The 72089-nt window shown below is 39.3% G+C and overlaps 1 protein-coding gene across 3 annotated transcripts; it reads right to left on the bottom strand.

Annotated features, from left to right (window-relative positions):
• Window positions 1-13814: 13814 nt before the first annotated feature.
• Window positions 13815-70148, bottom strand: LOC306851676 (E3 ubiquitin-protein ligase RNF14-like). Of its 3 annotated transcripts, XM_079388104.1 has the most exons (8): window positions 70079-70125; window positions 68584-68846; window positions 52716-52879; window positions 26209-26339; window positions 25567-26070; window positions 25219-25441; window positions 17969-18090; window positions 13815-15118 (listed from the first exon to the last, which is right to left on the bottom strand). In XM_079388104.1, the coding sequence occupies exons 2-8, from the start codon at window positions 68625-68627 to the stop codon at window positions 14984-14986; spliced, it is 1323 nt and encodes a 440-aa protein (XP_079244230.1). In that variant the 5' UTR covers window positions 68628-68846; window positions 70079-70125; the 3' UTR covers window positions 13815-14983. The 3 variants fall into 3 exon arrangements, with proteins under 3 accessions (XP_079244230.1, XP_079244231.1, XP_079244232.1); XM_079388105.1 differs by lacking the exon at window positions 68584-68846 and having other exon boundaries at window positions 70079-70148; XM_079388106.1 differs by lacking the exons at window positions 13815-15118; window positions 17969-18090; window positions 68584-68846 and adding an exon at window positions 22096-23715 and having other exon boundaries at window positions 70079-70148.
• Window positions 70149-72089: the final 1941 nt, after the last annotated feature.

Raw genomic sequence — 72089 nt, 5'->3', positions numbered from 1 at the left:
TCTACAATGTCCTCAGACTGACAAGCTCTTTTTGCACTACACATATATCTGCACAGTTTTGGTTTATTTAACTGGTTTGCACTCCATCTATTCTGCCATGTGCCTTATGTCACTTTATCTATCTTTTTTTTTTTTTTTTTTTTCTACAATGTTCTCAGATTGATAAGCTCTTTTGCACTACAAATATATCTGCACAGTTTTGTTTTTATTTAACTGGCTTGCACTATCTGCCATGCGCCTTATGCCACTTTATCTATTTCTTTATTTTTTTTCTACAATGTCCTTACTTGTATAGCTATAGAGTTGTATGTACATATGTTTAAACCGTATTATCTGTATTTGAACGTGTTTAATGTTAACTGTTTACACCAAGGGTCTGAGGGTAACGCAATTTCAATTCTCTGTATGTATGTGCTGTACATGTGGAAGAATTGACAATAAAGCAGACTTGACTTGTAGGAGCAAGCAGTAGCCCCTGGGTGAGTTACTATCCTAAGCGCTTGTTACTATCCTAAGCGCTTGGTCGTATCCCCTTAAAGGAATCCCTTTTTCTGATTCCAAGCCTTGAGCTCTACCCTGGGTCCAGGAGGTCCGGCCTCTATTATGTGAGTTCCGGGGTATGCAACTCAGGCCTTTGGCCGAAGGGGATAATGTCACTGACAGCCATCAATTCATCCCAGGGACAACTCCCTTATCCTTTTGGTAGAGTTGATGCTTAGTGCTCACCTTTGTGGAATGGCATGCACTCCCCTCAGCATGGCGGCGTGGGTATATCGTTCCCCATAGCGTCCTCTAGAGGACGCAGTTCGAAGTTCCCTTGAAAGGGAACGTCTCAGGTTACGTATGTAACCATGGTTCCCTGAGAGGGAATGAGACACTGCGTCCTCTAGACTTTAGGCCATGCTTCGTGCCTCCAAATAAAGTCATACATTTTTTGATTGCTTGTTTTAATAATAACTGAAGAGGGAGCTAAAGCAAAAGCTGGATAAATAAGTCTGGATAAGTATTCAACTTTAGTTAGAAGAATCCTCCCAAAAATTGATATGTCTCTTTGCAACCAGCAATTCAAGATACCACCGGCTTTATGTATTTTATTTTCAAAATTTTCTTTCATACTAATCTTCAAATCTCTGGAAATAGAAATGCCTAGATATTTTACTGTCTCTTTAACTGGAATATTATACAAGGATAACTCTTGAATGGGGTGTAGGGCCAAAAGTTCACATTTGTTTAAATTTAGTTGAAGGCCTGAAGCTTTGCAGAAGGAATTGACTAAAGAGATAGCCAGAGGAATTTGGTCTTTGTTTTATAAAAATAATGTAGTGTCATCTGCTAATTGACTGATTGCTAAAGTTTTCCCAAATACATTTAATTTATTCACAGATAAGTCATGACTAACCAGAGTTGACAACATATCTACAGCTAAAATAAATAAAAGAGGGGACAGCGGGCATCCTTGCCTTATTCCACGGCCAATCTTAAATCTTTGTGTGGTACCAAAAGGGAGAGAAACTGAACTGTTCATGTCTCTGTAAATCATTTTTATATCACTGATAAACTGTTTACCAAAACCGAAAAGTTCTAAGGATTTAAAAAGAAAAGAATGCTCTATCATATCAAAGGCCTTTTTGAAATCCAAAAATAAAATGAATCCATCATCCTCTACTGTACTCCACCAAATCCATCACCTTATATTATTATGGATAGATCTTCCTTTAAGAAAGCCTGTTTGTGATTCGTTAATTAAATTATTAATGCCCACTTTTAATCTATTAACATTTGTGAAAATTTTATAATCATTATTGAGCAATGTGATCGGACGAAGATTATCCATATATCTCATATCTTTATCTGGTTTAGGGATTAATGTAATCAGACCCTGATTCATAGTGGGGCCTAAAGATCCATCTTCAATGGATTCAACAAAAGCATTAAATAATAATAATCTAATATCATTCCAAAAGAATTTGTAAAAATTAGCTGTGAGGGCATCAGGGCCCGGAGATTTGTTTAACTTAAGGTTTTGAATCGCTGAATCAAGTTCTTCAATATGCAAATCAGAATCACAACAATCTCTCCAATCATTGTCAATGTGGGGAATAAAATGTATTATATTATCAAAGAAATTATTACACTCTAATGGGGAGAAGTTGGAAGAATACAGGTCACTGTAAAATGGATAGATATTCTTACTTATTAGAGTAGGATCCGTACATTCAGCATCATTTATCATTAGTGAAAGCACTGAGTTACTTAATTGTCGTCTTTTTTCTAATCTACAAAAGAAAGAAGTACTTTTTTCACCCTCTTCTATCCACTTAGCCCTAGAACGTATATATGCACCTTTGGCTTTCTTAATATAAAGACTGTCCAGTTCTAATTGCAGAGAGACCATTTTGTTTTTTTCAGTATCATTCAATTAATTTTCACTACAACATTTGTTAATTTCATAAATAATATTATGTTCCTGTTGTCTCCTTACTTTGGCAAGTATTTTACTGTAATTAATTGAAAATTCACGAATTTTAAATTTGAGGAACTCCCATCTGGCTTTGTTAGAATTAAAGTTTCTACTGTTCTCAATTTCCTGAATTTCCTAACTCTTTAACTTTATTACAGAATCTCTCATTATTAAGTAGATCAGAATTAAATTTCCAATAACCCTTAATCCTTGAAGTGTTGTGATTTGGTTTGAGAAATAGTGAAATAGCACAGTGGTCTGTCAAGGGTGCTGCTGAAATAGCAGTCTTTAACAAATAATATTAAGTTATCTGAAATAAGCCAGTAATCGATTCTTGATTTGCTGGTGGCATTAGGTCTTAACCAAGAGAACTGCTTGATATTAGGATTGAGATATCTCCAGACATCTATCAATTTAAGACTAGTGCAGAAATGGGAGACCAAAGGATTCGGTTGAGAAGTAGTGCTTTTGGGAGGATGTCTATCATATGTTTCATCTGGTGCAATATTAAAATCTCCACCTACAACAATATTATCTGTAGGGTATACCCTCTTTAAATCAGAGATTAGAGAAGAGACCTCTTTAAGTAAATTTTGATTCAGTTTAGAATTATTGTGGCCATATACATTAACCAAAATGAAAAAAATATGTTCAATATCTAAAACAACCGCTAACCAGTGTCCACTTAGATCAGATCTAGAAGTGATTACTTTCCCTGGACAGTTGTTAAATAAAATTGCAGTACCTGCTGAGTGAGAAGAACCATGGCTAAGTAACAGCTTATCTCCCCATTGACTAGACCAAAAAGCAGTATCCGTTAAAACAGAGTGCGTTTCTTGTAGAAAAATGCAGTGAGAACCATTACTTTTACAGAATAAGAACATTGCTTTTCTTTTAACCTTGTTTTGAATGCCCCTTACATTCAATGACATTAAAGAAAATGGCAATTTAACTGGGAACATAAAAAAGAAAAGTGCAAAATGTAAGGAAAAATGCAAACACTTGTATGAGAAAGAACAAACAAAAAAAAAAAAAAAAATCACCAGGTTGTCTAACCACGAACCTAGAACATACCTTACAACCTATGCGTCTCCCAAACAGTCATTTCTCATACCATTCTACCCGTAATCAGTTCAAGTGAATAATCATGTTGAGTCAATGCGTTTCCCTTCAATGTAACCAAACGGTCCACCGTAGTACGCTTTCTTTCCTGCCTTGCGCGCTTGATCAATCAAAGGCCAGAGCTCACCGCGGGCCAAACGGTCCTCTCTCGTCAGATCCTCTGTGAATCGAACTCCTCGTTCCCGGCAGACTGATGAATTCTTTGTTGATTTCCAAAATTCATCCCTGTATTTCCGCATTGTAAACTGCACAATCATCTGCCTTGGTTTCCCTGGCTCCTTCTTGCCGATTCAGTGTACTGTGCCAACAATGTCATCTAATTTCTGAAACAGGTGCGGTGCGATTTCAGCAAATAGACCGATCACTTCCCTGCGGGGATCCTCTTCAGGCTTGTCTTTCATACCATTGATCCGGAGATTCCATCTTCGTTTATACCGCTCGAGTTCAGATGTTCTACTCGCCAGCTCTTTGTGCAATGCAGTTAATCCCAAGAGTGATTTGCTCGTCTCTAGGCACTTTTCTTTGCATTCTTTAATTTCAGCGACGTTGAACTCGATAGCCTTGGAAATCTCTGCGACCATGATACTGTTCCTTCTCATCTGATTTGCCATTTCTTCTAGTTTTTCATCTTGCGAGTCAAAACGAGCTGTAAGTGAAGTTATAGCTTGCAGAAGAGTTGCATTAGTAATCTCTTCGTCGTGATGCCTTAATTTTTTCAAGGCGTTAGTTTTAGTAGGGGTGAAATGAGACGAATGATGGCGTTTATCTGTTTGAGCGGACTGTGCCTCCATTTCTGAATCATCTGAGACTGAAGCTGGAGTCGAGCCACGGGCCGGAGGAATGACAATCTTCGGAAGGCTAGTTTGCTGTGAAGATTTTCGCATTTTGAAGACATAAAAAACACCTTCAGTGTTTAAATGTTATTTTAGGTAGATGTAACTGAGACTTGTGTATGTTTCAAAACTAAATTGGGAGACTAGCTAGGCAGCTCGGTAAAAACATGTGTGTTCAGCCCGCCATTTTGTCAATCCCAGACTGTAGGATCTCAGTTGTCTTAATGTCAGACTGTATGACAGTCAAGACGTGACAAAAACGGACATACTCAAGAAGACTTGTCCGGAGTTTTACGTCATCAATACGTGACCCGCGTTCTCTCGCTATAATTGTAGCTAGCAAACAACAGCAACGTGTAGCGTTAGTTTGATTAATTACATGCCTTGATGTAAAAAAAAAAAAAACGAAAAAGACGACGTGTGTGGAGCAAGTCATGTCTGGGCAAAAGAGGACTTTATGGACTTCCAGTTCTACAGAGCGAACTTAAGGTAATTTTGTTATTCGAGTTTAAACATCCTGCCCCTTAATAAATAAACTTTACGTACACTTTACTTTGTACATATATTGTTTTTACAAATAACGAAGTTGAAGTTTGAAGTTGTCGCGCTAATTGCGTCATCAAGTTCAGTGCTCCTATTGGTTCTTGGTTTGACGGTCGTCGTAGGAGATGTCACACTGCAGGAAAGTGTCTGAAATCTTCTGACACTGCCAGAATTTAATCGGAGGAAAAAATTGATCGCAACAGCCATTAATCGGCTGTCGGTGAACATGTCAAACCAGCGATCTAGACAACCAATTTTAGCCTAGGATTATAGGAATCTTTTAGGATTTTCAAAATTTGTCTCAGACGACCAAATCGTGGCCAAAATCGCACAGTGTGAGCCGGGCTTAAGCCAAGCATATTTAATCTATTTGTGCCTTTGTAATATTTTTCTATTCCCCACTGCCAAGTAGAGAATAACTTTTTGCTGCCATGAGAGCTATTTGTTGTTATTAACATTTCCAAAATATCTATTTTGTCATATACTCATCAGGGTCAAAGCAGTGAAGCCCAAGCGGCCAGTTCATCCTCAGGAGCGGAGCCAGGGCCATCAGAGACCTCTCCTCCCCAGAAAAAATCTGCCATGGCAATAGTATTTGCAGATTTTTTAAAAACAGGAAAGAAGAACAAAGCCTTTGTCAGACATCATTCATGAAGAGGTCACCTCATACAAGGCCACAGACTGCATCTCTGTGGATGAAGACCCACTCGCATGGTGGAAGAGCAATGAGCATAAGTATCCTCACATTGCTAAGTTAGCCCAACGTAACCTCGCTGTCCAAGGTACATCTGTGCCAAGTGAACGTGTTTTCTCAACGGCTGGGGACATAGTCACTGCAAGTAGGTCTCGCCTTTTGGCAGAAAATGTGGACAAACTGATATTCTTGCAGAAGAATATGAAAATTAAGTGAACAGAGGAGTGTTTTTTTAATGCAACATTTTATAGCAATTTTGATAGCCAGCAGTTTTGTTTTTAATATTTAAATATATACAGTGGCACTTTAATGTCTAGTTTCCAAATACTGCACTTTAATTTCAAGTGAAAGAAATGTATCCTCACTCTCAGGGAATAGAAGCATTGTTTATACTGTTTTTGTGTTAAGATGGTTAAACTTATGCTTGACTTTATGATTATGGCCTTTGCTATTGTTATAGCCTCATTATATTATATTACATTATATTATATATTTATGTTTAAAGTATTTTGACTTGTTTAAAAGACAGAGCTTGTAAGAGTTCCTCTCTTTTTCTTTTAAAATATTTTTTTTGTAAGAGCTACACTGAAGTTGGCAGTTTGATAAATGCAAGTTAATTTCAATCTTTGTGTGCTAAAAAGGCACAAGTTCCTGTAGAGATAACAATACACATTCTCCTTTTTTTTTGCCAAATAAACGAAAAGCATGTCATCATCAATGTCTTCTCTCTTGCTGTATCAAAATCTCACCTAGCTTTTACTCAGAGATGGTCCCAATAATGTGCTTAAAGTCAAGTCAAATTCAGTTAGTGCATGATTACATTACAAAAATGTTAATACTGTATCCTAAATTGTGGCTAATTAAGCTAATAAGCTATATATCATATGCTGAAGGAAATTTCTGGAATGTTAAAGATTAAAAGGAAAAATAACAACAAGAACCGTACAGAACCGAAAACCGTGACCCTAAAACCGTGATATGAACCGAATTGTGGGTTTTGTGAACCGTGCCACCCCTAATGTATATGTATATATAGTTCAGCTAACAAATCCATAAATTGGGTTTCTTATTAGATTCAGATTAGATTCTTATTATAGATTAAATTTGGTTCACAGTATATGTAAATAAATTAAGTAAAAAATACTGCTCCTCTCGGAAAGAAGTAAAAGAGTACATTTTCCCATAAGAGTGAAAAAGGTCTTAAACACAGAATATTTTCATTGATACAATTTTTAACTTTACACCATAGTGTAAGTGAATATGTACAGTGCCAAAATACGTGCAGTTTCCTCATATTCATTGCAGAAAATACAATTGTAAATAATGATTTGCTAAAATCTGTGAATGAGTTTATAAGAAACTTCTTTAATCTTATTTCTACAATTTCTTCAATATTTCTGCGGTAACAACCACACTTTTCTCCAGCAAATCAATTTTCCATTTAATAAAGAGTTCCAATGAGACAAAACATAAGGTACAGTAACAATTTCTCTTTGAAAATTAGTACGAATAGATTTATTATTACTTCATGAACAACACATTTAACCAACATAAAAAAAATATTTGTAACATCAAGAGATGCTGAATTGGGAGAATGGTCTTTATCAATACCTAAAATGTGAGTACCTGAAGGTACTGAACCAATAACAATTGAGAACTCGCTTTGAGGAATTGGTATTTTACAAAGAGAAAGGAATTCATAAGAAAAGAGTGTTCCTTCTTTGTTTTATAACTGATTAATCAATTTAATATTGTTGTCAAACCAGTTCTTAAAAAAAAGAGATTTGTGTTTGTATAGAGTATTTCTATTATTTCATATGAAATAGCGATGCAGAGAAAAAATATGCTTAAATAGGCTATTAATTAAGAAGGAAAGCACCTGGTCCAGATGGTGTGTCACCAGCCTGCCTAAAACTCTGTGCTGAGCAGCTGGCCCCCATCTTCACACAGATCTTCAATAGATCACTGGAGCTGTGTGAAGTCCCCTCATGCTTCAAACGCTCCACCATCATCCCCGTCCCAAAGAAACACAAAATTATTGGACTTAATGACTACAGACCTGTGGCACTAACGTCTGTAGCCATGAAATCATTCGAAAGACTGGTTCTGGCTCATCTGAAGGACATCACTGGACCCTTACTGGACCCCCTGCAGTTTGCCTACAGAGCAAACAGGTCTGTGGATGATGCAGTCAACATGGGACTGCACTTCATCCTGCAGCATCTGGACAGACCAGGGACTTATGTGAGGATCCTGTTTGTGGACTTCAGCTCTGCTTTTAACACCATTATCCCGGAAACCCTTCAAAATAAACTAAATCAGCTCTCTGTCCCCACCTCCGTCTGCCAGTGGATCAACAGCTTCCTGACAGACAGACAGCAGTTAGTAAAACTTGGCAAATTCACATCCAGCACTCGAACCATCAGCACTGGAGCTCCTCAGGGCTGCGTACTCTCCCCACGGCTCTTCTCCCTCTACACCAACGACTGCACATCTAAAGACCCCTCTGTCAAGCTCCTGAAGTTCGCAGACGACACCACACTGATCGGCCTCATCCAGGACGGTGACGAGTCTGCTTACAGACAGGAGGTTAAGGAGCTGGCTGTCTGGTGCAGTCTCAACAACCTGGAGCTTAACACGCTCAAAACGGTGGAGATGATCGTGGACTTCAGGAGAAACCCCCCCTGCTCTCCCCCCACTCACCATCATGAACAGCACCGTGACTGCAGTGGAGTCATTCAGATTCCTGGGCACCACCATCTCTCAGAACCTGAAGTGGGATATTCACATTGACTCCATTGTCAGGAAGGCCCAGCAGAGGTTGTACTTTCTTCGCCAGCTGAGGAAGTTCAACCTGCCACAGGACTTACTTAAACAGTTCTACTCTGCCATCATTGAATCCATCCTCTGCACCTCAATAACTGTCTGGTTCAGCTCAGCTACCAAATCTGACCTCAGAAGACTACGGAGGGTAGTCCGGACTGCTGAGCGAATCATTGGTACAACCCTCCCCACTCTCCAAGAACTGTACTTATCCAGAGTGAGCAAAAAGGCTGGTAAAATCACTCTGGACCCCTCACATCCAGCACACAACCTCTTTGAACTTTTACCATCTGGTCGACGCTACAGAGCTCTGAGCACCAGAACGACCAGACACAGGAACAGTTTCTTCCCTCAGTCAATACATCTCATGAACACTCAATAAATAAACGTAGAACACACAACTAATACATTATCCATTCACCACACTCACTTATTTTATTTTCTCATTTCTAATTTGCACATACTTGACCTGTACATACATAGTCGCCTATATTATATATTGTGTATTTTTTTATTTTTTTTTGCTGCTTTGTACATTGGTCATTGGCTATTTCCTGTTATTTTGTTTCATTACCTGTGTCCTGTCTTGTTACTGTCCTTCTGTTGCACTGTGGAGCTTCTGTCACTACAACAAATTCCTTGTATGTGTAAACATACTTGGCCAATAAAGCTCATTCTGATTCTGATTCTGATTCTGATTGTTAATGACCAAGATAGGAGCATTTGTTTTATTTTTGTTAACTGCTAGAAAATTTGCATTTTCAGCATGGGTGTGTGTAATTTGCATTGTAGAGTAAAAGTATTGCCAAGTTATGTTTATCCCAGACCTTATTTTATTAATTTTTTGTAAAACCCCATTATAATTTAATGTTCATATTTCATGTTTATTGTTGACATCACAACTAAAACAATCTAACCTCAGGGAATGCAACTAAAACCTGTTCTAAATAATAAATGTATTATTATATCACTTATGTTTTGTACTGTTGTCCTCACTATTTTATCACTCTAACACCACATATTTTATTTACTAACACCACATATCACTTTTACTACATTTTTACTCTATTACACTGCACTGTGTCAGTGCATAATGTTTTACCACACTGTATCCATGAAGGATTATCTGTTACATTTCTTATTGTTTGGTGTGGAGTTTATATCTGGCTCCAGCTATGAAAATATTGAAAACAGACAACCAGATTGTCAATTTTTGATTTGTATTTACTGATTTTATCAGTAATGGTTAATTATTATTAGGCTACTTAAAGATGTATTATTTTGATTTGTTTCCAGTATTTCAATGGGAATGAGCTGTGTTCTGACCTGACACAAGAAAAGCTAAAATTTTGGGGTTGAAGACAGAGAAAGCAAATTCCACAAAGAAAAAACTTAATTTCATTTAATGTACATTATATTATATTGCATGTATACATCACAGTTATAATAAATTAGTATTAGAATTATTACCAGAAAAAAAGCCAAAAAAGTGATAAGTGTAAGCTTTCACATTTTCTAACGAAAACAAATTATTTTCCAAGCCTAACTAAATAAATGGAGACAGAGTTATTTTTAATTCCATGTAGATCACAAACCACTGAAATTGGCTGATAAATGTAAACGATATCGTGTTTTTATCTAGAAAAAACGCAGCTCCTCCATTTGTTTTTAAGGCAGTCTTACCCAGATCAACATGGCGGATACGTCACGAGTGGAGGTGACGTATTTACGCTCTTGAGTGGAGCTCCACTCGCCCAGTCTGCAGGAGGAGGTGTTTGAAGTGTTGTCAGGAAAGTTTAAGGTTCGATGACAGAACAACCAACATAGCTGAAATATTTTACATAAGAAGAACAAATGAAAAAAAAAAAAGAACAGAAATTTTTTATTAATTAAACTCGCAGTCTGAGCCGAATATATGGGCAAGAGAAAAAATAAACAAGCTCCCGTCGTTAACGTGTCAGTGTCTGCACTTGAGCCGAAGATGGATCCTCTTCAAAGTACCTGTAACGTTATGGTTGAGTCCACCTCTTCAGCTGAGGACAACACATTGATGAGTGAAGATCCAACAAATGACTGGTTTAACTTTCAACCCAAAATGTGTGATTTGCTAGCAACTCCTCTGCCTGATACTCCCGTTAAGCCAAGTAAAAAAAAGTCTAAATGAGAATGCAGTGAACATGATGACAAATCAGCTGAAATTTTGGCTGCAGTTCGCGAGCTTTCTGTTTTACTCTGATTGACGGAAAGAGATTCGACTATGCCAATGTGAAATAGAATGTATAAGCATTCTTTGTTCTACCTGATTTTAGGTAGTTTTCAGTTGTTATAGTTGATTAGTTAAAGTAATAAAAGCCTTATGTCGGGCTAGAGACTGAATTTTTTCCTTTTTAAAAAAAAATGATTCTGCCATCAGTGAATACTGTTTAAATTGACTACTGTTGAAGTCATACGCTTAATTTTTGTATCTACCGGTTATTATTTTTATTTACCCCTACACTCATTTTGTGTGTCATTGTTGGCATATTTTTTATAAAGACATTTTTTGTCTTGCTCAAAAAGTAGTTATCTAGTTCAAGATCATTATATAAGATTATATAAGACCTCAGTTGGTTGTATATCATTCCTTCCTTCAAAGTAAAGTTTCCGTATAGTCTCTTCAGTTGCTGGTACAGTAGCTACTTTTTTCAATCACTTTTGTCTTTTTTTAATTTTGTCATGGATTTTAAGTTCAGTTCACTTTCTGTCATATCTTTGAATGTTAGAGGTATGCGGGATATGGTAAAGAGGAAAGCTATATTTTTAGTTTGTAAAAGCTGTGATACCGATTTAATTTTTCTTCAGGAAACACACTCTTGTGAATCGGATGTTAAATTCTGGAAGAACCTATGGGGTAATTTAATTTATTGTAGCCATGGATCTAATCATTCTGCTGGGATTTCAATTCTTTTTCACAAGTTTAAGGGGCAAGTTCTGGAGGTAATAACTTCTAGTGAAGGCAGATGGATCATTATGTCACTAAAGCAAGATAACTCTATTTTTATTATATGTAATCTATATGGTTGTAATTCTCTTTCAGCCAACAAAATATTATTTACTCAGATTACTTGTAATTTAACAGAAATACATAATAAATACCCAGGACCTTTCTAATTTTAGGTGGCGATTTCAATGAATGTTTAGATGATACAGTGGACAGATTCCCTCCTAGAAGCAATGAAGCTCTTCATAGTAACCATAATTCTAATAATATTTTATTAATGTGTTCTTCTCTCTCCCTCACAGAGCCTTGGCATTTTTTTCATCCAGTCACACAGGACTTCACTTGGTCAAATAGTAAAATGACCTTAAAATCTAGAATTGATTTCTTTTTAGTTTCTTCTTCAATTCTTCAATATGTAAAAGATGTATCTCATTCGTTTGCCCCTCTCTCTGATCATAAACAAATAATCTTAAAATTAGGCTGTAACAATGAGAGTCAAAAGCTACGAGGTTATTGGAAATTTAATAATCTTCTCTTAAATGATGACGTTTTCAATGACCATATTAAAAATTTAACCAAGGATATATTTTCTGATAAATCTCATAATGGATATAAAGAGAAATGGGAATTTTTCAAATACAGAGTCAGGCAAATAGCTATAAAGAGAAGTAAAGAATTTAAAACATTTAAAAATAAAAAGATGACTGAACAAATTAAAAGAATAAATTATTTAATGGAGGGTAATTTATCTCAAGAAGAGGAACTAGAATTAAAAGAATTACACTTACAAATTAATCATGTTTATTTAGACATTGCCAAAGGTGCTTTTGTTAGGTCTAGAGCTAAATGGCTGGAGGAGGGAGAGGTAAATTCTAATTATTTTTTTTGCATTGGAGAAAAGGAACAGCAAAATAAATTATTTGACTGCTCTAAACATAAATGGGGTCAAATGCACAGATCCTAATTTGATTTCTAATTTTGTTACAAACTTTTATACAAGTATTTATACTTCTACATTTGATAAACATAATTGTGATAATTTCATAAAGAAGGTACAAGGTTATGTCCCAGTTATTGATAAAGAATTTAAAGCCTTCTGTGATTCTAACTTGACCATTGAGGAAATTCGAGTTGCACTTCATTCTATGAAGAAAGGTAAAACTCCAGGCAGTGATGGGTTAACGGCTGAGTTTTACACTCATTTTTGGGAATTAATTAAGCGCCCATTACTTCATGTATAATGAATGTATTGATCTGAAAGACATGACAACATCAATGAAACAAGGTATTATCTGCCTTATTCCCAAGCCAGATAAAGACACTATTTTAATCGATAATTGGCGTCCAATTACTCTCCTAACTGTTGATTACAAAATTTTATCCTTAATATTTGCTAATAGACTGAAGATCAAACTTAACATGTTGGTTGCTGAAACACAATCAGGTTTTGTAAAAGGTAGACATCAGTAACAATATAAGACTTGTTTTAGATCTTTAGATTATGCAGATTCTGTACATTCTAAAGCTATGATTCTTTTCCTAGACTTTTACAAAGCTTTTGACACCCTTGAAAACAAATTTCTTTTGCAGACTCTCAAGCTATTTGGTTTTGGTGATTTTTTTTGTTAATGTTATTGAAATGTTTTATAGAGATATTAACAGCTCTGTCCTAATTAGCTTCTACACTTCTAAAAGATTTAACATTAACCGTGGTGTTAGACAGGGTTGTCCTATCTCGCCCTTCTTATTTATTTTAGTTACGGAATTATCTTTAAGTATCACTTTTGAAAAAAGTTTGGAAGATATATCTATCTTTGATAGAGAAATGAAAATCTCACAGTTGGCTGACGATACTGCTCTTTTTTTTAAAAGAGTCAGCTACCTAAGGCTTTAAATGTAATTGAGCAGTTTTCAGGTGCTTCTGGACTGAAACTGAATATGTCCAAGTGTGAGATAATGATGCTCCATGAATATGACGATTCTTCAATTAATGGTATCCTAGTAAAAGAGACTGTAAAGTATCTGGGTATTTACTTAACGAAAAATTTAGCAGCGAGACAACAACTTAATTTTTCTGGTAGGTTGAAAAAAACCCAAAGTATCTTTAATCTTTGGCTCCAAAGAGATGGTTCTTTTGTCCAAAGCAGAAGGATTATCTCGCTTTGTGTATCCTTCTGTTTCTTTATTCGTTCACGACTCTACCGCTAAAGGAATTAATAAAATGTTTCTAGACTTCATATGGAAACATAAACCTCATAAACTCAAAAAAACAGTCCTGGCGAATAGAAGGAAATCGGAAAGAAGGTGGGCTTGAAGTGTTAGACTTTGGTGACATCATGAATACATTTAAAATAAATTGGATTAAAAAAATGTTTAATAAGTCCCAATTATGTTTTTTTTATTCCAAATCATATTTTTATTAAAATGGGTGGCCTTCCTTTTATATTAAAATGTAACTATTTACCTAATAGGTTACCAGTTGCACTGTCCAAATTTCATCAGCAGGTTCTTCTCTCTTGGAAATTGTGTTATTCCCACAATTTTTCACCTCATAAAACATTCTTATGGAATAACTCAGATATAATGATTAGGAAAAAATCTATTTTTCTCTCTTCATGGTTTAACAAGCATATAATTGGGATTTTTTCAATTTTTGATATATCTGGTAAGTTTTTGACTTATGAGCAATTTATGTCAGCTCATAATTTCCACTTACCGTTTAAAGAATACAATGCTGTCCTAAAAGCGATTCCTTCTGGTTTAATTCAACTTATAAAATGCCATTTAGGTTATAGTAAGAGTGACACCAAAGAACCTGATTTGTCATTAAATGGAATTAGTATTTTTAACAAAAAATGTAATAGTAAGCATATTCAACAAATTCTACAGAAAAACAAATATAATGTTCCTAGAGGTAAATTTTACTGGGCTTCTCTTATTGAGTCAATAGACTGGAAAGACGCCTGGTTGTTACCTCACAAGTACTGCATTTCAAATAAAATAAAATAAGTTAATTTCAAGATCCTTCATAAAATATATCCTGTAAACTATACTTTGGCAAAATATATGGATGTTGAAAATTCATGCTCATTTTGTGGAATTGAGGATGAAACACTGATTCATTTATTTTTTCAATGTATAAAGACTTAAACCTTTTGGAATAGTTTACTATTTTATATGGGTAAACACCTTTATTCTTCCAGTCTTTTTCAGTCAAAGGATATGATTTGTTACTATAAAGGGAAAACTAGTATGTCAGTGAATTACATAGTTAATTTTTTTATTTTGTTTGGGAAATTTTTTATTCATAAACAAAAATTCGCTAAATCGATGCCTTCTTTTCCACATTTCTTACTTGAAATTGATGCTTTCCTTAAATCTCTTAGGTTGATTAAGAACAAGAAAAGTGATAGATTTTTGAAATATTATGATGATTGTTTTGGTAATACCAATGATGTATAATTTTTTTTTGCGCCCTCTAATGCCCTCTTTAGTTATTGTATCAGCAAAATCACTAGCCAAACGCCTCACTGGTCATAACAAGGACATTTAGAGTCCTTGAAGTGGCTGTATGGATCATTTCTGTTGAGAACTGCAAGGCAGATCCAGCAGAAATACTGCTGACAGGAAGAGCAGGTCATCTTGTTGCAGCCCAGTTCTTTCTAATAAAAAAAAGAACAAATTATGAGTAAGAAACTATAATCAGAAAATATGCAATAATGTAACTTAAAAGAAATTACTTATTTTCCAAATAATATTTTAGACATTTATAATAATTTTTCATAGTAAAAATGTGGTCTTTCTTAAAGAAACTATAGACTGTAACAGTTGTAACAGTGAGAGAGACTAACTGAGATGAAGCCTCGATTACAGTTAATACGACAAACATTTACACAAAAAACAGCACCGTTAGCTGGAGCCGCAGAAGCCGCTGCGTCTATGCGTGCTACCCTCAGTGTTGGGGAAGCTACTCTGAAACTGTAGTTTGACAAGCTACAAGCTACTCATAAGTTAAAGTAGTTAAACTACAGTCAAGCTACCCTTTTGGAAAAGTAGTTAGCTACACTACAAGTTACTATAAAAAAGTAGCTAGCTTCATTGAAACTACTTTTGATTTTTTTGAACAACGTATATTATAAATAACTGAATAAGTGTCTGAGGAATGTTTTAAGTAAAATATTTAGTGTTTAAAACAATGCAATACAATTATGATTTCAAAGAGTATTGTTTTATTACACACAACACTCAAATATCTCAGACTGTTACAAAAAGTGTAACATTTACTTGTTGTTTCTTTGAGAGACATGAACTTGGACAAATAAGGCCATGGGTAATTAACGTTAGTTGTTTCTCCATCCTCCAAATCTGCCGCCACGTCTTGCTCCATCATGGATAATATGGGTGTGTCAACCCACTTCTGTACGTCAGTGAACCGTTAGCCGCAAGATGCGTGATTAAACAACAGGTGGCGGTAATGGCAAAAAAATGAGTTTGTAATCTAACAAGAAGAATATCCTTGCATCGCGCTGATTCGCGCAGGCTCGACAAAACGCAATGTAGCTTTTGCTCGCGCTACACCGCTACTTGCTGCAAAAAGTAGTTAGCTACTGGAAAAGCTACACTGTTTAAAAAGCAACTGAGCTACTGCCAAGCTACTGAAAAATGTAGTTAAGTTAGTAGCGTCGCTACTTGTAGTTAACTACTCCCCAACACTGGCTACCCTCTTGCTAGTTAGTTTTTAGTGGTGAAATGCCGGCAGTTTTAGCTACCGCAGTAATTCACAGGTTTTTAGGCTATTTTAAAGAAATTGAAGGCAATAGACAGAGTGCCTTGCTTTAGTGACACACAATGGGTTTAAACTTTTTAAACACATTTATTACACATTAACACATTATAACACATTAACTTTTTATTATAAAATTGTGTATGCTTCTGAAGGAATCATGATGCATTAAGAGCCGGGGGTGAACACTTTTGAACAGGAAGAAGATGTCCAAATGTTTCATATTTTGTAGAAATATAGTTGTTTTCCATTTAGCACTGCCCTTCAGAAGCAACAGAAGATACTTGCATGTTTCCCGGAAGACAAATTAAGTTTTCACCCCCCCCCGCTCTTAATGCATCATATTTCTTGGCACATATGCAAACTGTTGTAATTCCTACACTGTTCACCTGATTTGGATGTAAATACCCTCAAATTAAAGCTGACAGTCTGCAGTTAAAGCACATCTTGTTCGTTTCATTTGAAATCCATTGTGGTGGTGTATAGAGCCAAAAATTTTAGAATTGTGTCGATGTCCCAATATTTATGGACCTGACTGTAGCTGGGGACTACTTTCAGGCGCTGCGTAATATCACTGTGCCTGCTGCACTCAAGGTACGGCAGCAAATTTCCTTGATTATTCGAATTTACACGAGTAATAAGGTGGGCTAAAAAAAAACTGTAGAGTATGTATACTCTCTATAACTAGGAAGCAAACATAAATAATTGGATCATGTACATTGAAAACTGTACATTAGTGATACCAAGTTTCCTAGCTTACATGAAGAAACTGCCAGTAGACGATTGTCACATGAAGTTCTAGATCAGTAAATCAAAAGTCGAGTCACTCGCTATTATCAAACCCTTATGCCACGTCCATCCCAGGAGAATGAGGAGTGGGGATGGAGCTCAGGAATTGACGCACTTCATCCGGTGAGTTCATTAGTTTGATCTTGCCATGTTTCATGCCGATCTTTAGCGTAGCTGGATACTGAAGAAAGGAAACCTGCCTCTTTCAATTCCTTCCGTATTGCACTGAAGGAACTCCGCTTCTTTGCCGTCGCGGGAGAGAAGTCGGGGAAGAAGCTCAACATCGTACCGTCATTTGATTTTACAGGACCGCACCATTTTACTTCATTTAGAATCAAATTCCTGTCATTGTAGCGTAACAGTTTGAAGAGAAACACTCGCGATCAGTTGAAGCTCTGGAGTAAACTTGATACGCATGTTCGATCTCGATATCTCTGCCCGCAAGTGATGGGATCCAGATCAGCAGTGACCATTTCAGAAAGCCAATCGGGTCATCTTTCTCGGCCCCTTCAGGTAGTCCCAGCGAGCGGAGATTACTGCGTCTGCTGCGGTCTTGTAAATCAGTCACCTACTGCTCGAGGGCATCCAGACGCATAGTGTGTTCGTTGATCACTTTTTTCAGCTCTCTCTGTTCCCCGATTAAAAAGTCAACTTTAGAGTACCTTTATGTGTACCTTTAGTGTACCTTTATCCACATTTGTTGGTCACCTTTAATGACTAACAAACCTGTGGAATTTAGGATCAAATCTAAATATATATGCATCTTATAAATGAGGCCCCAATAAAGCTGCTTCTGGGTCTATTTTTCATCTTATCCAACAAAAAGAGAAAATATAACCCACTATTTTAAAAGCTTTTTCTAAGAATCTAAAAAATGATTTCACTTTTAAACAACAAAAGTGAGAACTCTGATTGCAATCCTGAGCTAGTTTATGCTGACCTGTATGTTGGCACCACAGGAAGGGCACTGTTTAGAATTTTCCTTCAGCCAGTCTTTGCTTAAAGCTTCATCAACTTTCCTTTGAATTTGCTGCTTTTCAAGTAATTCCTTTTCCTGTTGTACTGTTTAGAGGAAAATAAGAGGTTATAAAAAAAACATGTTGCAAAAGAACATTAACAAAACTGTATGTAACACCATATACATATACCTATATAATATAGCAAGTAATCCCTTGCAAACCACAAAGCCACAAAATCATTGATCAAATGGGGTCTATAAAACTAGGAAAGTCAGTGATCCCATCCACATCTCAACATAGAAGTTTCACGCTATACATCAGGTAAATCAGAGTCTTCCAGAATATGTGGCACATTTTCTCATTGAAGCTCTTACTTCAAGATGTACTAATCTAGCACTTTACTGGCTGGCATTCAAGCCAGCCTGAGCCTCTGTAGATGATCAAGAATGCAGCAGCACATCAGGCCTGTATGTATAAAACGTCTCAGAAATGCTCTTAAGAATATTTGACTTAAAGGGGTCATATGATGCTTTTTTTAAAGATCATTATTTTGTGTGTTTGGTGTAACAGAATATGTTGACATGCTTTAATGTTCAAAAAGCACATTATTTTTCAAATACTGTACATTATTGTATGCCCCGCCTCTCTCAAACGCTTCATTCAAAAAACATTATTTGACGGATAGTGGACGGATAGGCTACCAAAACGCGAACTAGCGATCTGAAACAATGGCCTCAGCACCCGAAGGGTTAGGGAGTGGGTGACCAGACATCCCATTTTTCCCGGGAGTCACAATTCATTGTCGATTAACTTAAAGTTAGTGAAGGTGCGATAGGCGGAAACGCGCTGATAGAAGTGCTCTCTCTCGCGCACGCTCCACTTCTTCAGTTCTCACACAGCGCGCGATCAGTTCTCAGTGCTCAAATACACACACAGCAGTCCAAATGTCTATCATGTAGAGCATCTCACGGAAATACAGTCCGTTATGGTTTAAGTGAGCTTAAACAGGTGGGTGAAAACTGAATGTATGTCAGTAGGCTATTACATGCATACCTTCCGTTTTAAATGGACAGCATTCCTAATTATCTGTGTCATAAATGTTAACCAACAAAATGTTAAATAAATGTATACTTGTTAAGTAAACCTACTGTTTCTGAAAAACACCAGTTTTTCCAAATTCAATCCTTGATTCAAATTTCTCATAACTAAGCTTAATTGATTTGGTCTAAAGAGAGCAGAATTAATGACTATTTTTGTTTGAATACTACATATAAAATAGCTACCAAAATAAATGTTGGTAACTGCAGTTTGACTAAAAGTATTGGCTAAAAGTTGACAAAAATGCAATGACTTTTCGTCGACTAAAACTAGACTAAAACTATGAAAGACTCAAATTACTAAAATGTGACTAAGACTATTAAGTATTTGGTAACACTTTATAATAACGTCCAGTTATAAGTAATTTATAAGTGATTAGTTAATGATTAACTAATCGTTTACAAAACATTCATAAGCAATTAATAAGTGATATGCTAACAATTTGTGTATGTTTTGTTAATTCATTTAAAAGTCATTTACAAGTAATTAGCTAATGATGAACTAATCATTTACACAACATGACTATGCATTCATAGATGATTAATAATTGATATGTTAATATTTTTATCTATGTTTTGTAGAATAAGTTTTGAATCATTTACAAGTGATTAGATGATGATGAACTAATCATTTACAAAACATAACTATACATTCACAAATGATTAAGTATATGCTAACAATTTATAAATCTGTCATAAGTTATCTTTAAATATAGCATCATGAAATAATCAAACAGATCCTTAATGGTTAATAGTTAATAGTTAATATATTATTAATCACTTATAGATCATTGAAATGTCAACATTGTACTATTATCTCAATAAACATTATAAATCATTTACAAAGCTTTCTGCATCCCCTAATCTAAAGTGTAAACTACTCATCAGTTGTAAATGTTTTACAAACTTTATGGTTTCCAGTCGTGTGTGCGTAAATATATATATATATATATTCACAAACAACCTGTAACCTGGAAGGTTTGTAAAACATTTACAACTGATGAGTAGTTTACACTTTAGATTAGGGCAGCACTCAGACGTTTTTACACCATATATTGTAGAATTAAATGTCAAAACATTTACTCGAATCAATGCACAGCACTAATAAAGACACAGTCTTACAGATCATTAACTCAAAAAAGTTGTTAGTTACCCTTTAACTGTGCTTGTAGCCGACGCCACTAACCAGACCGATAAACAAACACAGGTCCGACCAGGTCCGATGAAACCGTCTATATGTCACTTAGGGACTTCCTGAGTTGAAAGTGAGGAATAATGCTTTAAAAAGACCTTTCCAGATAATCGCCAGTGTTCATAAGACGATTTCTGACACGCTCTACACCTGCTGTGATGTGACCGTCTCTCTCTCTCACACACACACACACACGCGCGTGCGGCCATGCACACACACTCACACACGACGCGCAAAACTCCGCATTTGAACAGTCAATAGCAAATACTTAAACTAATAACAAAACATACTTACAGTCGCTGATTCAGAAGCGCCAGATTGTTAAAGCAAAATCAGAATTACCTCCTCTCCTAGGTTCACGAAACGGTCATCCATAAAATGCGTTGCTGTTCTTTTGTAAGCAATCTTAATTATTCCTAAATGCATCTACTTTCTGAAGGCAATAAAGTGCTTTTGCTTTGACCTAGAAACCGGGTGTGTCTCACTCATCCTGAAAAGTGAAGCTGCAGGGCCTTTGATTGCCCCCTGGTGGCTGGCTGCAGTACAGGTCATAAACCCCGCCCTCTCCATGTAAATGAATGGGACTTAAGTCAAAAGAAAAAAATAAATTACACTTCCAATAAAATTTTCCGAAATATGGTTTTGGTAATTTAAGGTAGTCATTTAAGGCTGATATATGTTCAATTGTTAATTTTTGTTATAAGTTTGATTTTAGCTAATAATTTGATGCTATAAAAACGGGGGGGGGGGGGGGGGGGTGGTGATGTTATGGTTGATTGAGTCTGCGGGAGTTTGATACCGCGGCTCCACCTCACTACTCTACTGTGCAGACTCGGGCTCCAAATTACATAATTTCATCAAGATGGCAGCGGCCATACTAAGACGCATTCGCTTCATTTTTCTATAGTGGAAGAAAGCAGACAATGTCCAACATTTTTTACAGTCTATGCAAGAAACACACGCAAATATTTCCACATCGTGATGTAGACATGTGGGGGCGTGTTTGAATGAGCCGTTTTAGGGGGGCGTGGCAGAGTCTTAACTTTGATAAATAATATATCTTTGGTTTTGAGACTTTAGTATTTGCAACTTCAGGGATCTTATCTATGCACAATCAGCTTGTAACACTCCAAAGAGAAAGAAAACTTGAAATTGCATCATATGACCCCTCTAAGTGTCAAAAAAAATAGGACTTGCTTTTTACTTAGTAAAAAGTAGGACTTTTCTAAGAGTAGGAGATTTTTATAAAGAAGCTAAAAGCAACTTTCAGTAAAGTCTAAGACTGATACTTAAGTGTTGACTGAGGTGCCACTTAAGTGTTGTGAACTAAGGACAGCAATGGTGTCAACACAAAATGGCTGACCTCGACCTCTGAATCAGCCAATAGTGAGCCTGCTCATGTAAAGTCACAGCAACACAACACCAATCATTTAATGTAACTACAATAAAACAATTTAAGACACTGAAATATTTTAATATTTAAATGTATTTTTTGCATTGTGCAAATTATTTGCATTTGCTTTGCATTGCGCAAAATTATCACAAATTATTACTGATGCTTTGTTTTCTATTGGTATTGGTATTGGTCTCTTCGTTTACAGCTGGAGCAATGATGTGAACATGAGTTCTATCAATGGCTCCAACAACTCCGGGAAAGCCCACAATCCTCATAAAAGTGGTGTGTCTTTGCAATATGGTTTGGCAGTCAGTTGAAAAGTCAATAAACCGCCATATAATAGTGGCTAAAAGTGATGTCTGGCCTAGGAAATTTGACCTTTATCCTTAAAAAAAAAAAGTGCAAGATTTTGTAAGCATATGCATAGTTGCTTAGATTCAGTTGTTTTATTTGTAATAATGCAATGAAACATGCCAAATTATGCGGTCATACAAAGAAATTATGAACACATGCAAAAACAAGAGGGCCAATGTAAATAACTTATGTTGTAGTCAGTGTGCCAGTGTTGCCAATTTAGTGATTTTGTCACTAGATTTAGTGAGTTCCTCATCCCTTTAGAGACTTTTTTCAAAAGCCTAGCAACAAAATCAATTTCTTGGACAAACCTAATCTACATTCTGAGCCTTTCCCATGACGTCAAATAAATATAAATATAGATCAGTGAACTCACCTTTATGAGGTCATCTAGCAACATTAAGTGACCAGTTTTAGCAACTTTCAATTGAAAGCAGTTGGCAGCACTAGTCAGTGTTTTTTGTCCTTTGTATTTTAATGGTTTAGGTGAAATGTGGGGTCATTAAAAAAAAATAAAAAATCCACATCACTTTTGTGTTTGGTGGTGTTAGTGCCACAATACGTAAGAACCTGCTTACAGTGTCCTCACCGGTGCATTTGCAGCATTTTTCCAATTTTCCAGCAAAAAAAAATTTCATTTTCAATTTTTCAATTTTCAAAACTTTCATTTTTGCAGTTAGAGCATTGAATTGTTGAGTGGAAGAGGTTATTAAATTTCTTTGTCAGTTACAAAACTAACGGAATGCATAGTCGATATAAAAAACTGGATGACGAGTAACTTCGTACTGCTAAATTCTGAAAAAACAGGTGTTAATTATCGGACCTAAAAACCCCACATGTAATAACCTAGAACACTATCTAACACTTGACGGCTGCTCTGTCAATACTTCTTCATCAGATAGGAACCTAGGTGTGCTGTTTGATAGCAATCTTTCATTTGAAAGCCATGTTTCTAGCATCTGTAAAACGGCATTTTTCCATCTCAAAAACATATCTAAATTGCGACCTATGCTCTCAATGTCAAATGCAGAAATGCTAATTCATGCGTTTATGACCTCAAGGTTAGACTATTGTAATGCTTTATTGGGTGGTTGTTCTGCACACTTGATCAACAAACTACAGTTGGTCCAAAATGCAGCAGCTCGAGTCCTTACAAGAACCAGGAAGTATGACCATATTAGCCCGGTTCTGTCAACACTGCACTGGCTCCCTATCAAACATCGTATAGATTATAAGTAATTAACAAGATTAATTGTTGCATTCTCAAAACGCTGGCCATTTCATAATACCTAGAATATCAAAATACGGGCGGCAGATCCTTTTCCTATTTAGCACCCAAACTCTGGAACAATCTACCTAACACTGTTCGGGAGGCAGACACACTCTGTCAGTTTAAATCTAGATTAAAGACACATTTCTTTAACATGGCTTACACATAACACACTAATACGCTTCTATTATTCAAATCCGTTAAAGGATTGTTAGGCTGCATTAATTAGATCAACCGGAACCGGTAAACACTCCCCATAACACACAATGTACTCGTTACATCGTAAGAAGAATGGCATCTCTGCTAATATTTGTCCGTTTCTTTCTTATTCTGTTTCCCAGTCCGTGTCCGGATCAGATGGTGGGTCGGCCCCGGGAGATGATGTCTGCTGCCCTGATCGTCGGCAGAGGCCGGGACACCTGGATGAGCACGGGGACATATCCCCAGTGAAGACCTCGACTAAAAATACAATAAAACTAAAAATAAAACAAAATAACTAAAAATATAATAAAATACCAAACTACATAATACTATTATTGTTAGAAATTGCAACAATATAAAAATAATAATAATATACAAATATGAAAAATTAATAACTACATTTTAAAATAATAAATAGTATAATATAAAAATATGTATATATCGAGTTTAAAAATAGAATTTGTATCATTTTATCAACTTCATATTATCATATAAGTCAGCAGCCATATCACCCTGTAGCCCAAGACTGGTAGCCTACTGAAGCTAAGCAGGGTTGAGCCTGGTCAGAACCTGGATGGGAGACCTCCTGGGAAAACTAGGTTGCTGCTGGAAGAGGTGTTAGTGAGGCCAGCAGGGGGTGCTCACCCTGCGGTCTGGGTGGGTCCTAGCGCCCCAGTATAGTGATGGGGACACTATACTGTAAAAAGCACCGTCCTTCGGATGAGACGTTAAACCGAGGTCCTGACTCTCTGTGGTCATAAAAAATCCCAGGATGTCCTTCGAAAAAGAGTAGGGGTGTAACCCCGGCATCCTGGCCAAATTTGCCCATTGGCCTCTGACCATCATGCCCTCCTAACCATCCCCATATCTACTGATTGGCTTCATCACTGTCTCCTCTCCACCAGTAAGCTGGTGTGTGGTGGGCGTTCTGGTGCACTATGGCTGCCGTCGCATCATCCAGGTGGATGCTGCACACTGGTGGTGGACGAGGAGACACCCCCCTTACTATGTAAAGCGCTTTGAGTGCCTTGAAAAGCGCTATATAAATGTAACAAATTATTATTATTATTATATAAGTCGTTGGAAAGTGTTTGTCTCCTCTTTGCTGCCATCTTGTTACTTCTAACTAGGTTAGGAGACCTCTTCAGTTCTCTTAAATAATTTAGGAGCTGAGACCTAGTCTTAACACTGAGGAACCTTTATGAATCACTCTTATACTTACGTCTAGGAATAAGAGTAAAATTACATCATTCTTAGAATTTTGACACACTTAGGACTAAAATTTTACTCTGAGCGGCTTTATACATACGGCCCCTGGTCTTCAATCAGCCAAATAGGACCCATGCCACACCCCTCCTGGTTTCACTACACTGGTTCCCGGTTGCTGCCAGAATCAAATGCAAGGCTTTGACAATTGCTTTCAGGACTGCCACTTAAAAGACAAGCACCCTAACCCTACATCAATACTCTCACCAGTTACAGTCACTGAACAAGCATCTTCCGTGTTGTTTCCTCACAAATTCACTCTCCAAGACCTTCACCATCACTGAAATGGTCGAATGAGTTTCCTTCACTCTAACTGCTGAGACCATCACAACTTTCAAGAAGCAGCTAAATACAAACTTCTTTTACAAGCACTTAGTCGATAAAAGGGCTTGCTAAATGCATAAATGTACTAACTGTACTTATCTGTATGAAAGAACACTCCACTGTGATCTTACATTCTTTGCAGAGAGAGAGGCCATGGTATGATCGCTTGCAGAGAGTGCAGAACACGAATTGGCATGAGGGGCAGATGCCCATGGTGGTGTCAGTCTCAATCATCACAGCCATGCAGCAGCTCATTCGTGGACAATAAACAACATCGGCCATTAGGTTCAGACTCCACTGCAGAAGGAGGCGGTCATAGCGAGCAAATTCTTCATGGTCCACAAGAAGTTTTACCTATTATAGCAATATAGAGGTGTTAGTTCTTAAACAGTGTTCAAGCAGCTATTGTGCTGTATGTCAAAACTTAGCTATGTATGTCATAGCTTATACTATGGCACAAACACACAAGATAAAAATACCTGTGCAGGAGTGGCCATGGACATACACTCTGGCTCAGGGCAGGTAAGGCACTGGACTTTACCATCTCTAATCTGGATCTGGAAGTATTCCTTCATGCAGGCCTTACAGTAGACATGCTGACACTCTTTGAGGGACAAAAAATGGGAACCCAGATTCTCAGAAAAGCAGATTCCACAGCAAAAAACCTTGCTATCAAACTCCTTCTGCTTTTGAACTTCATTAAAATCCAGCAGCTGGGTTAGTATATCTGTGTGATGGTAAACTTCTTGAACTGCTCGTTGGTCCAACTCTTGCACTTTACTTTTTTCTATAGCAGTGTCTACCACTTGGTTCTGACCAGATTCACATTGCGGCTGGCCATCAATGGTTTGGATCTCTAGGGGAGACTGGATGTTCAGAAATTCCAGAGTTTCTTCCTTAAGGAACTGGATCCAGGTAAAAAGAATCACATTGCCCCTGTTCTTTTCCCAAAGTTCATCCAGTCTCTTGCAAAGAGCAGTGATCTTTTTAGACATTAAATAACTTATTAATTGAGCAGTGTATTGAACCTTCATTATGCCAAAAGCATGTCAAAAGATAAAAGAAAAAATAATTCTATACAACAAAAATACTAAATTATTTGTTTTTAGAAAAAGACAAACCTGAATTCTTGAAAGCCATTTGGAGATTAGAGTAAAAACTGGAGGTGATGATGAAGGGTAGTCTGTAGGAAGTTCAAAACTCAAAACCAAGGGTGGTAGAAAGGATACACCACACTCTACACATGCCTGCCCTGTGTAAAATATGCACAAAACATAAGCTTATGAAGACTTTGTTAATTGACCTTTCATTAGCAATTATTAATCCACAGAAGTATGTGATTGTATTAAATAAACTGAATATGTATTTTAAAGCTGTGGTTCTCAAAGTGTCGTACGAGAACCTCTAGTGATACTCAGGCTCCCATAGTGGTACACAGAGTAAATCACTAAATTATGAATTATTGTTAAAACATTACATTTTAATCTTTATTTTAGGAAAGTTTTTCTCTCTTTTTTACATGTTAGTACAGTACAGTTTTTATTTAACATTTAGGTACAAACCATTTTAATTTATCATTAAGTTTTTTTATTTACCTGTTTGTAAGCACTGTGCATTTACAATGCTAAAGTGGCTGACAACAATATTCTTATTAGGAATAAAACTGCCTCTTTTTTTACTGTGCAGAGCTGTAGCTGAATGGTTAGGACTACTACGCTACTGTATTTTAATGTTGGTCATTATGGTGGTACTTGAAGAGACAAATATTTTCTGAGGTGGTACTTGGTATAAAATGATTAAGAACCACTGCTTTAACCCTCTGGGGTCTGAGGTGATTTTGGGGCCCTTGAGACATTTTGACATGCCCTGATATTTGTGCTTATTTCAGCTACTTATACTATTGACCAACATGTATTTTTTTTTGTATTCAGCACAAACTGTGCTACAATAATATGTGACCAAGACGAATGTACATGTTTGCACTTTTTAGAAAAAAAAAAAAAAATTATGCGTAGTAAGTTTTGGGAAAAAAAAAAAAATTTAGCTGAAATAAGGCCATAAAACCCACGCTAAATAGTCCTAAATAAGACTTGTGTAATCAGTCTTGTAGGCTAGAATATTTGCGTCACAATTATGTGAAAATCATTCTGCTTAATCATTCACAGAAAACAATATATTGATTTAAATTTTTAAAGACATGTTTTGTGATCGAAAGCCAATATGCGAGGGAGTGGTAATAGCCTTAAATATTAAGTGATTTTCACCTGAGAGACAATGGGCCCTCCCCTAAAGCTGCTAATGGCCCATCAGTGTGAATGTGACTGAGGCAGGTAAGAGTGTGAGGAGATTGAAAAAAGTTTTTTTTTTATTAGTATTTTATTTACAACAGTATAATCAAAGCATACATAATGAAGGTCAAAGACACATTGTGCACACTGATCTAACCACAGAGATGTGAACAGACTTTAACTCATTCCTGCAACAGATTCTGTTCAACAAGTACCTGACATTTACTTATGTCCATGGATTCAAGAAAAAAAAAAAAAAAAAAAAAAAAAAAAAAATTCAGTAGTCAAGGATCTTGTTTTACCACAGAATATCAGTGTAGTTGAACATCAAACTGTGTTCCTCTGAGAGCACTGTACCAACATCAGAAGAAAGTCATCAGGATTCATCTGTGGTTCAGGTACCTGAATCAATAAAATACAAACAACCAAAAACATTTGTGAGCACGTTAACATCAGGAGCGCATATATATATATATATATATATATATATATGTTTTATAGACTCGCGCATACTTTGTACTATCGTAAACAAAAAAATACCTTTTATATCTGAGAAACTAATTGTTGTTTAGTACGTTATTAAAATCTATTTTTGAACAGAGTAGGCTATTAATAATAAACATGTTCTAAACATACTTAGACTCGTAGCATTCATGTTACAATGTACTCTCATATTACTTTTATTGTTTTATATAGAGCATGAAAACATCGTGCCGTAAGAAATTTAAATACAATGAATTGCCCATCAATTTCAAACATTGTAGTCTGGAATTACAGTTTGGGAAAAAAAACAAAAACAACTATGATTTTGTAGACATATAGTCTAGTATGTATGATTTTATAGTAGCTCTTACGATTCTGTAGCAATAGACTCACGTATGCTGTGAACTACATAAAAAAAAAGAGAAAACTAATTGTTAGTGTTTAGCACGCTATTAAATATATTTGTGAACATTAAACATTCTTAGATGGTAGCATTTATCATGTTGTCATTTGGGAAAAACTCAACTAAACGTGTTCAAGTTTATGTCACAATAACACGTTAACTAATGCAAAAAAGAAGCATTACTTACTCATCAGATCTTCTCTTCTGGATGAACTCTTGCTCTTATTTTGAGGGAAATCCAGCGCGTCTTCCAGAAACTAACAGTATTGCAGCGATGAACTCTTCACTCTGTTTATGTTGGGCGTCTCCATGCGCGCACGGATCACGTGGTTATTTACATGTGAACACGAGGGGGCGGGATCGTATTAAAAATAATGAGTTAGACTAAACATTGTGTCGGTTTCATACGGATTACTTTCTCACAGAACGTTTGTTTTCGATATGACTTACTCCAAAGTAGACACTTCAGGCTTTCTATAGAGATAACTCTCATGTTTCTGTGTTGAGTATTTGCGGAGTTACACTTCATTGTAGTGACGCGTTACTGAAAACAGATCACGGAGATGGAGAAGACAGAGAGCGCACCCTGTTGGTTTTCTTTTTTTCCCCAAAACCACAAAGTTTTGTTGTAATCGTGAGTGTACACAAAAAAATAGACACTTAACAGTTTCGATTGATGTAGAACACTTATTTGTGTGACCAAAATCAATAGAGTATTTTTAGTGTCTTTTGCACCGATCTTAAAAAAACCGAGCTGGTATCGCCGGCAACACAGAGGGTTAAGGTGTAGGAGCACCTATATAATAGTAACACCGGGGAGGGGGGGTGGGCACCGTGGAGGCTGGTGTTGGGCAGGGACTCTGGGGAAGCCTCCAGGGGAATTTAATCTAGGGAATGCTGACGAGGACCGGGCACAGGAGAGCGCTGTCGAGGAGCGGGCACAGGAGTCCAAGACATCCCCTCATATTCAACCAGTAACCCAAAGGCACGTGAGCGTCCGTTTGCTGGCTTACCATACTCTCTGGCGGCGGGCTTGCCATACTCTCTGGCGGTGGGCATGAGGGAATCACGGAAGGTGGAGGGCTTGAATGAAACAGATTGGAGTGAGGAGTGATCGATGGGCTGGGATCAGGAACTGGTGGATCTTCCCTTTCCCCTACTAGGTATGAGGATCCGGCAATCCATAGAGCGAAGTTCAGATATTGAGCCAAACACCAGCTGGGGTTACCTAACGGCATCAATATTTCCTCATCCAGCCCGACTCTGAAACCCTCCATTAGCGTGAGTTTGCTGCAGAAGGCTTGGTGGCTGGTCTCTATAAACTCCTCAACATATTCCTCCACACACCGTCCATTCTGGAAGAGGAATTTTGTGTATTCATCACAAAGATTGTCCTCTTCCCTGGGCCACACGTTAACTGAGGCGAGTTCCAACCTCATCTTCGGTATGGGTCCAGTCTTCTGTTAGGGGAAGCAGACTTCACACAAAGGATTATCTTAAAGCAGTGGTGTTTATTGACAGCAAAGTATTCAACAGATGATGGTAAGTATTACGTGCAAATATACGTTGTAGGAAGAGACGAGTAGATAACGGGACTGAATTGTCTTGACAGGAACTCGTGAACGTTGGGAGAACCACACACCTCACTGTGAGACGGAGACTGGGCTGGAAGGAGATCGTTAGAAGAAACTTGAACCAGGAGACGGATGGTCACGACGCTGGAAGGACTACAGGAGGTATGAAGACAGGCAGGTAAGTCGCTGTGATAGCATTCAGGAGTCCACTTCGTAGGAACGTATAAACAAGACCAGACGTCTGAGTGATGTGAGATGTGTGGCTTTATGGTGCATGGTGACGAGAATCCAAAGACGTGCAGGTGTGTTCAATCAATGCTCAAGTGAAACCAGGTGAGGACGTGTGCTGTGATTGGTGAGGGAGCAGGACAGACAGATCCGTGACAATATATATATATATATATATATTAGTGCTGTCAAATGATTAATCGTGATTAAATGCTAATTGTGCGTACAAAAAGTGGGTGCGGCTACAAATGATCAAAAGTTCTGACTAATCGGTGCTCAAAAACTCTTCTTCTTGAGACAGAAACACTCCCAAACTCTCCTCTTGCGTTAACCTTCTGGCAGTTTTAGTTTCAAGTAACTTTGTGGACTTGCCGTGGAACTTCTTATCTTCAGAAGAACCAGAGGAAATTCTTCCTAAAGAAATCATCAAGAACCTTTTGTCTACCGCATCAAGACTCTCATTCAGCTTCAAAACCAATGCAAGTAACCGTTTACAACTGTTTTAGATGCATGTTTAAGATTGAACCCCTTTTTAAGGTGAATTGTGATTCTCTGATGATTCTCATTTGGTCTGTTGTTAATTGATCTGAGATACTGCCATTCTTTTGCTCTTCTCTCTCTTTTCCTTACTTTCCTTGATTCTATATAAATATATATGTATGTTTTGCTTAGTTTAGTTGTATGTTAGCTATAGTTTCATTTATTAAATCCTTTATATTCACAATTGATTGTCTCTGTGTTCTGCCCACAATTCGAAGTCACTGAATGCTGCTCCTTGCTACATGCTAAACTACTGCTAGCACTGTACAAGTAGGAGGGCTATTGTTCCTTGGCCAGGAAAATAATCTTTCCTAGAATTGATAAATGATTATATTGTCTGCTCGGTGGACGGACAGATCAAGTAATTTCAAAATCAATTCTGCTACAGTCAATTCTAAGATCTAATCTAAACATTTATTATTAATTATAACCAGTTATAAGTGATAATAAATATTCCCTTTTAAGCTAATTTGCTACAATATTTATGAAAAAAAATGTTTATGTGTTAAATATATTTATATATATAATACAAAATATAAGAATATAAATATATACATGTAAATACATGTAAATATTTTCAAAATAAATACTGTATGTGTGTGTATTTACATATACATAATAAATATACAAAGTACACAACACATACATTATGTAAACAAAAACTTTTATTTTGGATGCGATTAGTCACGACTAATCGTTTGACAGCACTAATATATATATATATATATATATATATATATATATATATATATATATATATATATATATATATATATATATATATATATATATAATTTTTTTTTTTTTTTTTGAAAATGTGCTATTCACTTGTGCCTAAAATGTATAATTGCAGAAAAAATATATACGCTTGTACTGAACATTAATGGAGCAACAGATTTTGTGTGAAAATAAATAATTCAAGTTGTTTATTTTGTTTAAAAATCTAATAAATGTATGAGGTGGCAAAAGGGGCCTTTTACCCCACACACAGGGTAAAAGGCTCACCAGCATGGGGTAAAAGGCACATGGTATTGATACATATACTTCAGCTAAAATAATGTTTTTTTTGTTTTTTAAATAATGTCTAAGTTAATACTTGTTCAAAACAATCACTTTAGCAAAGTTTATACTATTTTCTGCTTATTTTGAAAAATAAAATATTTTTTGTTCAATAAATAGTCATTAAAATATGTTAATATAAAAATATATATTTTAAAATACAGAAACAAAGTCATTTTAAAAAGTAAAGATTCAAGCACTGAAGTGAAACACTCTAATATTTGGATTGAACTGTTCTGGAACAGTGTTGTAACTACAACTTAACCGCTGATTTCTAGTTGTGTCCTCTTTTGGAAGCCCAAACAAAGTACTTTCACTTTCACAATGAAACACAGCTTCTCCAGGACATGGCGCCGGCAGCAGCAACAATAGTACAGCGAGAATAATCGGTGCGCCCTATTTCTTTGAGTATACATTCGGGCAGTGTTTTGCAAATCTTCCCACACCATAACGTAGACATGTGGGGGTGTGTTTAAATGAGCCATTTTAGGGGGGCGTGGCAGAGTCTTAACTTTTATAAACAATATCTCTGGTTTTGAGACTTTAGTCTTTGCAACTTCAGGGATCTTATCTATGCACAAACAACTTGTAACACTCCAAAGAGAAAGGAAAACTTGAAATCGCAGCATATGACCACTTTAAACACAATATTATGTGTTTTTGCTCAATTTTGCAATGAATATATTTATACCTTAAAGCCTTAGCAGAATTGTTGTGCATCTCCAAGCAACACAGCAGTCTTTAGTTTCTGAATGAATCCACGTTACCATTCAGTCGGTTCACTCGGTACAACACATGACTATGGGATATAGCTCTTGCGCCATCTGCTGAAGACACCTCTAATCAAGTCTGAAAGGCCAATGATGCATGACGACGTGGGCGGGGCTACCTGCCCACAGCATATAAATGCGGTCGCATGCGTCATTCCCTTTGTTCTTAAGGTCTTCACTGTGCTGTTAAGAACATTGTCACACCACATTCACAAGAATACCCATGCTGGTGACTCTTGAAGAAGAAAATGCATAAAAGAGAAGTTTTTAGCTCAAGTGTAGCACAGCTAACAAATGGCTAATAAACTTTTTCATGAGAAATGTCTGAGCATAAGTGGAGCATTACTCACCCCTGTCCTATGGCAGGGGTTTTCAACCTTTTAGGACATGCGCCCCCCCCCCCCCCCCCCCCCCCCCCCCGCGAGACCAAAGTGTGCGAACATCATTCACATATTGTTTGCTGCATTTCCAGTGCGTAGCATTAAGAAACATAAACATATAACCAGTTTACCTGATTCAGTGTGATGGCTGAGCTTGTTTCTGAGATAACAACATGCCAATCTGTGGTTGGATTTCTGACATGACTAACCGTAAATCATTTTACACCATTCTCGCTGTCGCCGAACAGCGGGAGTCAGATTGCCCCCTAGCGGATGGCTGAAGAATTGAAAGCTCATATTCATAAATCTTCAAGGCAATGTCTCTGAATTAATTGATGCTCGCGCCCCCCCTTGACAGGTGCTGGCGCCCCCCTGGTTGAAAACCCCTGTCCTATGGCATGTGGGTGTTTATGGTCACAAGCACTGTCCGGAGTGTTGGAGAGTTATCCACATTAGGTTAGCCCTCTCCAACCCCAGTGTGCGTGTGTGCGCTGCCAGCAGTTCTGTCATTCCGCACTTATGTGGTGTGTAGCATGTGTTTGGTGGCTCAGTGGCCAAACATGGTCTGCTCCAGTCTTCCGGGGCTTATCCTGATGCAGCTGATGCATTGTTGGCATGGCAATGAAGTATTAGGGCGATTGTGGGGAAGTCGGTGTAGTGTTCATGACAAGGTTTCTCTGGTCGCCCCCAGAGTCTGAGTAGAACTTTTAAATGTATCGCTAGATGCGGACAAGGAATGTTCTGATTATATTTTTCAAGCAGGGCAGATCGTGGCTCTCCTCCCCGCTAAACCGAGGCGGTGGATGGAAGGAAAGTGACGAAGGGCCCTTGCATGGGTCTGTATTGCAGAGTGGCTTGACCCTCCTTCGATACAACAATCACAATACATTGGAATTATTTACCTCACGATTGGGCCATGTGCTGACAGAGGAGGTAAATACAGTGGTATGCAATATCCAGCACTGCTTGCAAAAAAAGGGGGGCATGGCAGTTCCCCAGGTGATTTGTCACCACACTGGGTTCCTCCCTGTCAACCTGCAGCAACACTGTGGGTTCTTTGCACGATTCCAATGGGGCTATAAGCTGCGCTTTCTTTCGTGTGCCCTCCCAGGTTTCGGTGGAGTAATTGCAACATCAGTGTCCGAGAGGGCTTCCCCAGTGCTAAGGGAGGAAATCCATACTTTCCTCAGCAAGGTGGCAATTCAGGTGGTGCCACAGGGGAAGATGGAGGAAGAGGGTTTTGCAGTCGTTACTTCCTCCTCCTGAAGAAGAAGTGGAGTTCCTTTTCCACCCTAGTTTATATTCACGACTGTTGAACAAGCACTTAATGTATTATTGAAAATGCTTATGTCACCTGTCATGCCATCTGCAATACATCCTCAGAACTGGCCTACATCAGTGGGTTTGCCCGAAGCATATAATTTTCTGTAAAGTTACTTTGCAACGATTTGTATCGTTAAAGATGCTACACAAATGAACCTGAATTGAATTAAATATGACCACCCAGGGCACAGAAATTTTCTGAGGTCTCTGTCGAGGGTGCCTACAGTTTTTTTTTTTTTTGTTTGTTTTTTTTTTTGGGTCCCTAGCGCCATGCATATCTGCTTTGCCATCTGTGCATTTTTTTTTCACCAATTTGTGCGACCTACTCCTGGCTGCAGACAGCAGGAAACAAGCAGTGTTTCAAACACGCACACTTGTTTTCCATTTACTAGCTCTGGGATTCCTGATTAATCTCAAAAGGAGCTCGCTGGCCCAGAGTCAGTGAATGTTATATCTGAGTCAGCGGACAGACGACAGGGGCAGAGGAGTATTGCAGCTGTCTGGCTCAGTTTCGGCTGAGGGGGCGAGCACATTTTTTTTCTTAGAGAATTGAGACTGCTGGGGCTCATGGCTTCAATAGCAGTAATGTGGCTTGGTCTTCTCTTTATGAGGGGGTTCTGACACTGGGCACTGTATACCACGCGACGTTTAAAACAGACATGTGTCGATATAGCCGATGTGCGTTCAGGCACTGATCCCCTGGGAAACCCCAGTCTGTTGACAGAGGGAATTCCTTGGGCAGGGTTATGCCATGTGTAGTAGCGACAACGAATGCATCACGACATGGACGAGTAAGAGGAGAGTGGTCGACAGTGCTGTAAGAGCGTCTGTAAATAAACGTTTTGGAGTAGTTCTGGTGCTGAGACACTCGGCCCAGTCAGAATGGAAAACGTGGTGTGGTGCATAATTGGCAAGGGAGCGTTTGTTCTCTTCCCCTGCTACAATTGGCACGGACGCTCTGTATATGGGGGGCAGACCTGCGGTCCCACATGGAGTCATGTTTGCACAATATGAATAATGGCACAGATCTGCGATCGGGTTCCACAGAACCGATGTTGATTTTTCTTTAGTGCGTCTGCAGAAAACACGTGCTGCCTGCTGTTTTCTTGATTATGGACAGGAAAGCCCCACTTGGGGTGGATGCCTTGTCACTTGTATGGTCATAGCTCCGTCTCGCACACGTTAGAACGTACGCATTTCAAGGTACTCTTTTGGCCATAAGTGCAGAAAGACGTGTTCAGCGCATACAAACTTTCTAGTTGACTTTGTTTCCAAGCGTTCAAGTCACTTGCATGTGTGCTGTGGTACACACACACTGTCAGCGCAGATGCAAAAATTGTACTGCACGCAGACAGTGTGCGTGGACGTCCATGGACGCCCTCCTGTTGACAAGGTTTATGACCTAGCCCTAATAAACCCAACTTGGTCTGGATGTATCAGTCTTCTAATGTCTTTGTGAGTACTTTGGCCAAAATTTTTGCTTGTCTTTTCCTTTCTTGTGAATAAGAGTGATTATGCTGGTTCTCATACTTTCCGGTAGTTATCAGTTATCAATGCATTCTTAAAGACCCAAGAGTAATTTAGGAGCAAGAAATTTAAAAGTTTTTTATAAAAGTCAGAGGGGAAGCCATCTTCTCCTGGGGCACGACCTGATTTGAGATCACGTATGGCATCCTTAATTTTCTCTAATGTGATGCCACTTTCTAGAGAGTCCCTATCAATGTAGATAAACAAGGAATCTGTAGGGAAGAGAAGAATCTGTCATATTTTTCAATGGGTACTTCCCCTTGTGATGTACACACGTTGTCAGAATTGTTGTACCCTTGGTAAATATGATCAAAGAAGGCTGTAAAAATAAATGTGAATTGTTAATTCTTTTGATCTTTTATTTTAAAAATCACAAAAATCTAAGGTTTCATTGGAGAATAAGAATTTAAAATGGGGGAAAATATCCTAAAAGTTCCTCTTCAGGAACTCGAGCTGCGTCAGGAGACGCTTTGGGAAACGCCTACAGCGTAACCGGCTCTGAATACCAACGAAATCTGTCCAATGGATGGGAGGGACGTCACGGGCGAGGTGACGTAATGACCGGCTGGTATAAAAGCACGTGCGGTGAAACCGGCATCAGCGTTCTGCCATTCAGCAAGCGCTCTGTGTTTCGGTCAGTCTTATTTTCTGTTGTCTGTCTTTAGCTATGCTAAGAAGAGCCAGTTTAAGGCTTGGAATATGAGAGAAGAGCAATACGAGCTGTGTGTTCCTCCCTGCAGATGTTTTTCTGTGTATGCGGGGGATACACACAGCTTGTGTGTGTTGGCATTCCCCGCGGCGCTACCCGCTTCCGCTGAGGCGGCGCTCGTGGGGTTCGCGGCGGGATCTGATGGAGGGATCGGAGACGAGCGAGTCTCTATCTCCATTCTCACCTGTCAGATCCCATGACCGCTCCTCGAGTTCGGAAGCCCGCCTCGCACTTACTTCCCCTCGGGCAGTGGCGTCGGCGTTTCTTGTGTCTTCCTCCGAGGAAGTTGACATGGGAAGCGTCGAGCATGTTGCACCCACTCTGTCACCCCAATATGAGGAGCTTGTGGAGTGGCTTGTCGAACCGCAGAGAGGGTTTTCTGCGGTTTCAGACTCGCCTCCACATCCGAGCCTGCCCTTGCCCACTGAGGTGTCGAGGTCGTAGGGAAAACAATTCGGCCTGCCTCTTCGTCCCCTCTTTTGATTACTACAGTAATGTGATGGGACGAGTGAGCGCGGTCACAGAGCGATCCCGCGTGTGGAACAGACGCTTGCGAGCTATCTGTCCCCTGAAGCTGCGTCGTCTCTGAAGGCAAGGGGTACGTGGCAGCAGGTCGGGCTGGCTTATGTCTGCACGCCATCGTGGTATTGCGGGCATGCCAGGCTGACCTGCTCAAGGAGTTGGATGAGGGCGGGGGTTTCTCCCTCGCTGCTCTCTAGCTCACGGGCTGCTGGGCGAGAGCAGCCCCTGCCGCGTGCTGGCTCCTCGTATAGGCAAGATCGCCCCCGCTGGAGCGGGTCGGGGCGGTAAGAAGGGTGCACGGTCAAGGACCTCCCAGCCAAGCAGGCGAAGAGGTCTTCGGCCAAGAAACCCTGATGTGAATGGGATCAGGCCTTATGAGGGTAGCCCCGCTGGGGTAGAGCACGATTCACCGCAGCGTACGGTGCTCGTCTTCCCCCAGTGCCCTCAGGAGATCGTTCTGCCAACCCTGCCACCTATGGTGCTTCAGGGCGCAGCGGTCTCCAGCGAGCGCACATCTCAGTCTCTTCTGCCTGGTACCGTAGTGGAGCTGAGATGCTCGCCACCCCTTCCGTGTCATTCCGTGCCTGTGCGCCGCTTCAGGGCACCGAACTAGCCGCTCCGGTTACACCAGAGGCCAGTCTTGAGAGACTGGTTCCCTTCGTAGACTATTTTGCAGCGTGGAAACTACTGCCAATTGTGTCTTGATGGGTCCTGCGCACTGTAGAGAGAGGCTACAGAATCCAGTTCGATTCTCGTCCGCCTCAATTCAACGGGGTGGATTCCACGTTAGTGGGCCCCGAGCAGGCTCTGGTAATGGAACCAGAGGTAGATACTCTTATGGAAGGAAGCCATCAAGGTGGGTCCTCCTTACGAAGAGAGTCCGGGTTCTACAGCCGGTACTTCATAGTTCCAAGGAGGATGGACGATTGCGTCCCATTTTAGATCTGCATCATTTCAACCGCTCAGTCTGCAAGACTGAAGTTCAAGATGCTCAGGTAAGTATCTCAGATCAAGTCCGAGGACTGGTTTGACACGTAGATCTAAAGGACGCATACTTCCATGTCTCCATCCTTCCCACTCACAGGAAGTTCCTGAGGTTTGCTTTCGGGGGCAAAGCTTACCAATATTGGGTACTTCAAGTTCAAGTTCAAGTTGAGCTTTATTGTCATTCCACTACATGTGGGGACATACAGTGGAACGAAATGTCGTGTCTCGCAGGACCACGGTGCTACATAAATACAGACATACAACAATGAAGTAAAAAACACTATAAACCTATACACAACTAACCTACTGACAGATTTAACTAGAAGTATACTATATATATAAGTATTTACCCTATACAAACTAAATGAATAAAGGATAAAAAATACAAACTATACGAATGCTTCACAAATACTGTACATGTGCAAAGAGAGACATTTGAGTCAGCAGCTGGTTGGGGAACAGTGCAGGATAATTTGTAGTGCATGAGCATGTAAACATACATATATTGCTGAGTCTTTTGTGGGATTGTGTACACGCAGCAGTGTGTGTAAGTGTCCATAGTGCACATAGTGTAAAGTGTAAATGTCCATAGTGTAAAGTGTCCATAGTGCACACAGTGTAAAGTGTCCATAGTGTAAAGTGTCCATAGTGCACATAGAGGAGAGTGTGTTACTACAGGTGGTTTGTACAGGCCCACTCACCTGTGTGTAGCACACTTTGAATTGCACAAAAATAAATAAATAAAAATAAAATATAAAAAAAATTTAAGTTCCATACAGTTTTTCTTTGGTGTGGTAAGGTTTGTGGTGGGGGGTGGTCCATCTTTCAGGAGGTAGGGGTTTGCATGGGGTTTCAGAGGGGGGTGGGGTGGATTGAGTTCAGGGCTCTCACAGCCTGGGGGAAAAAGCTGTTGAGCAGTCTGGCGGAGCGGGCTCTGATGCTCCGGTACCGTCTTCCTGATGGTAGGAGCTGGAAGAGACTGTGGGAGGGATGGGTGGAGTCCTTCACGATGCTGTTGGTTTTGCTGGAGCATCGTGTAAGGAAGATGTCCAGGATGGAGGGGAGAGGGGCACCGATGATCTTTGCAGCTGTGTTCACTGTCCGCTGGAGGGTCTTGCGGTCAGCAGCACTGCAGTTCCCGTACCAGACAGTGATGCAGCTGGTCAGCACACTCTCAATGGTGCCTCTGTAGAATGTGGTGAGGATGGGTGGAGGGAGACTTGCTCTTTTCAGCCAGCGGAGAAAGTGTAGGCGCTGTTGTGCCTTTTTGGAGAGTGACATGGTGTTGGTGGTCCAGGTGAGATCCTCTGTGATGTGCACCCCCAGGAATTTAGTGCTGCTGACTCTCTCCACAGTCGAGCTGTCGATGGTCAGTGGGGGGTGGTCAATGGAGTTTCTTCTGAAGTCCATCACAACCTCCTTTGTCTTCTCCACATTGAGGGACAGATTGTTTGTGCCACACCATTCAGCCAGCTGTGCCACTTCCTCTCTGTAGTGCGTTTCATCATTGTTGCTGATGAGACCTACCACTACTGTGTCATCAGCAAACTTGATGATGTGGTTGGAGCTGAACTTGGCAGTGCAGTCGTGGGTCAGCAGTGTGAAGAGTAGCGGGCTAAGCACACAGCCTTGTGGGGCACCTGTGCTCAGTGTTGTAGTGCTCGAGGTGTTGTTGCCGACACGGACTGACTGAGGTCTTCCAGTTAGAAAGTCCAGGATCCAGTTACAAAGGGAATTGTTAAGGCCCAGCAGGTTTAGCTTATTTATGAGCTGTTGTGGGATTATTGTGTTGAATGCCGAGCTGAAGTCAATGAACCGCATTCTAACATGGGAGTCTTTATTTTCTAGGTGGGTAAGAACCAGGTGGAGGGTGGAGGAAATTGCATCATCCGTAGAGCGGTTTGGACGGTATGCAAACTGGAGCGGGTCGAGTGTGTTAGGGAGGTTTTGATGTTTTGCATGACTAGCCTCTCAAAGCACTTCATCATGATTGGAGTCAGTGCTATGGGACGGTAGTCATTGAGACAGGACACAGGTGATTTCTTTGGTACCGGTATGATTGTTGTGGATTTGAGACATGTGGGGACGACTGCCTGGCTCAGCGAGGTGTTGAAGATATCTGTTAGGACATCTGTCAGCTGTGCAGCACAGTCTCTCAGAACACGGCCAGGTATGTTGTCAGGACCCGCAGCCTTGCGTGGGTTAATCCTAGATAGGGTCTTCCTTACGTCGGCTGGAGACAGACAGAGCGCCCGGTCATGGGAGGTGTGGGCAGTTTCTGTGCAGGTGTGTCATTCTGCATTTCAAACCATGAATAAAAGTGGTTGAGTGCATCGGGGAGGGATGTGTCCTCATCACAGGCCTGTGGCGGGGGCTTGTAGTTAGTGATGGTCTGAATGGCTTGCCACAGGCTCCGTGTGTCTCTGCTGTCTGTAAAGTGGTTGTTGATTTTTTTGGGCATATGACGTTTTGCTTTTTTGATGCCACAGGACAGATTGGCTCTTGCTGTTTTGAGGGCTGCTTTATCTCCTGATCTGAATGCTTCATCTCTGGTCTTTAGTAGCCCACGAACCTCTGCTGTCATCCATGGCTTCTGGTTTGCACGTGTGGTGATGGTCTTGGTGACTGTCACATCATCAGTGCACTTTTTGATGTAAGCAGTCACAGTTTCAGTGTACTCATTCAGGTCTGTGTGGTTGTTGTAGGTGGCTGCCTCTTTAAACATGTTCCAGTCTGTGTCCTGGAAGCAGTCCTGCAGTGCTGAGGTGGCATTGTCTGGCCATACTGTGATCTGCTTTTCAACCGGTTTGGTGAGTTTGAGAAGTGGTCTATATGCTGGGATTAGCATAACAGTGATGTGGTCTGAGTACCCGAGGTGGGGGCGGGGTTCAGCCTTGTAAGTGTTCTTAACAGTTGTGTAAACAAAGTCCAGTGTGTTGTTTCCCCTTGTTGCAAAGTTCACATGGTGGTAGAACTTTGGCAAAACTGTCTTTAAGTTTGCGTGGTTGAAGTCACCGGCTATGATGAAAAAGCCGTCAGGGTTTTTTGTTTGTTGTTCACTGATGGCGCTATACACTTCATGAAGCGCGTCCTTAGCGTTTGCACACGGGGGGATGTAAACCGCAACGATAACAATGGCCGTGAACTCCCGCGGCAGATAGAACGGTCGACACTTCACAAACATAAACTCCACCAGCGATGAACAGTGTTTTGATAATACCGCAGCATTGTTACACCAGTCTTTGTTGATATACACACACAAGCCACCTCCGCGTGTCTTACCAGACAGTGATGAATCTCTGTCCGCTCGGAAGTTGGTTAGCCCGTGCAATTGAATGGCGGAGTCCGGGATGTTGTCGTTTAGCCATGTTTCGGTGAAAACAAACACGCAACAGTCCCTTGCCTCATGCTGTGTAGATCGACTGAGTTGAATTAAGTCCAGTTTGTTTTCCAGAGAGCGAACGTTGAGCCGGTCTTGAGGGGTTAGCTCTTAGCCTAGCTCGTATACCTCCGCGCTTACCGCGCCTCCGTCCTCTCTCACACCGCTTGCAACGCTGCCTTGTGCGGGTAGCGTCATAAGGCGAGGCCACGGTCTCGAGGCCCGGCTCCAGCAGTAAACAAAGGCCTCGTAGCTTCTCAGTAGCCGCCGGCGAGAGTTGATGTTCGTATGCGTTGCTGATATCCAAAAGACTTTGGCGATCATAGATGAATTCTGGGGTGATTTCCTTAAGAGTTAGCAGTAAACTGACACTATTTGGAGACGAACAGACGACATTAAACGACATAAAAGCACCGTCTTTGGGACCCGGAGCAGCCGCTGCGATCGATCGCGCCGCCATCTTCCATTTACACCCACTTACATTCCCTTCGGCCTAGCACTCTCACCCCGCACTTTTACGAGTGTGTGGGTGCCGTGTTAGCTCCGCTGAGGCTACGGGGCGTCCGCATACTCAATTACATCGACTATTGGTTGATTCTCGCTCAATCAGAGCGGAGGGCGGCTCAACATTGAGATGCTGTTCTCGCTCGCTTAAAAGTGTTGGGGTTAAGACTGAACCCCAAGAAAAGTGTCTTTCTCCATTACAGAGAACCACTTATCTGGGGGTGGTGGGGATTCGACCACGGTGCAGGCACGTATGTCTCCTGCTCAGATCGAGTCAATCCTCACGAGAGTCAGGAGGGTGAAAGAAGGCCAGTCACTCACTGTCAAGCAGTTTCAGAGACTGCTGGGTCTGATGGCGGCTGCGTCCAACGTGTTACCTATTGGCCTGCTGTACATGAGACCCCTACAGTGGTGGTGCAAGACCAAGGGTTTCTCCCCGAGGGGGGAACCCGCTTCGCATGATCAAGGTCACGCGGCGGTGCCTACGTGCCTTGGACATGTGGAGATAACCTTGGTTCTTGTCCCTGGGCCTGGTGTTGGGAGCTCCGTGTCGCCTCTCGGTCTGTGGAGGGGTCATCATCTCGCTTGGTCAGCGAGATGCTGGCCGTGTTTCAGGCTCTGAAACACTTCCTCCCAGACCGAAGAGGTTGCCATGTGTTAGTTCGCACTGACAACACATCGGTGGTCTCTTATAGCAACCACCAAGGAGGTCTGCGGTTCACGCCCCCTGTACAGGCTGGCACACCAGAACCCTGCCTGGGCTATGAGGCTGTGCTCTCCTTAGGTTACGTATGTAACCCCAGTTCCTCGAAGGAACGAGATGCTGCGTCGCGAGGCCACATTTCCGGCATCCCTGCCAGCGCTTGCTTCATTCTAGAAGCTGACGCCGGTTTCACCGCACGTGCTTTTATACCAGCTGGTCATTACGTCACCTCGCCCGTGACGTCCCTCCCATCCATTGGACAGATTTCATTGGCATTCAGAGCCGGTTACGCTGTAGGTGTTCCCCAAAGCGTCTCCTGACGCAGCGTCTCGTTCCTTCGAGGAACTGGGGTTACATAAGTAACCTAAGACGTTTTTTCTCAAATAAATGTTGGACACAATTACTGGTACCTAGAAATTCTTATGAATAAAATATATATGAAATATATTCCCATTCATATTCTCAATTTTGAGCACAACAGCATGATTATGAACATGAAATTATCCAGCCATGGCTCCCTGTTTCACAGAAATATAAATAGGAGGGAAACAAAGCAAAGGCCAAATTAATCACCCATCACAATGAGAAAAACCAAATAATATATTTCTGATGTGCAGCAAAAGATAATTCCCATTTCCACCATCAGGGTAATAATTAAGAATTTCCAATCAACAGAAAATGTTGTGAATCTGCCTGGAAGAGGACATGTGTCTATATCGTCCTAATGCACGCTGAGGAGGAGAGTTTGAGTGGCCAAAGACTCTTCAAGGATCACAGCTGGAGAATTGCAGAAAAAGGTTGAGTTTCGGAATCAGAAGTCAAGTCATGTCAAGTCAAGTCACCTTTATTTATATAGCGCTTTTAAGAATACAGATTGTGTCAAAGCACTTAACAGTATCAAATTGGAGGATAGAGTCTCAGTAATGTATAAAAATAAGATTAAACACTCAATTTTCAGCATTACTCATTCATTACGGAATTCAAAGATGTCATTGTCTAGATCAGTTTAATTTAAATAGTATCTGCGAAATCAAATTGACGATAATCACTAGAAATTAAGTGTCCCCAACTGAGCAAGCCAGAGGCGACAGCGGTAAGGAACCAAAACTCCCTCTGTGGAAAAAAAAACCTTGGGAGAAACCAGGCTCAGTTGGGAGGCCAGTTCTCCTCTGGCCAGGAGATAATTGTTTATTTATTGTTTTAATTAAAATGTTAAATGTATTTATTTCTATTTTATATTGTTGCAAATTCTAACAATAATAGTATTATGTACTTAGGTATTTTATTATAGTTTTAGTTATTTAGAAAACCTCTAAAAAATTATCAAACAGCACCTACATCACCACATTGTTCAGGAGGGTTTCAAGAAAAAAAATCAAGAAAAGAAAATGCTTTCACCAAGAAACAATCTCCAGCATATTCAGTTGTCAGACATGACTGGAACTTCAAACGGGACTGGCTTCTATGGTCAGATGAAACTAAAAAAATTAGCTTTTTAGCAGCAAACACTCAAGATGGGTTTGGTGAACACAGGGACAAAAAGTACCTAATCTGCTGATGTAATTACAACTGCTAAGTGATAGAGAAGGGGAGGGGGAGGCCGGGGAAGAGCTGAGCTCTTGTGCCTCCGTTGGTAAAAAAATAGCCAATCAGTATCGAGTGTTAATTTTCAGCACTGAGGAGTGTTGAGAAAAGAAACTTTGCAAGGGAGGCTAGCCTCCCTTCTGGTATACCAACCAATCATCATAGAGACGTAAATGACATGATATTAGTTTGAACGTCTCCCACTGCGTTGATAATGTACCAAGTACTTATGATGAGTAACGATATTGTATATTTGATCGCCAACAGATTTACCAAGCTGTCATTCAAACAGTATATACAAATTACAAATAAAGGGAGAACACACCTAAGCTGGATATAGTCTACAGCAGTCGCGGCTTAATTAAATGGCACTACAGGCAGTTAACACAGACTTTTAAGAAGGGATGGATGTTTGCTTCAAGTGATAGGCCAGGTAAGTGAAATTATATTATCTTGCTGTATGCGTGTTGTTTTCTGACTAAAAGCAACCAAAAAGCCATTTTCAAGTGGTTAAGCAAACAATAGCCTAGTATTAATAATAATAGGCAGGGATCCCCAGACCAATACAATTAGTGTGCCACCTCTATTTTAAAACCCACGAGCTTCCAAATGGACAATAATCCCTAAACAAACCTTAAAAGCAACACAAAAATTGGTCACTGGGCCCAAAACCAAGCTTCTGCTATGGCCATTTCAGTTCCCTGACCTGCACCCTATAGAAAATGAGTGAGGTGAACTGAAGAGAAGATGCACCGGAGCTGGGAATCTAAAGGGTCTGGAGTGATTCTGGATGAAGGAATGGTCTCTGATCTCTTGTCAGGTGTTCTCTAACCTCATCAGGCATTATAGGAGAAAACTCCTATACTATTTTGGCAAATGGAGGTTTCAAAAAGTATTGAATAAAAGGGTACCGTTAATTGTGTCCAATGTGTATTAGAGAAAAACATTTATTTCATAATGATATCTCCCCCCATTTTAAATTCTTATTCTCCAATGAAAGGTTAGATTTTTGTGAATTTCTTAAATAATAGATCAAAAGGATTAACCATGCAGACTTATTTCCACAGTCTTCTTTGATCATATTTACCAAGGGTACCAACAATTCTGACCACATCTGTAAATAGCTCTTGATAGAAATTTGTAAAAACCTTAATTTCTTAATTAATTTCCTTTCCATCTAATCAGTTTATCTTTATCGTCAAGGATAGAAGGAATAAAGTTCTGCATGCTGAGCTGTTTAAATTTACCTGCTCTCTCACTTTTTTCATAATAGTTTTGTTTTGCACAAAATAGGGCAAATTCAGCTTTTTTCTGTACAATATCATTTAGCTCCAATTTCAAACTGTTCAATTTATTAAAAGTTACAGGATCTGGATGACTATAATGATGACTATATAACATTTATATAATGCCCTCATTATATAATAGTGTTCATCCATTGTTGTTTGTATAAAGGAACATGAGATCTCATTTTGCAATAATGAATTGTTAAAGTGCCACCTTGTGTTTTTCCTATTGTTCGTGGTCATAATGACTTCATCCACTGAGTGTGATCTGAGAGAAAAATTTTCCCAACTGAAGCAGACTGAACCTGACTCACCAGTTGTTTTGAGATTTAAATATAGTCGATTTATTCACAGTGGAGGAGTGAGTTCCTGAGATTTTATTTACAAATTTATTCTTATTATTGTGTAAAATGCATTTTAAAATACTTATGTAAAATGTATTCTTATTATTCCAAGCATATTTTATAATGTATAATCCTATTTATTATTTGATTATTTAAATCACCTGTTTAAAAATAGGAAAAAACGTGTTAGTTGTATATAATTATACGCGATCCGTTTATAATACACATTTTAAATTTGTATTGCATACCTGCTGCTACCATAATAAAGACCCATTTCGAATGTTTACGTGCTTTTCTTCTCTTTCTGCTCTCACTCTGTGGTTGAGCAGTTATGAAGTATTGTTCGTTTATACTTTCCAGCATTTCAGAAATATGTATGCAAATTACACCGAAGTACAACAGTTACCATATGGTGTTCTGTAGTGTTCAAAAAGGGTTTAAATGCTGAATTTTGAATCGATTTCTTCTGGTAAACTTTCTCGTAAAATTAAATTACCACACGACCTTGGTGTTTGTTAACAAACAGTAGGTAATTCGGCCGGGGATTTTTACAGGGATGGTGAGAGAAAAACACAGACGCCCTGGATTCGGACAGCAATTAAATCACCAACTACCCCCTGTATATGGTGAAAATCATTTATGTCCCCCTGAGAAACAATTACCGTCCGAATCGGGCTAATGAGTTTACTAGAAGAAATCGATTCAAAATTCAGCGTTTAAACCCCTTTTTGAACACTCCCGAACACTGTACGGTAGCTGTTGTACTTCGGTGTAATTTGCATAGCTACATATTTTTTTCTGAAATACTGGAAAGTATTTAAAAGAACAATACTTCATAACTGCTCCACCACAGCGAGTGAGAGGAGAAAGAGAAGAAAAGCACGTAAACATTCAAAGTGGGTCTTTATTATGGCAGCAGCAGGTATGCAATACAATTTTAAAATGTGTATTATAAACGGATATCGCGTATAATTATATACAACTATAGCGTATTTTCCTATTTTTAAACAGGAGATTCAAATAATCAAATAATAAATAAGATTATACATTATTAAATATGCTTGGAATAATAAGAATACATTTTACATAAGTATTTTTAAATACATTTTACACAATAATAAGAATACATTTGTAAATAAAATTAATTTTATTTACAGCACACAATCATGTGACTGGCCACGTGAGCAGCGTGCGTTCTCTGGTTCGCAGGATCACAGAACTCGCTCCTCCACTGTGAATAAATCGCCATCAGAATCCATGAGTTTTATCACTGAAGTGATATATAAAATTATTTTTACAGACGTCCGTATGAGAAACAATTACTGTCCGAATCGGGCTATAGTGTCTATTGCTGAGTGCAAAATTGAAGTGGTCTGTTTGTTACTAGACTTATTGTCTATATTTCTAACTTGATTAAAATCACCACCTAGTATTATGTTATAATTGCCAATATTTATAATATTATTGCCGATTTCATTAAAGAAATTTGGAGACATCACATTTGGGGCGTAGATATTCAAAATAGTATATTTCTGTCCTTCTAGACAGGGGTCCAGAGCTATCCATCTGCCCTCCTGGTCATTATATGCTTTGTGAACTTTAAAGTCTAAGCCTTTCCTGATCAAAATAGTGACACCTCTACTCCTAGTATTAAATGTGCTCGAGTATACCTGATCAATCCATCCCTGTTTAAATTGATCAGATTCCTCAGCACTGAGGTGGGTTTCTTGCAGCATAGCTATATCAGATTTGTTTTGCTTGAGATATGTGAGAATCTTCTTACGTTTAATTACGTGATTACAACCCGATATATTCCATGAAATGATTTTTGTGAATACCATATCTCTTAGGTATAGATTAAATAGAGATTAAACATTGTTTTCTCTATCAGCATAATTACGCTTACTGTATCCAACTGCAAAGTCTAACCCCAAACTTCCAATATGTACCTAATGTGTAAGCCAAAATCTCAAGACAAAAATGTCAAACCATCAATTAACAAAAGAAAAACTACAAGACCTAACGCCCTCCCCCATCCAACCCTTCCCAATATTAGAAGGCTGCATCCCTTTAACACAATGCTTCCAGTATATTGACTTACTCCTCATGTTAACTCTTTTAACGATTCAATCTCCTGTGGATGTCTCCCGATTTAGATATTTCACATGTATAACAATGAACTTACAAAACATAACTGAAATGAATAAAAGATAGTCTAAAGCATAACGTTATCCAGTTCAAATTACACTTGTTGTGAATAAAGTATATAGCCTTTAGCTATAGGCAAGAAGAAAATAACAAATTCCTTGAATCACAAAATATAGCATCAGAATCAGAATGAGCTTTTATTGCCAGGTATGTTTACACATACAAGGAATTTGTTTTCGTGACAGAAGCTTCCACAGTGCAACAGAATGACAGTAACAGAACAAAAAACACAGATAATAAAAAGAAGAATAAAAAAATAGAACAAGTAAATAAGGAATAACAATATACAAATTGACAATTGTATGTACAGGTATATTATAATAGACAATTTTGTATGTACAGGTATATTATGTGCAAATTGAAATGTAGACTAAGTATGTGTGTTAGATAAATGAGTGTATAAGTGTATAAATAGTGTGTGTTCCACAATTACTATCAGGTGTTCATGAGATGGATTGCCTGAGGGAAGAAACTGTTTCTGTGCTTGGCCATTCTGGTGCTCAGAGCTCTGTAGCATTGACCAGATGGCAACAGTTCAAAGAGGGAGTGTGCTGGATGTGAGGGGTCCAGAGTGATTTTGACAGCCCTTTTGCTCACTCTGGATGAGTACAGTTCTTGGAGAGTGGGGAGGGTTGTACCAATGATTCGCTCAGCAGTCCGGACTACCCTCTGTAGCCTTCTGAGGTCAGATTTGGTAGCTGAGCTGAACCAGACAGTTATTGAAGTGCAGAGTACGGATTCAATGATGGTGGAGTAGAACTGTTTCAGCAGCTCCTGTGGCATGTTGAACTTCCTCAGCTGGCGAAGGAAGTACAACCTCTGCTGGGCCTTTTTAACAATGGAGTCTATGTGATTGTCCCACTTCAGGTCCTGGGAGATGGTGGTGCCCAGGAACGTGAATGTCTCCACGGCAGTCACAGTGCTGTTCATGATGGCGAGTGGGGGGAGTGCAGGGGGGTTTCTCCTGAAGTCCATTATCATCTCCACAGTTTTGAGCATGTTGAGCTCCAGGTTGTTAAGATGGCACCAAACAGCCACCTCCTGTCTGTAAGCAGACTCGTCACCGTCCTGAATGAGGCCGATCAGTGTGGTGTTGTCTGCAAACTTCAGGAGCTTGACAGAGGGGTCTTTAGATGTGCAGTCGTTGGTGTAGAGGGAGAAGAGCAGTGGGGAGAGAACACAGCCTTGAGGAGCTCCAGTGCTGATGGTCCGGGTGCTGGATTTGTATTTTGCCAGACTTGCTAGCTGCTGCCTGTCTGTCAGGAAGCAGGTGATCCACTGACAGACAGAGGTGGGTACGGAGAGCTGAGTTAATTTGGGCAGGAGGAGGTTTGGAATGATAGTGTTAAAGGCCGAGCTGAAATCCACAAACAGGATCCTCACATAAGTCCCTGGTCTGTCTAGATGTTGCAGAACATAATGCAATCCCATGTTGACTGCATCGTCCACAGACCTGTTTGCCCTGTAGGCAAAATGAAGTAAGGGTCCAGTAATGTCCTTCAGGTGGGCCAGCACCAGTTTTTCAAAAGACTTCATGACCACAGACGTTAGAGCCACAGGCCTATAGTCATTTAGTCCTGTAATTTTGGATTTCTTTGGGATGGGGATGATGGTGGAGCGTTTGAAGCATGAAGGGACTTTGCACAGCTCCAGTGATCTGTTGAAGATCTGTGTGAAGATGGGGGCCAGCTGGTCAGCACAGGATTTCAGACAGACTGGTGTAACGCAATCTGGGCCTGGTGCTTTTTTCCTTTTCTACTTCCGGAAGACCTGGCACACCTCGTCTTTGCTGATCTGAATTGGTTGCAGATCTGAATTCACTGGTGTGGGAGTGAGGGGGGGTTGCTAGAGGTTAATGGTTGTGTAGAGAGGTGTTCAGGCCGGGTGTGGGGTGTTTTTCAAACCTGTAGTAGAACTCATTCAGATCATCTGCCAGTTGTTGATTCTCCACAGTGCTGGGGGATGGTATCTTGTAGTTGGTGATTACTTTCAGACCTTTCCACACTGATGCTGAGTCACTGGAAGAGAATCGAATCCTTATGTTTTGAGCTGATGGGAGTTGATGATATATTCCGCCACCACAAGACATTCAAAGACACCAATAATGATTTCTGTTGTTGTTAGTCGACTCTGGAAAGAATTTACCGTGTTGTGCAAGGCATCCACCGACGTTTTCAGAGGTTTGACTGAATTAAGTATCAGGGCAGCCATGTCCTCCTTCAGGACTTCTCGTTGCTTGGCTAGTTCAGAAACAAGTTGTGTCATTGACGAGAAATCATCGACCATTTCCTCCGCAACTTGATTTTCCTCTTGAGACGATGTCGCCACCATGCTAATAATTTACTAGCTACGCTAGCCTTTTTAGACTGCACTGCACCGTTTTTTTGTTTAGTGTTACTCATTGTGCACAGGTTAATTTGGAACCCCTTCTTTATTCGTTTAATCATATTTACACCGTCTTATAACATAAAATTAACTGCAAAAGGTAAAGTGAAATGATCGGGAGACTATCCATTCTGCTGCCTATCCCTTACATGGTCACACCAGAAGTCCAATTAAACAGATTTAATATAACAACAAATTAATTTGCAATTTAAAAACATAATGATACTATGTATTAATCAATATTATATAAAAGAAAATCTATTAAATATTATTTTAATAATTTAAATAGCATTTATGCTGATAAGGATAAGGTTTTTGGCCTGTCCCTCACTATGATTTTTCTTTTTCAGCAGGACTTTTAATTTGCAAAATGATATAACAATCACATTTGCATATTGTTTTAAATATAGTCTTATTGTTAAGCAATGTTTTTGGCACAAGTGCATTTTTTCTCTTAAAAAAAAGAAAAAAAGGAAAAAGATAATAAAATCTTTTTATTTTGATTTCTTTCCCCTGATTTCATGTCAGCACTGTTACCCTCATCAAAAAACCCTTGTAAAATAATGTACATTCAAGTGACATCACTTCTAGGAGGTTACATAATCTCTCAACCAGGATTCCTACACTTAAAACACAAGCATGTGTCTCTCTCACTTCTATAATGTTCTATTTTAGATGATTTATGAGGCTTGAGTGTGGAAGGGGGGGGGGGGCGTTACATCATGCAGTGTCAATATTTTAAAAAATACAATTTTAAAAAGGTAAATTTAAACAATTATATATTACATTTAATATAATCAATATCTACAAGTAAAGTATTTTAAGTGTCCAACATGTGCTTTTGTGAAATTGACTGTTAGCTAGAAATTAGCAAATTAGTTTGAAATTGTCAAACCTCTTACTGTTATCCCGGTTACTTTTTAGGGTAACAGGTTTTGGCATTTGAGTAACAGTGATGACATAGATTAGGTGTCACTCTGTTTTTAAAGATTGTCTATGTAAAATGCAAACATTTAAAAATGTCTCCCTGGGTGTAATTTGAACTAATGCCTATATCATTCAGTGGCATATGAGCATGAGTTACATTTTAGTTAGTGATATTGTTACTATTACTGTTGTTGTTAATGACCAGGATAGGATGATCAGTCTCAATAAAACTTTTTTTTTTTTTTTTAACTCATTGTCAATAATCAATTTTCGATTACAAACAAGAGCAGCATCAGGTCTCAATCATCAAGATCTGGTCATCTTCTTTAATAATTAAACCAGATCAGTATATTTGAAGTGCTGTGAGGGGACACAGACAAACACATGGGCACATTATCTAATTACAATACCCTTAAAACATAGAAAATGTAATGTGCTAAATAAACAATGAACTGTCTTAAACTGAAAAAAATGACTGTTTACTTTTGCTATACAACTATGCTAAGTAAGTGCAACTCAATATAATGCCATTTAAAATGGTAAAACTGTAAAGTATTATGTAAACATACGTACAGTGTGCTGAAGAATGTGTGTCCTGTCATCCCTGTTACTCTGGTTAGTCATGTGATTATGACGTCAATCCTGTTACTGTCATTATTTTCATAAAAATTGTAAAAAATTATATTTGATACAGCCTTCCAGGTTTTACCACTGTAACTTTAACTATATTTCATTTTGGACAAAGCCCTTTTTACTGTCTCTCTTGTAAAAAAATATACATATTTTTACTAATTGACATGGTCATCCTCCAAAATTAGGATGTTCTTGGTCATCTGAATGACAAAAAATAAAATAAAAATCAAATGATCTCAATGAAAAGAGGGACTAAAATGCTGCTCATATATGTGAAAACTGTGAAAACTTCTCATTAAACTATAGTATCTAGTAACGCTTGTGTTGGTAACGGATGACAAAAATAACAATACATGAGTTAGAAAAATAGGCATAAAATAATAAATTACGTAGCCTGAGATGGCACAATACAATTTCTTGTCATTTAAAGGTGTCTTCATTTCATGGATTTAAAAAATGTTGATTAAACTTTTTTTTTTTTTTTCAAGTAGAAAAGGCACCGATTTCGTGGAATGACCCATATAGATTCAGTGGAGCACTGGCTGTTGTCAGAAATCTCACTGGATTACTACAATTAATGGCAAAATAAATGTTTGGAAATGTAAATTGATATTTCCTACTGACTTACTACAGCAAAAGATATAAATAACTGACTTAAAACCATTTTGTAGCTGGTGAAAATATTAGTGTTCTAATAATTTTGGCCACCACTGTGTGTGTGTGTGGGTGTATTTCACTTTCGGTCTTGTTTGACCTTGATATGTTTATCATAGTTCAAAGTACAATATTCATAGTGTATCAATATCAATGTTCCTAATTCACAAACAAAGTATAACATGAAAATCACAGTACATTTTGACCAAATCCTGCATAAAATCTCACCCTTGACTAGCAGTCTGAAGTTAGGAGGAAGCTCAAGACACAGATGGATCTTGCCCTTCTGCCTTGATTCTGTCATGCAAAACTCCTCTTCATCATATATGCTTGCTAGAGCCAGCAGTTCATCTGATTGTGCTTCCTGGTTGGTTGACATTTTTTGAATATTCCTGAAATCAATATAAAACCAATTACTGTAAAATGTCAAGAACGCTAAGTAGTTCTTAAAGTCAAAATAAATCAGTGTTTGCATTTACCTTCTGTAATGTAATATTCACAAGTGAAACGGTATAGTAACTGAGAAAATGTGTATTGGGACTTTATTTGACCCATAAATGGAAATGAACTGGATAAAAAAAGTGGTATCCATTGAAAAAAAAAAAAAAAACAGAAAAAGAGGGCACTGAGAAAATAAGAGGGCGCATATAAGTAGCTGGTGGAGGTGCTCACCAGGGTCATGGCCAAGCTCATCCTTGATTGGCCATTGGCAAATTAGGAAATGGCTTGCAGCATACTAGATGAAAGCTTTCTGCCAGGTTGACTGCAACCACCTCGCAGCAGGCTTCCATTTCTGCCTGATCTCCACACGGAGGTGTCGTTTCGCATTGTTACCCCTGATGCTTTTAATTATTCAAATGTACAGGGATTGAGTGAGTACTGGTACAAGACTATGCCCAGGGTTAAAGAGACTTTGGCTATCTATGCCCTGGTTCGGTATCATCTTTTAAGACTCTAGCATTGCTCTCCAAGGCCTCGAGGGTAACATCTGGCTTGGTGGGCAAAGATTGCACAGTGGCAGGTAAAGCTCCCTGCAAACCACAGCATTCCAGAGATACATCCCTCACAGCATCCTGGGCCCAAGGGATTCTTTTGCTTAACCTCCATAACCCAGCTCAAGGAGAGAGAAGCAGAAGGAGAGTGTTGCCTCCCATGCCCCACTCTGATTTGTTGGGGGTTGAGGAGGCTCAGAAAACCTCAACCAAGGGTGGATCTGAGGGGTGTCATCTGGGCCCAAAAAGTAGTGGCACTGATGTCTGTGAGCTCAAGGCTTGCTAGCCGGCAACAATTTTCCCTCTTACTCTCCACTCAGCTTCAGCACTGCTGAACTGTGACTCTTGCCCCTTCCTTTCTTCAAGGGTACTGGGGTGCAAGAGGTTGTTAGGGCCATTGGCCCATTTCATTCTTGTATGTTGACATGTTGTTTTTAAAATGAGTAAAAGAAAATGAGACAGGCTTTGACAATAAAAAGTTTTGTGAACGCAGTCGGCTTCCTTCAGAGATACAGTGATATTAAAACACGATTTTGAAACGTGCAGTGCTCATGTTTATTCAACAAAGTGAAAGCCTTTTTTGAAAATCAAAGTTTTGATATTGTGGAGGGCCGCCACAAATATATCAATTTATGGGAAACATTGCATCCCACTGCATAACAACCTGAGCCCAACTTCAGTCTACTCATCACCTTAACTTTAACTGCATTTGTAGTCAGTGCCACTAGCCAGACCGATAAACAAACAGACCGGAAGTTAACTTCAGGCCAGGCGTGTGCACCCGATGAAACATCTATAAGCGCAGTGCTTTACTTTGTTTACAGCGGTAATCAAGGAAACACTATAATGCTGCTGTTCCATAAGTGCCAACTGCTGTCAGAGAATGAATTTGAATGTATTTTATGTAGCATAATTTCAAAAAGATTGTCATTCCATTCTGTTTTTGCTTTAAATCTTGAAATTATATAATCTAAAAATTATATAATTGCCAAAAATAATTGCACATCCAACATCTGTGTAGCATCTTTGGATTGTATCTGCGAATTTGCTTGTAAAAAAAAAATTAAAATAATAAATATTTTAAAAAAGCCTAGAAAAATCATGATTGGTGCATCACTAATTAAAATGCTAAATAAAGGTCTCAAATTGGAAGTATTTTTCTATCAATTCTTCAATAGGTAGATCTTGTCTTTCATAAAGGCAGAGGTCAGGAATCATCATGAGCTTAAAAAGGTTGGTGACCACTGGTCTAGAGGATACATATTTATCTGTTGAAATTGTCCAGGCTGCCTCTAATGGAGTTTTTCGGTCAGCCTAGCCTTGTCGCCTCCCTGGCCAGAAATGTATGGATCTTTGAAACCCCCCACACCCATCCTAACTATCTCTCTACACAACCGTTAGCACCTCCAGCAACCCCCCTCTCCCCTACTCCTGGACTTCAGATCAGTGAAGAAGATGTGCGCCAGGTCTTCAGGAAGAACAAGAGAAGGAAGGCACCAGGCCCAGATGGTGTGACACCAGCCTGCTTGAAATCCTGTGCTGACCAGCTGGCTCCCATTTTCACACAGATCTTCAATAGATCTTTGGAGTTGTGTTAAGTAGGGTTGTGTCACCTTGACTGATTTTAGACTGATAACTTCTGCGCCGATGCAGCAAACTTGTCACAGTAAGACGCGCGGTCCTAATAGCGATGTATGACTGCTACTGTATCCGAATATATGAACTAGCTGTTTTAAATATTTTTATATTTAACATGTTAGTTTTCAGTATGTTTGAAAATATACAGTATTATTTTGGTTATTGGTGCTTCCAGGTGCTCTCTCTCTCTGTCTCACGCACGCACGGTTTAAAATCACCAAATAGTTATGAAATAGCATATGACAAATACAGAGAGTCTCTCTCTTGCCCCTACCCACCCATGCACGATAATATTGTGTATTGGTGATCTCACAGGCTGGCGATATGACGATATGAAAAATGACCATATCGCCCAACACTAGTGTGAAGTCCCTTCCTGCTTCAAACGCTCCACCATCATCCCCGTTCCAAAGAAACCCAAGATAACAGGACTTGACTACAGGCCTGTGGCTCTAACATCTGTCGTCATGAAGTAATTTGAAAAACTGGTTCTGGTTTATCTGAAGGACATCACTGGACCATTACTGGACCCCCTGCAGTTTGCTTACTGAGCTAACAGGTCCGTAGACGATGCAGTCAACGTGGGACTGCATTACATCCTGCAACACCTGGACAAATCAGGGACTTATGTGAGGATCCGGCCTTCAACACCATCATCTCTACACTCCTCCAGACCAAACTAACCCATCTCTCTGTCCCTAGCTCTATCTGTCAGTGGATCACCAGCTTTCTGACAGATAGGCAGCTGCACCAACACTGGTGCCCCTCAGGGCTGTGTTGTCTCCCCACTGCTCTTCTCCCTGTACACCAATGACTGCACTTCTAAAGATCCCTCTGTCAAGCCCCTGAAGTTTGCAGATGACACCACATCATCGGCCTCATCCAGGACAGCGACGAGTCTGCTTACAGACAGGAGTTTGAGCAGCTGACTGTCTGGTGCAGTCTTAACAACCTAGAGCTCAACACACTCAAAACAGTGGAGATGATCGTGGACTTCAGGAGAAAACCCCCTGCACTCTCCCCACTCACCATCATAGACAGCACTGTGACTGCAGTGGAGACAGTTGGATCCATCATCTCTCAGGACCTGAATTAGGACACTCCCATCAACTCCATTGTAAAAAAAAAAGCCCAATAAAGGTTGTACTTCCTTCACCAGCTGAGGAAGTTTAACCTTCCGCAGGAGCTGCTAAAACAGTTCTACTCAGCCATCATCGAGTCTGTCATGTGCACTTCAATAACTGTCTGGTTTGGCTCAGGTCCAAAATCAGGGATCAGAAAACTACAGAGAACAGTTCGGACTGCTGAACGGATTATTGGTACCCAGTGGCGGCATTTCACAAAACCATAGGGTATGGCATGGGGTGTGTGTGTGTGTGTGTGTGGGTGGGGGGGGTGATAAAAAAAAAAAAGATAGAAGGGGAAAAATACAAATTAAACAACACTGCATCATCAGCGTTGGTATTGTATCAGGCTTTACTGATCAGTGTGCACTACATTATATGAAATTCAAGTTCAAATGGAGTTAAGGGTTTTGACCAGCGAATGAAGGAGATGGAGTGTTTTGTCTGTCATTAGAACGGCTATAACTGTTATCTGAGGCAGCAAGTGCATCGCATTATGTTTTCATCAACTTTTGCAGGTTATATAACGTTTATTGTAGCTATATGGGTGCTTAGTTTTTCTTGTTGTTTAATACAATTGGCCAAAATCTCAAATTAAGCACTTATGCACAGGATATTTAAAACGTACAAAAGTATATTTGCTAGACGGCAAACCTACTTCTTCTCCGCTCTTCAAGCACACAAAAACATTATCTGAATAGAGGTGGGGTGAAGTTACGAGGTTTCGCTGAGAGATGATCCAATGGCGTTACGTAGTTTTACTGACAAGCTCTTTGTAATGTATGTGCTACTGGGTATCAGCGTTTTGTGATAAGCCTGTCCTCTAGTGGTCACATATATAGTGATGTATTGGCATACTAATCAGAGTTAACAACAGTTCAGTAAAGACAACGTGCATTAACACGACACCATTGTCTGCTGTGTATCATTCATCTGACAGCATACACAACAAAATTGGCGACGAGGTCTGCACAAGTTACAGGACAAAATTGAAGCTGTGTTAAATGCACCACACCCACAGAACGTGTCTCAACTCCGATCATATCTTGGACTTGTGAACTATTACCACAAATTTCTTCCAAACCTCTCCACTGTACTACATCCTTTGAACGCACTGTTGCAAACAAGGAGACAGTAGAAATGGTCAGACAGCTGTGAGCAAGCTTTCCAAAAGACAAAAGGCTCATAACATCTGATGTAGCGCTGACACACTTCAACCCATCTATGCCCATCAGGCTGGCGTGTGATGCATCACCATATGGAATTGGCGCAGTGCTGTCACACAAGTTTCCAGATGGCACTGAAAAACTGATAGCCTTCGAATCTAAATCACTAACGACAGCAGAACGTAACTATGCCCAAATAGACCGTGAAGCACTTAGTCTCATGTGGCATGTAAAAAAATTCCACCATTATCTGTATGGTCAACGGTTTACCCTGATCACAGATCATCAGCCCTTGGTCTCAATCTTCAACGTTCGGAACGGTGTCTCAGCGATGGCCTCGGCACGGCTGCAGTGTTGGTCACTCTTCTTAGGTGCTCACCAATATGATATTAAGTACAAAGGCACCAAACTGCGGTAACGCAGACGGCTTGTCGCGTCTTCCACTGAAGTTGACTATAGAGTCAAAGGCAATGGATCCAGCTGATGTGTTTCACACCTCAATCATGAGTCAGTTTCCAGTGACGGATGCCACTATTCAGAGAGAAACCTGTAATGACCCAACATTATCTAAGGTCTATGATATCACAGTACACGGATGGCCGACACATGGCAATTCATTGTATCCAGTATTCTCGGCGAGGAGAGAACAGCTTTCTGTGCATCAACGAACTCTAATGTGTGGATTATGAGTCATCATTCCCTCCAAATTGCGCTGTAAGATGTTGGACACACTGCATGAAGGACATTTGGGCACAGTAAAAATGAAGAACCTTGCCCGCAGTTATTTGTGGTGGCCTAGAATCGACAAGTAGATTGAGGATCTGGCAAAGGCTTGTCCAGGATGTCAAAGGACACAGAACTCTCCACCATTAGCTCCCTTGCACCCCTGGGAATGGCCATCAACATTGTGTCAAAGAGTGCATGTCGACTTTGCTGGACCATTCAAGGACTCCATGTTCTTGATCGCCGTGGATGCGCATTCTAAGTGGCCTGAAGTTGTTCAAATGAAATTGACCACATCCGAAAAGACTGTTTCTGTACTAAGAACAATATTCTCCAGGAACGGGCTGCCAGAACAGATATGCACGGATAATGGACGACAGTTCGTCTCAGACCAGTTTCAGAAATTCATGAAGCTGAATGGAGTCAAGCACATTACTTCCGCACCATACCATCCTGCCACTAATGGCTCGGCAGAAAGGTTTGTACAAACCTTCAAAAAAGCAATAAAAGCAATGGACAATGACAACATCTCACTCCAACACAAAATAGACAACTTCCTTTTCATGTACAGAAATGCCACAAACTCCACGACTGGTCAAACACCAGCGATGATGTTCCTCAAGAGAAATCTCGCTTGGATCTCATCAAACCTGATGTTCGACATGATATGGAAAACAAACAATTTGGGCACATGAAGGACAGATCAACCAGAAATTTCCAAGTAGGACAAGAGGTCTTAGCTCGCGACTACAGACTGGAAAAGTGGCAACCAGGTACCATCACCACCAGAACTGGACCCTTGACGTACACAGTAAAGGTTGGAGATAACACATGGAGACGCCATGCAGATCAGCTGGTGGATCGTCAGACAAAATCCTCACCGTTATCTGTTCACCTGATTCACCTGACAATGTCCCTGATTCAAATGACAAGGACAATGATGCTGTTGAGATTGCCCTTCCTACCTCAGTTAACGTGAACGATTCTTAACTGCACAATGATAAACCAGATGTGAAGATTCCAGTTACACCTGAACCTCACACAGGTTCACAGAGATGTTATCCTGAGAGACGTAGAAAACCTCCCCAAAGGCTTGATTTGTAGTTTTGTTGTAGTTAGCAACATTGTTCAGGTTAACTATAAATGTTATGGAGTAAGTTATAGTTATGCATTTCTTATTTCCTAGTATGATTAATCCAGGGGGGAAGGAAAGTGTAATGTATGTGCTATTGGGTAGCAGTGTTTTGTGATAAGCCTGCCCTCTAGTGGTGGCATATATATATATATATATATATATATTAGGGCCGGGACTTTAACGCGTTAATTTAGATTAATTAATTACACAAAAATAACGCGTTAAATTTTTTTAACGCATTTTAATCGCACTTATTTTTGCACCGCGGAACGTTTCTCACTGGATGAGTTTCAGCGGACCGATTATACTGGAGCACCAACTAGCGTTCTAGGCAAGAACGCAAAGAACGGACTTGCGTTCTCGTGGAGACCGGTCTTGCCAAGCTTCCTTGGAAGAAAGAACTCGGAAGGACGCGAGAACACAGAACGCACACTTATGAGAACTGAGATGTACTGCATTCCTGCTTAACTGACCGCATAGTCTCAGCATAAGAAACGGCCAATGAACAATAAATATTACAAAATGTCATAACTTATTAAAACATTTCATACTATTATAGATATTACTTTCATATAATTGTATTTTTTTATTTTACAGCGTTATATGTTTTACTGTTAAGATTCATTTTAATATGCCAATAAAAATGCAGACTTTCTCCGGGTCTTATAACTTTATTAAAATTAACCAAAACAAAACGAGAAATGTTTACTTTCAACTTGAAGAGCCGTTAAGTATTTGTGAGAGCGACTTTAAAGCTTACAGGCTTCCGTACACCGGCCACCCACAGCGTTTTCTGGTATTTCTAACGGCTCGATTCTCTCAAGTCTGCACTCGATGCATCCTCAGTTTCAAGAACATATCCGGGCACTTTCATGCATCCTCTGTACTTGCGTTCTTGAGAATTGGAACTGAACTTCGACGGTTAATGATGACGTAGAACGAGAACACAAGGACGCAAGATCGCTGAAGAACGCATATTGAGAAACAGCCAAACACAAACCACAGTGAACATGGACAAAGAAGCTGATGAGACCGCTTTGGTTGGCCCTGTGGATGGGAAATTTAAAAATCCATATAAAAAACTTACTTCTCACTGTTCTCAGGTCAAATATTTATATGCGATTAAAATGCGATTAATTTCGATTAATTAATTACAAAGCCTCTAATTAATTAGATTAATTTTTTTAATCGAGTCCCGGCCCTAATATATATATATATATATATATATATATATATATATATATATATATATATATAGTGATGTACTGGCATACTAATCAGTTAACAAAGTGAAAGTGAAGTGACATACGGCCCATACTTGGAATTTGTGCTCTGCATTTAACCCATCCAACGTGCACACACACAGCAGTGAACACACACACAGACACACACTGTGAACTAGTGTTGTCACGATACTGGAATTTCTAACTTCGATACGATACCTTGAAAAATATCGATACTCGATACCATTTTCGATACCACGGTGAAAAAAACTGCCACAATATTAAGGGGGTAATTTTTTTTAATTTAAAGATAAATGTAACAAGTCGAGAACATGCGGTATATTTTACATGAACAAAAAAAATGTCTTGAGGTACTGCATTTGTTGATTTATTTATTAATCTTTTATTAATCTTAGTTAAATGTTAATTGAAACTAACGTTTACTAATACATGTACTAATTAAAATCCAAAGTTCTATTTGTTGATATTCTCATTTGCTTCATAACCAAAATATTTCCAGATATAGGGCCCTATGAAATCCGTTTTATTATTCCCCAAATTCCGTTTTATTTTTTTCTACATTAAATTTTTTCCATTTAAATTTTTCTGGATTCCGTTTTTTTCCGTTTGAATTTTTCTGGACTCTTTTTTTTTAATGGTCAAATTAAATGCTATTAATCTAAAAACATGTCTAATTCATTAAAATCATGAAAATTATACAATTTAACATTTAATTTATTAAAAGTGTAACAAAAATGACACGTTTAGGGCCGTATGAATTTTTTTTTTCTCACCTTATGTTTTATTGTTACCAAATTCTGTGTTTTAGCATGTCTATTATTTGAATGCATAAACAATTTGTATTTATTCTTACAGTAGCCTTATGAAATGTGTTTTCCCCCTCAGAAATTCTGTGTTGTGTATTTAAATTTTACTGGATATCAGATGAAGGCATAAAACAATTTTAATTCATTTATATTTGAATTAATGAAAATTAAACATTTACATTTTTGGCAAATTAAGGAGATTTACTATTAAAATTAAAATATTTTGTGATTATTTCTTTAAAAAAAATTAACAGCAGTAGTAAGTAGTAGTATTATGTACATTCTACTAAATAATAGTAATGTAGCCTATTTCTGGCACACGGTCTTTAATAGGCTAAGTTAAACCGAACTTTTATTTTGACGGGTTGCCGTGAATACTTCTAAAGTTCTGTGTGTGTATGATATGATGCTAGTTTTACTAGTAAAGTGCCTTTCAGATCAGTTCTGGAGATGTTGATGTATTTATGTCCTCATTGAGACGGCAGACGCTGAAATCACCGCGAGCACCACATAAACAAAACCGCACGTGCAGCACATTCACACAGAGACGCGCAGAACATGCAGGATTCATATTTAAATCCACTTTTGCAGCTTAATATTTAAAGATACTAGTCCATATCGCGATTTGATTTAAGTGTAATGACCTACTTTTGATTAATTCATCCAAACTTTGACAAATTCCGTGACATTCCGCGTTAAACTGTAAATTCCATTTTTATGACTGGATTCCGTGCGTGTTCTCTGCATCACGGAGATCATAGATCCTACAGATAGCGCTCCTGCTGTGATCTTTAACAACCAGAGCAGTCATCTTTCTATTCACTTCACTTTTGCTATTTAACCAGAGCGAAGGAGAGGAGTGCAGTCACGTGTGATGCTTGTCCACGCGCCTTTGGAGAGAAGTGAAAGTGACAGCTCGGCTAGTATCGGTGTATCGATACTTCGGGAAATTAATATTGGTACCGTTCAGATATTTCAGTATCGATATTTATCGAAATATCGATATTTTTGACAACACTACTGTGAACACACACCTGGAGCAGTGGGCAGCCATTTATGCTGCAGCGCCTGGGAAGCAGTTGGGGGTTCGGTGCCTTGCTCAAGGGCACCTCAGTTGTGGTATTGAGGGTGGAGAGATCGCTGTACATTCACTCCCCCCCTACAATATTTGCCGGCCCGAGACTCGAACCCTTACGAGTCCGACTCTCTAACCATTAGGCCACTACTTCCATTAGACTTCACGACTTACTGAACAACAGTTCAGTAAAGACAACGTGCGTGACACCATTGTCTGCTGTGTATCATTCATCTGCCAGCATACACAACACTCTTTTTAATGCTTATCATTGGTTAAACATTTTTAAAACCCTCTGATTTAAAATAATAATAACAAATTATAATAGAGATATGAAGTTTGTATAATTTTTCATGGCACACCTGACTGGGCTAAGGTATGGCATACTCTGCCATACGGAAACGCCGCCCCTGTTAGTGCCCCCCTGCCCACCCTTCAAGGACTGTATACATCCAGAGTGAGGAAAAGGGCTCAGAAAATCACTCTGGATCCCTCACATCCAAGACATCCACTTTTAGAACTTTCTCGCCGATGCTATAGAGCCCCAATTACCAGGACAGCCAGGCACAATAACAGTTTCTTCCCCCAGGCAATCCAACTTATGAACAGTTAAATCCCCCCCCCCCCCCCCCATTATGCAATAACAATGTACAATAACCTTATATTTATTTGCTACCACCTCCATCCTAGTACATCCCTGCATCTCCTTCTATTCTATTCTATTCCATTCTATCATCTATAGCACAACTGTACATACAATTTATTTGTTTCAAATTATTTTTCTTTTTAATTTTTGTTTCTTTATATTTTACATATGTATTTTTTATTCTCATCTTATTTTTATTGTCTGTGTGTCGTTGTTGTCTCTGTGAACTGGAAGCTTATGCCACTAAAACAAATTCCTTGTATGCGCAAGCATACTTGGCAATAAAAGCTCTTTCTGATTCTGATCTTCTTAGTAGATCGATCTCCAACTCTGCTTCTGGAGAGCTACTGTCCTGCATACTTCATTTCCAGCTAGTTCAAGTATATTTTACTGCGGTTGGAGCTTAAATCTGCAGGACACCACATCTGCCAATCACATTTTTTCTCAGTAACTTTGATTACAGTTACATTTATTTTGTAATTCAATTACATAACACCATTACATACAGTGCATTCAGAAGTATTCATTCACACTCCCATAGGTTCTTGACTCACAAAGTCTATGTATCTCTGTCTTTCACAGAATGGTTGGACAGGCATTTGGTCAGTATGGTGTAGTGAGTATTAACATTTCCACAATGTCCACATGACGACCTAGCATTGAGTTATATTCAAAAGGGAACGAGCGTTGCATTGTCATACTTCAGGCATGCCTCTTTCATTTCTTAGAAATGGGCATGTTTTCACACATACATCCTTTCATGTACTTAATTATTCATAAAAAAAACAACACACTATAATTGACCAAATTTATATTTTCAAATTCCAGTTACTTTAATAGGTTCCCACTGGAGACTGACTTCATGTGACATTTTGCAAATATTTTATACTCACACAGTACTCAATTACATTTAGACAAACAATTCACAATCATTTCCCTAATTGTTATTTTCACATTTCATAGTTGACTTGTTTCACATTTCAAAGGTGAGATTTTGCAGATAATTTTCTTTCATATGCTTACAGCACTCCACAATTTTAGAAAAAAAAGTTAAATTAAGTAAATGTTACTTTCACGTTTAAATTTTTGCAGTAGGTTTCTAGTAGCCACTCTGACTTACTACATGTGAAGTTTGGCCAATTCTTCCCTTTATACCAATACAAAACTGAATTATTTTACAGAAAACAAAACACCATTATTAATGTATAAATGACCAAAAAGTAAAACTAAAACAACTGAACACAACTACATGTACATCTACGAAGCTACTAAAACAATTTGAATGTGAAAATAACATTTAATTTATAGTGATTTCTTTCACCAAAAAACAGAGTACATAGGCTATGCCTTTCATGAGAGCTATTAGCATGTCCACATCTGTAGTAAGACAGTCTGTCTACAACAAACTTACTACAAACCTTGAAATGTGAAAATAATATATTTTCATTTTTTTATATTTTCATATAGTACTGTATGCACATAAATGGAGGTGATGGAAAATCTCACCTGTAGCAAACCAGCATGTTCACTGGTAACCCATTACAACATTTGAAATATGAAAAAAAAAAATTATAGTATTTTTTTTTCTAGAATAATCCATATACTGTATCTCATCTGTAATAGCTAAGGCAGTATGTCCCCTATAGGTACCTACTACAGCAAATGGAATCTGAAAATAACATTTAAGTGAATTATATTAAATTTGTTTCTGTAGTGAAGTATTAAGCATTATGTAAATTGGGAGTGTGACCACTAGAGGGCGTTCTTTGATAACGGGTAACTTCCAACTGAGAGTCAGCAGAGTTGTCGTTTTGTCCTAGCTAAAACCAGCTTGTGGTTAGAGTGTTCTGCGTCTGTAAAATAAAGAAGCATATATTGCATCCCTCTGCCTCCGTATTCTGCTTCAGAGAATATTACATAATTGGCGACGAGGAATTAAGGAGTCGTGTGTCGGAGGAAATCAGTTTATGTGAATGCTGTTTGGCCTTGTGAAGACCGGTGCTGAAGAGTAAACAGGCCGTTTGCAAGGAGAGAAAATCGTCAATTACCAAGGCAAAATGACTACAATGGTAGGGACGGTGAGTCCTTTTGATGGAACATCACAGTTATGGGATGAATATATCGAAATGTTGGAGTATTTTTTCCAAGCTAATGAAATAGAGGGAGCTGATAAAAAGAAAGCGGTGCTGTTGAGTGGAGTTGGGGTTTCCACATACAGTTTATTAAGAAGTTTGCTCTGCCCTGAGAAGCCAGGAGACAAGTCTTATGATGAACTGGTGACTGTCCTAAAAAGTCATTACAATCCTAGGCCAAGTGAAATTGTTCAAAGATATAAGTTTAACTCACGAACACGGAAAGATGGCGAGTCGGTGGCTGATTATGTGGCAGAATTGAAAAAATTAGCACAGCACTGCGAGTACGGGGCCACACTTCCACAAATGTTGCGGGACAGACTGGTCTGTGGAGTGAATGACGACCGAATGCAGAGACGGCTGCTATCCGAAGCGGAGTTAACTTTTGAGAAGGCACTTACTATCTGCCAGGCAATGGAGTCGGCGAACAAGAACGTGAGAGATTTGCAGGGATTCTTAATGGAGGAGTCAGGACAAAATGTGAGATCATTTAAAGGAGCCACAGCAGTGCATAGAGTTTACTCAGCTGAGAAAAAAAGGCGACAAAAAGACATTGTGTGTTACAGATGCAAAGGACTACATGCACCAGAGGAATGTAAGTTTATGAATGAGCTCTGCCATAAATGTGGAAAACGTGGACACATAAAACGAGCATGCAAAGCAAATCAAACTGCTGTGGGGTGCCAAAGGCCTACATTCAAAGGAAAAAAGTGGAGAGAAAGGTAGAAGGACATATCTCGTTAGAGAGGAGGAAAATAACGAGACGGAGGACACCCTGGATATTAACACAATATATAGTGTATCCGAAGTCCAACATAAAGTGGCCCCTATCACACAGAAAGTGAAGGTAAATGGCATGGAAGTGGACTTTGAAGTCGACACAGGTTGTGGAGTGACAATCATCAGCAAAGAACAATATTCTAAATTGTGGAAACAAACTGACATGCCAGAATGGAGACCCTGCAGTTTAAAACTAAAGACCTACACAGGGGAGAAGATGGAAGTGCTGGGTCAAGCCACAGCAACGGTGGAAATCCAAAATGTAAAGAAAGAAATGACGATCGTCGTGGTAGATGGAGAGGGGCCTAACTTGCTGGGGCGAGGCTGGCTGAAAGACTTCGGGTTGTTGCCCCAGCTGGTGAATCAAGTAAAGGCAGTGCCAACACAGAAGTTAGCAGATGTGCTAGACAGACATGCAGATGTGTTTAAAGAAGAGTTGGGTCAGCTCAAAGGCACCACAGCTAAAATTCATGTCAACCCTGAGGCCCAACCACGATTCTATAAGCCCAGACGAATTCCTTTTGCCGTCAAGCCCTTGGTGGAGGTGGAGCTCCAGAGACTGGTGGAGGAGAAAATCATTGAGCCAGTGCAGTTTGCAGAGTGGGCAGCCCCTATAGTGCCTGTTAAAAAACCAGATGGCTCTATTCGGATTTGTGGAGATTACAAACTCACAGTGAACAGGGCATCCAGTGTGGAGCAATATCCTATTCCAAAAGTGGAAGATTTGTTTGCTCAGTTAGCTGGAGGCCAGAAGTTTTCCAAACTGGACATGAGCCATGCATATCAGCAAATTATGCTGGATGAAAGTGCCAAGAAATATGTCACAGTTAACACTCACAAGGGGCTGTACAGGTACTGCCGACTTCCGTTTGGAGTGGCATCAAGTCCAGCCATTTTCCAACGCACCATGGAGGGAATTCTCCAAAATATGAAGCACGTCGTAGTGTACCTGGATGACATATTAGTCACCGGCACAAATTAGGAGGAACATCTGAGAAATCTGGAGGAGGTTTTGAGGAGACTAGAAACCAGTGGATTAAGACTGAAAAGGAGCAAATGTGAGTTTCTTGGAGAGGAAGTGATATTCCTGGGCCACCGAATCAGTGCTGCAGGAATACAGCCGATCACAGAAAAGGTGCAAGCGATTCAAGAAGCCCCCACTCCGCAGACGGTGAGTGAACTGAAGGCTTATCTAGGCTTGCTGAATTACTATCATAAGTTCCTGCCTAGTTTGTCCACTGTGCTGGCGCCCTTGCACAGGTTGTTGAAGAAGGAAACAAAGTGGACATGGGGGCGTGAACAAGAAGAAGCCTTTGTAAAGTCGAAAGAACTGCTCCAGTCGTCTGCTTTATTAGTGCACTACGATCCTACCAAACCTCTTATCTTGGCTTGTGATGCTTCCCCATATGGGGTGGGGGCCGTGCTGTCCCACAGGATGGAAGATGGTACAGACAAACCGATAGGATTTGTATCACGGACATTAAATTCAGCAGAGAAGAATTACTCTCAGTTGGACAAGGAAGGCCTGGCTGTCATTTTCGGGGTTAAGAAATTCCACACATATGTGTATGGCAGACCATTTACCAATCACAAGCCCCTGATTTCACTGTTTAATGAACTCAGAGAAGTGCCTCAGATGGCTTCTCCCCGTATTCAAAGATGGGCAGTGACTTTGGGGGGGTATGAGTACACTATTGTGTATCGTGCGGGCCGTGAGCATCAGAATGCTGATGGGTTGAGCCGGCTGCCGCTGTGTGAAAAAGGAGTGGAGACCCCAGCGGAGAAAGAGAGAGTGCTGCTGCTGGACGAAAATGGCGTGTCCCTGATAAAAGCAGAGCAGGTGAGGAAATGGACTGATACAGATCCTGTTTTGGCACGGGTAAGAGAGTACGTGCTGAGAGGATGGCCCAAGAATTTGGAGGATCCAGCTTTTGGAGCATACCTTAAAAAGCAGGATGAACTCAGTACCCAGGGAGGCTGTGTATTGTGGGGTGCACGTGTGGTGATTCCCCCGCAAGGCCGTGCAGCCATACTCAATCAGTTACACCGTGCCAACCCCTTCATTCTGGTTATGCCTGGGTGACCACTGAGTTATGTGTGGTGGCCCCAGATGGATGCTGCTGTAGAAGGGATGGTAAAAGCATGTAACAGCATCTGCTGTTACCATCCAGTGCCTACGACAAAGTTTCAGCCAGCATGGGTTACCAGAGATAGTGGTGTCAGATAATGGCACTTGCTTTACCAGTAAGGAGTTTCAAGAATTCATGGAACGTAACGGCATCAAGCACATAACCACAGCACCTTACCATGCGGCTTCTAATGGACTGGCTGAAAGAGCGGTGCAAACATTTAAAAGTCTTATGAAAAAGAGCACAGGAGAGTCAGTTGAAGCCCGGATGGCAAGAGCATTGTTCAGTTATCGAATTACACCTCAGTCGACTACCGGGAAATCACCTGCAGAGCTGTTGTGCAGACGTAAGCTGAGGTCTACCCTAGATCTCGTTCACCCTGATTTCAGAAGTCAAGTACATGACAAGCAAATGAAGCAGAAATGTTACCATGACCAGCATGCCAAAGAGCGACAATTGAGTGTAGGTGATAGCGTGTATACCAAGAACTTCAGCTCAGGACCTACCTGGATTCCAGGAAAAGTGCAGAAGAGGACGGGGCCTCTGTCATATACCATCACACTTGGTAATGGCCAGGTAGTGCGTCGACACATTGATCAGCTGAGGACCAAACATGTGGAAGTGTCTGCTGGAACAGCTGTGGAGTTGGAGACTTCCTTGCAAGACGTGGAGGAGTTGCCATTGACTGAACCAATTAGTCCTGCACCATCAGAGGACAGTGTTGTACAGCAGACAACTGGAATGACACCAGAGGCCACCGTATCAGAGACTGTAAAGGCAGAGGAGCAGCTTGAGCTCAGAAGGTCTACAAGAACAAGGAAGTTGCCCAGTTACTTGAAAGATTTTGCTTAGAGTAGTGGTGAGTTCCCCAGCCACAGGGCAAGAATGCGTCCTGGAACTCGCTGGGATGGAGGCAGTCTACCTGAAGTCCCTAGCTCAGGTTATATGTTATATAAAAAAAAAAAAAAAAAACGGTTGTAATTTCTTATAATGTTGTTGGTATGTTTAGGACCAAGTTTGTTGAATGACTAGTGTTATCAGGGGGAAGGGAATGTAGTGAAGTATTAAGCATTATGTAAATTGTGAGTGTGACCACTAGAGGGCGTTCTTTGATAACGGGTAACTTCCAACTGAGAGTCAGCAGAGTTGTCGTTTTGTCCTAGCTAAAACCAGCTTGTGGTTAGAGTGTTCTGCATCTGTAAAATAAAGAAGCATATATTGCATCCCTCTGCCTCCGTATTCTGCTTCAGAGAATATTACAGTTTCTAATACAAATGAGTAGTGTATTCCTATAAAGAGGGGCGTTGGCAAAAATTTCATCTGTAGTTTGTCAGTGGCCACATAAAATCTACTACAACATTTGGAATGTGAAAATAGCATTTATGTAATTTATATTAGCCTAAACTTTTATTCTAAAATGGTGTAATTATGCATAAATTGGGGAAAGTTTTTGTCATGAATGGAAAAGTGTCCCATTTACAGTATTTGTATATTGATTCGAAATGAGTAGCTATACTGTATGTGTAAAAACGTATGTATGTGTTATATTAGCAAAATATAAACTGAACAGGTCACGTAATCACAATGGGCTCTATCTGCAAACTTTATAGATGTTCTTTTTTTTAATGATTTCTGTATGTTTGCTCTCTGTATATTATTTAAATAAAGCTTGCAATGTATCGGCGCCGTCGCCAGAATTCCTATCATCAGCTTCCGCATCCGAGCATTTGGTGAGCAGACCTACAAAGGCGTTTGCATCAGATAAAATATACTAAAATATTTTGCTCAATAATATGTAGGTTACTTAACTAAACGGTTGGTAAAGTGCTACGTACTGCTGAACTACATAACTAGACAAACTAAATTAAGTAAGTAAATTACGTCCAAGTTCGTCAACAACTGTTTAAATGATGGGCTGATGGATCAGTTCAATGTTTTTATTATTCTGAATGATCGGCCAAGTAAATTAAAGCTCCTGAACTGATTATTATGCTTGCTTACCTTATTATTACCTAGCCTGCTTCTGCCTCTTCTTTTTGTTTTATGGCAAACCAGCAGGTGGTGCATTTCCGCCACTACTGGGTGTGAAGCAATGACGTAATGGCAAACGACAACAAAAAAACTATCAAGAACGCTTTTATGAATTATGAATTATTTTTAAGCAAATTATGAATTGTCACACATTTATTAGCTTAAAAAAGTAATCATCTATCACTATATATATATATATATATATATATATATATATATATATATATATATATAATTTTTTTTGTTTTGTTTTTCACAAATTGATCCAAACTTGACAGATGGAGGGTAAAACATGCGTCGGAACTTTTATTATTATTATTATTATTATTGCAGTTTTTAGAACAAAGAACATACACGGCCAATAACATATAAATTGCATAAAAACAAATATAATAAAAAACGAAAACAATAATAAAAAAAATAAAAAATAGGGAAAGCAATAAGAAAATCACATGTCCGTAAACAAGTACATAATTAATTTTTTTTCAAAGGATAGATTTGAGGCTTTAAAATAGAGTTTTTTTCACTTTGTTATTTTTTTTAACGTATACAGGTAGTGACCTATTTCTGTTTTAAAATGAATACAAATAGTTTTTTTTTTTCACTGCCCATTAAATTCACAATATACCAAATTTTGAAGTCAACAGTATACTCATAAAAAAACAAACAAAAAAAAACCTTGGTTTTCTCATAAAAAAAGACATACTCTGCGTCCCAATGTGCATACTATCCACCTTATCTGCCCTAAATAGTATTGAAAATTACTACTATCACATAGAATTTAGGATGGATAGTGTGCACATTAGGACGCAGGGATCTTTTCAGCGTGCGAGCACGCGCTTCTGCAGCATGCGCTTCTTCTTCTTCTTCTTGGGGTTTTGATGGCGGATGGCATACAACTTTTAGGTGCATTACCGCCATCTACTGAGTGTGGGTCAGGATCATAATCTACCCTTGAATTCATTATATTCTATTTTATTATCCAGTGTCCTTTAAATACCACATTAAAAATTTAAAGTTTTTAACGCTTGATCCCCCAATGGAAGGCATTTGCTGCTAATTTTAAATAAATCAATTTAATAAAAAAAATGAACATGAAAACAAGATGAACAATTTCATTATAAAAAGCTATACGCAAAATATGTGCCAAAATTGAAAATGAAATGAAATTATTTCATTTTCATTTTCACTGTGATAATGCATTTTACTTGACAAATGGAAAAAATTAAATGCAATGGTGGTCCGTGTACTTATGCGTCCATTAATGTTTCGTTTTTTAACCCAGACAAAAAACATGAAAAAAGAACGGTTATAGTATTTTTAACTGCTATGCTGAAAACCAAAATTTTAATTAGAACCATACACACAAAATTCTTCACAAAAAGGTAAAATATTGACTTCTTTTCAAATTTTTGTTTATGAATTTTTGTACTTTTAATAAACATTTGAAAAATGCATAAATTAATATAGAAAAATGTTGATTTTAACAGGTTTTCTTTGGCCAATTTTTTTGGCTTCTCTCGCACGTTCAGTTGAGAACTAGGGTCTTTGGAACAATGCAGATACTTAATACAAATATGTTGTTTAAAATAAGACTCAAAGTTCCCAGAATCCTGGGAACTTTATCGTCATAAAATAATATACTGGGATATAATTTTGTCAATTTTGTGTGCTATCTGGGTCACTGTATCGGAGAGGACCATGCATGGCATGTACCTTACATTGTGTTAGAAGGCTACACATGGTTGGGGTAAAAATAGAAATATATAAAGTTGTAATCTGATACAGGCAGGCCGGTTCCTGAATCACTGAGGGTGCTTCTGAAATTAGTGACGGTACTCTAGCCTTAATATACATGTTGACATATTTTTGCCCTGTTAATTAATGCCACATTTATATGCAGATGTCACTCCCGAAACATTGCAGCGTGCAGCTGTCACTGGTCCAACAGCATCATGAAAAACAAAATTTATTGAAATTC

The sequence above is a fragment of the Barbus barbus genome (genome assembly GCF_936440315.1).
Source record: "Barbus barbus genome assembly, chromosome: 31".
NCBI classification, from domain to species: domain Eukaryota; kingdom Metazoa; phylum Chordata; class Actinopteri; order Cypriniformes; family Cyprinidae; genus Barbus; species Barbus barbus.
This window is presented reverse-complemented; position numbering and strand designations above follow the sequence as displayed.

What these genes read in the sequence shown, in the direction of transcription:
- LOC306851676 (XM_079388104.1), bottom strand. Translation starts at nt 68,627, where the DNA reads ATGACAGAGGCCCCGTCCTCTTCTGCACTTTTCCTGGAATCCAG. An exon ending in GCACTTTTCCTGGAATCCAG is followed by an intron (nt 52,880 to 68,583) that starts GTAGGTCCTGAG and finishes TATTGATTTCAG; the next exon opens with GAATATTCAAAAAATGTCAA. An exon ending in CCATGGCCACTCCTGCACAG is followed by an intron (nt 25,442 to 25,566) that starts GTATTTTTATCT and finishes TTGCTATAATAG; the next exon opens with GTAAAACTTCTTGTGGACCA.